The sequence below is a fragment of the Dermacentor andersoni genome, chromosome 6 (assembly GCF_023375885.2).
Source record: "Dermacentor andersoni chromosome 6, qqDerAnde1_hic_scaffold, whole genome shotgun sequence".
NCBI lineage: Eukaryota > Metazoa > Arthropoda > Arachnida > Ixodida > Ixodidae > Dermacentor > Dermacentor andersoni.
In genome coordinates this window covers 144,885,005-144,957,093 of record NC_092819.1, presented here as the reverse complement: position 1 = coordinate 144,957,093, position 72,089 = coordinate 144,885,005, and the positions used below count along the sequence as shown (strand labels likewise).

At 45.2% G+C, this 72,089-nt stretch overlaps 3 protein-coding genes across 4 annotated transcripts in view; 1 reads left to right on the top strand and 2 right to left on the bottom strand.

The window, feature by feature from the left end:
* Positions 1 to 26,589: 26,589 nt before the first annotated feature.
* On the bottom strand, positions 26,590 to 39,063 carry RpS23 (ribosomal protein S23). The gene is made up of 4 exons (XM_050172234.3): positions 38,962 to 39,063; positions 38,285 to 38,444; positions 35,552 to 35,672; positions 26,590 to 26,769 (listed from the first exon to the last, which is right to left on the bottom strand). Exons 1-4 carry the CDS (start codon positions 38,963 to 38,965, stop codon positions 26,623 to 26,625), a joined length of 432 nt encoding a protein of 143 aa, XP_050028191.1. The 5' UTR covers positions 38,966 to 39,063; the 3' UTR covers positions 26,590 to 26,622.
* Positions 39,064 to 39,160: 97 nt separating this feature from the next.
* On the top strand, positions 39,161 to 48,527 carry mRpL17 (mitochondrial ribosomal protein L17). The gene is made up of 4 exons (XM_050172215.3): positions 39,161 to 39,390; positions 40,764 to 40,835; positions 42,916 to 43,084; positions 48,273 to 48,527. Exons 1-4 carry the CDS (start codon positions 39,199 to 39,201, stop codon positions 48,485 to 48,487), a joined length of 648 nt encoding a protein of 215 aa, XP_050028172.1. The 5' UTR covers positions 39,161 to 39,198; the 3' UTR covers positions 48,488 to 48,527.
* A 21,744-nt stretch (positions 48,528 to 70,271) lies between these two features.
* The window catches only part of shn (zinc finger protein schnurri), a 146,620-nt gene continuing 144,802 nt past the window's right edge, over positions 70,272 to 72,089 (bottom strand). For both annotated transcript variants that reach the window (XM_050172214.2, XM_050172213.2), the window contains exon 10: positions 70,272 to 72,089. This exon is cut by the window's right edge and continues 5,693 nt beyond it. The gene's annotated coding sequence lies outside the window, so the exon portion shown is untranslated.

The window sequence follows — 72,089 nt, the reverse complement described above, 5'->3', positions numbered from 1 at the left end:
CGAAGTATCAAACAGGGCTCGACCGGGCTCCGTTTGTGCCGACTTCTTGCGATATCGCACCGGACGCTTTCGTTACCTGTCGAAAGTGCTCCCTCTGAATCCTCCACGGCATCTCAAAGCTGCTTTCGAATAAGAACAGCACGCGATATAATTAGCTTACATCGCTTAGCTAATCCCGCTGAACTACAACATCGGCGACGCACTTAGTCACGTGCAAAGCACCATGGCGCCGTTTCACTAGCTTCCTCGTGGTCGCGCGCTTGTCGCAAAATCGAGTTCGAGCTAGAGCTTCCTTTCCGTGTACATCGTTGGTACTCCCGTATTGTGTTTCCTGTACCGCTTGTCTCGGCATACTTTCCCACATTCAGCTTGCTCGATTGCAGACGCTGCACTGTGAAACGCAAAACGTACACCTCTCGCGTTTCGACTGTTCAAGACAAAAAAAAAACCAGCACAAGTGTGAGAATCGCCACTTGGCACACCAGAAGTGTTCTGAATGCAACTCTTGTTTCCAGAGACGGCCAGTCAAAACAGCGCCCCGTCCTGGTCGGGAAGGCTTCGCTTATAGATGCTCCCGTGCCCGCCATTACAGGCGCGGCTGTGCTATGGACGCGCCATTGCAATACAAAGAGCCGTATATTTCCCAGGATATACAAAGCTCTTGCCTCCTGTGTAGCAGTATCTTTGTGAGCTATCAAGGCTACATTGTTCACTACGCATCCACCCTGTAGCTAAGTTTCGCGTAGGCGTGATGACCTTTTGTTCATAGTGCGCTTCCCAGTCTGTCTTGCCTCACGTTTACGGAGAGTTCGCCCACAGTCAACACACACACTGTTATTTCCCGTGTTACTCAACGGCGGCGGACCCGCGGTTGCCAAGCACAAGGTCACGGTTTTGTATCACACCCGTGCCAACGTTCTTCCGTTGCCAGTGGTACATAAAACAGCTTAAACAAAATGGAGAACTGGGGGCATTGGTGTTCATCTATTGTTCTATATAAAAGCACGAAGGGACAAATACAAACGAAGAAAGCGCTCGTTCTGCGTTATTCTGTAGTCATTGTGCATTTGCGTTTTTTCATGAATTTATAAAACAGATTCTGAACTTCGATTTTGGTCCTCAACTTGTTCATTTCATGACCGTAACATTTTTCATATCAGTGGCATGCACTGCTTTGCTGGTTTCGAACTCATATAGTTCTAAAGTTCGTGTGATATTTTCTTTACCTATTAAATAGACAAAAAACTTGGAAGCATTGATATCAGTTATCTTGGGCACAACTTTTGGCACACACGACTATGTTCTTTCATTAAAAAGTACATAATTTACTTGCTTGGACAGTACGTAGCATTCAAGAATTCGTTTGCAGCATATTTGGCATTGACAATTCAGTTATTATTCATGTATTTGATCGCTCTACAAATTGTTTAAGATGAGCTTTAGCTCGGGCCAAACTCCGACGCGGCCTACTCAAGTACATGTAAAACGCGGAAACGTTTTTCTGAGATAATCCCTGGATCGCTTTGAATGATGTGTGTTGCATTTGAGAGAGAAAGATGAATTCTAGTGTATGTTGAAAGCGGAATTTCGATTTGGGGGGCCCTGAATTTTGTTCAAAATATTTTGAAAAAATTTAACGTTTGAAAAAAATAGAAGCACGGCGTTTACAAACCAATAGCTCTGCATCAAGAAAAGATATCGCGGTTCTGTAAACGGCATCTACTATAACAGTCAAAGCGGACAAATTTGGTGTGTCAATTTGTATATTACGTGTATTCGTTACGTTGTGTACAAGGGTTCTGCAAAAGCCGTACTTCCATACTAATTTTTTTTTTAGATTAATGTATAACACATCAATTTTGTCCGCTGTAGATGTACTGTTAGATGCAATTCAACTAATTGTGATGCCGTTTTTCATTGTTGAGTTACAGAGTCTTAAACATTATAGTATCATTTTCTGAAATTGCGATGTTTGCCAATTTTCGGTAAAGAATAGACAACCCAACTGAAAAATTCTGAATAAACAGTCACTAGAATTTAGGTTTTCTTTAATGCAATAAGCTTTGTCAAATTTGGTGCAGTGGTTGCCGAGAAAAACGAATTCTCCTTCTATATGTATTTACATAGGAGCACCCGAGCTGAAGCTTCCATTTAAGGAGGAGGCCGAGCTGCAACTTGAGCCCTTGTCGAATAACGAAATTTCTCGCTACGCCACTGGAGATAATAGAGAGTTTTAGCAGAGCGTTTACGGTCCGCTCCGCTCAGACCGGCGTATCACAACAATTGGCACGCCGCCGCTCAGCAAAACGCTACTGGGAACGCTGACGCGCGTGCGCACAGCACACACAGCGGCAGCGGAACGTGGGACGCTGACCACGTTCCGCTAGGAACCTGATTTAGCGGTGCGTCTGGGAGCGTGTAGTTGCTTTCGTAATCGTTTTACCGCCAAGCTGAGAGCACGTCAGTGGCATCTCTGGAAGGCGCTCTTGTTAGATAAGCGAAATCAATGCATTCGGTGCAGCCACCGGTGCGCGTGAAACGTGTGCGGAGCGGAGCGCAAGCAAACGCTCTGCTAAAACTGTCTAATGTGTCACATCGACTGAAACAAGCATGTGTTACGCGACAGCGTTAAGGACCCCGTGTCGCGGAAAATCCGGCGTCCAGTGTGGGACATCGCTCAGGCGAACGATTTCGAACCACGCAAACCCAACTCCACAGGCCCTCCATGTCGAGCAAGGCAGTTACTGGACCAATTTAATTTCTCAAGGTAAAATACGTAGAAAATTTAGGAAGCACGACTTACAAGCTACCGACATGATAGCGTCGGATCGTAATTTGAACATACGAGAAAACATAATCCTGTCACGCGGGAACTCAAACACAAACCCATTTTAACGCGAAATCGTTTTCCAGCTGCCGTTTCAGGTCTGTCTTAGCAGGAACGGCGCGGCCCCCTCGGTTCCTTGCACACCAGCAAAAAAAAAAAAAAAAAAAGAACAACAAAGCTCGCTTTCGTGCATAGTGTTCGCCGCAAGCGTTTCTCGGTAAACATTGCGGCTACATAAGCTGCAGTTGCCGGGAAGCGAGAGAAGCGCTCAGGCATAATATGATGCTATCGCGTTCCGCTCTTAAAGGCGAAGCTTAAGCGTCTTCCAACTTTTTCTTCCATGAAGAACGAAATACATTTTCAATTTGGCTCTAAAAGCGACGCAAGAATGGCCTATGACGTCAAGTTAAGCGTAAACCAAACATTTTGCCATCATGTGACCTAACGGTATTTTGCTTAGATACATTAGAGAGTTTTAGAATAGGGGCCCCAAACATTTTGGGGCCCCAAAGAAATAGCGTCGAAGCCACTGCGCATGCGCGAGACGCAAACTGCGTTTGGGTTTTGCGTTGGGAACGCTATTTCACCGATTTAGCGGGAGCTCAAATAGCGTTCCCAAAAGCTTTGCGTCAACAAACATGGCGGCACCCATCGAAGCGACGGCTCTAACCTAGCACCAAACTGGGTTCGATTCGCTGTAATGCGTGAAGTTCGCAAGCTAGGAAAAGTGACTGCAGTTATCGCTTTCTCTCAACTAGCGTGTGTTATGAAGATTGATTCATTAGAAGCCGCTGATTCCGAATTCGAGTGTGGATTTTATGGCTCGTAGGCCTAACACGGCTAAGCTTGGCTGGTGAAGGCACGTAAAGTTGGTTTTGTTGCATTGCCATTTGTTGGGCGTGTTGGTAAATTGAAAATGTGTTGTCGTCTCCCTTACGTCCTTGTTTGCTGGCGCTAAATATGCTTGGTTTTGTTGCTCCAAACTAAGCACAACTAATTGTTTGCTGCTTGAAGAATAACCTCTAAATTGTAATTAAACGCGAATACACGCAAGTCAAAATTACTATTCATATCATAAGATGGTATGTTTTATTTAATTATTTTTAGTCGTTTTTCTTAGACGCCGTAGTGGCGCTGTCAGCGCAAGACGCTATCTGCAAACGCAAAGCCCTATTCTAAAACTCTTCACTCCTGCCTGCCCCAACGCTAACACCCGCAAAGCTCTTTGGGGCCCCAAAATATTGGGGCCCCTATTCTAAAACTCTCTATTGATGCACTGCTTAACATTGTGTTTTATGCTCTTCTGCTAACATTTATTTGCATCAGAGAGTAATTTCTTATTAAAGCGGCGGTGCCTTCGTGTAGATGAACAGTGGTGCAACAATGGATCCTAACGTGTGCCTTCTTGACATGTCGACGCGCAACAGCGAGGGTAGCGTTGTAGAAGAGGTGGGAAGGTCGCGGTCCTTTTCAGTATGTCGAAAATTCGTTCTGCTTTTAAGACATTCCGGCGTTGTTACAACACCAGTGTCGGCGTTCTATACCACAATGCAGTAGCTGCACTGACCTACAATAAGGCTTCGATTTTGTCTCCAGCGCCAACTAAAAGACACCGAGTAGACAGAATGCACCTGTCGAAAACACCTGAGAATATACATGACTAAGAAAAAGAAATCAAAAGATTTAAGCTAACTATTGATTGCTGAGGACAGCTATAAGGGTCATAATTTCAGTGTTTAACTCAACGTAACCATTCCTGCAGAAACCCTACGCGAAACAGTTTCTCACCTTTACCGGCATTGCCACCGCGTCCAGTAATCAGTCTTGCGGGCGTAGAGTCGCAGCTGTAAAAGAGGCCACGCAGATGAGAAAAAAAAAATCTGGTTTAAAGCTTCCTACTCGCTTTTCCAAGAAGCTCCTGCCCGTATGGTAGTCTTGCTGTTGCGTTACATCAGAATAGGCCCTCGAAAAACAGTGGGCAATCCCTTTAAATCAAATTAGTTATTTTTCGCGAACCTACACAATGCGAAACTTCGGCCGAAATTGCCTAGCACTTCATGGTAGCAACGAGTGAGTTGACAAGTACAGCTGTATAATGCACTGCCAGAATTGACTGCGTCGACTTGCGGCAGCAGAGGAGCGACCATGAAGGGTTACGGCATGAAGATATTATCACCCTTCGCATGCTTTAAGGAACACTAAGCAGAATAATTATTATACACGTATTTGCGAATTATCCTGCTGGGGACAATTCTAATAAAGCGGTGCGCTCTTAGCGCAAGAGGCTTCATAAGCCCGAAAATAAAAAATAAGAAATCATACAAGATAACTGGCCTTGCCTCCTTTGAAGAACACTGCATGATGTCAGAAATTCTGAAGGCGTCTGCATGAGCCCAACCATTTCTTTACCGAAAAATTTAGACTGTTTTGTATTCTACAAGAGCCAGAGGCTGATCTTACTAAGTTTCCAGAATATTTATTTCGCCATAAAGGCTCAAATTCACAAAATAATTTCATTTCCGTGACAACACACTGACGTAGCTTTGGGGCGTGGATTTTGGCGCAAAATTAAAAAGGAGATGAAAGCTTGTCCTTTGTTGTTTTCCAACAATGAACTGGGTACCACAAAGTTACTCAAATAAAGATTTTTAGGAATAGTGTATCAGTTACTTGAATTTAGTGGTTTTCGTTGGTGTCCCTTTAAAGTGCACTTTCTATTTTAAAGTGCTTATCTGTAGTAACGACAAATAAGCTGGAAGGAGATTTTGCATGTGATGCTGCTTACTTGCAATTGGGAATTATGCTGCGCGACGGCTCAGGGCAAGGCGTGCCTAGAAGATTAAAAGCGACACAAGAAAAGGCCAAAAGTAACTACATTTTCTTCATCCTTCCGCTGCAATTCCCGTGCAGGCGATCGAGCAAGGACCATTTGTTCAGTGAACCACAAATTACATTCTGCTACATGCATAGAAATAATCTCATATGTATCCGTGGATTCTAGGGATATATCTTACAACGAGCCCTATAAGAACACCAAATCGTATCTTCATAGAGAATTCGGGTTTTATCGGTGGAGAACAATAAGGTAGCATTACCCGTACGACATTCACTGCCTGAGCCTCCTCCGAAGGGGACAAGCAAGATTGTCTGTTAGGCAACATGGCGTGCCTCACCGGTCAATGAAAGCGTTGTAGGGAATATTGTTTTGTGTGCGCAAAGCACACTGTGCACTGTGAGAACAATCTCAATGAATAATCGTCGTGGAAGAAGTGGGCTTAACTTTAAAATTTTTATTAGTCATACGGGCCTCAGTCTGGCTGGCGTGGTTTTTCTCATTCTATAAGCATGTGTGGGAAGATTGAAACAGGCGATAAATGCGAAAAAAAAATGTCGTGGTGCTCTGCTTAGAACACCTGGCTAGCTAGGACATCCAGAGTTCGAACCACACCTAGGACCAGAATTTCTTTGTTAAATCAATGGTTTCTTGCGTGCTAATTCGCGAAGGACTGTTTTGTGGCGAGCATAACCGGAACTGAACCGAAAACCGAAGCTGAACCAATATGTTTCCGTCACCTTGGAACAGAACCAGAAGCAGAACTTATTAGAGGAACCGTTCCGAAGAGGTTCGACAAATGGTTCAGACGGACTCGTAGACTCTCTCCTAGAGCAAGTCAGTGGGAAAACGGCGCACAAAGGCTCAAGGCCTTCAGCAGTCGGTACACAAATGCCACGCGACAGGCTTGAGTCAAATAACTTCGAATAAGCTCAACTCCATTCTGACAGTTGTTATGTTGTCAATTATTGTGCATACCAAGGCTGATTTTTATTCGATGACAAATGCAGGCGCTTTACATGTGTTCGCCAATTTATTTATTTATTTATTTATTACAGAACCCACAGCGCCAGTGTAGCATTACAGTGGGGGAGGGGGGGGAGGTTCAAATAGTATACACAACAAACAGTACAAGTCATTTCATAATAAATGCAAAATAATTTACGGCACAAGATATACATCCTGAGAAACACAACTTCAGTCATTAACAGAATATGTTATATTAATGAAGAAAAAGAAAGATACATCGTTAGACAGCATTGATCCTGAGAGCACAACTTCATTCATCAAAAGAACATGTTATAACAAGGAAAAAAATGCATCATTAGACAGTATTGTTACAGAGTCCTGCGGTAACCTGTTCCAGTTCGAAATCGTCCTGGGGAAAAAAGACATCCTTAGCATTTCGGTTTTGCATTTTATTTATCTTACCTTATTCCCATGATCTAGACGTAAATATACATAATCGGGCTTGAGTATGTACTTATCGCGTTCAATACCAGTTCTGGAATGAAATATGTTATGAAAGAACTTTAACCTGAGTGATTTTTTTCGTTCCTCTAATAGTTCCCAGCCAAGATTCTCTTTCGCACGTGATACACTGAAATGCCTAGAGTAATTACGGAACACAAAACGAGCCGCTAAATTTTGCACTCTTTCTAACTTTTGTATATCAACCTTTAGCCAAGGGTCCCATACAGTGCAAGCATAATCGAGGACAGATCTAACATTCGTAATGTACAGGAGTTGCTTAGTTTCCGAAGGAAAATGTTTTGCATTTCGTCGCAAGAAACCTAGTACCCTACACACCTTGGCTGAAACGTATTCAATATGTCGGTGCCATGACATATTCGAGGTAAAAAAAAACACCAAGATATTTGAACTCGGATACAGATGACAGCTGTTGAGTGCTTATTTTGTATTTAAATTGATGAGGAATTACTTTGCAGCATTATAAGGATTGAGATTCTGTGCGTATCGGCCTTCGCTAGAAGGCACGGCTCTGAAAGCTTCGGTGTTTATATTAGAAAAAGCCAAGTGCAAAACATGGCATGAAACACGGCAAAGCAAGCAGTGTGCGGGGAGTCCCCCAAGGTAGACGAGGGTACGGATAAGAATGGAGAGGAAATCGAGTCAATAGCCAGACACTGTGATGGCGATGGTAGGCTGAAGAAAATGAAGGCTTTCCAGGATGAGCTTGTCTAGCAGATCGAAGAGCTCAAGAATGAGCTATATATGGAGCGTGATGCACGGAAGGCGGTGGAAAAAAAGACTTCAAGCAGCTAAACCGGGTCGCCACCGTGAACGAGAATGGCCGTGACAATGGAACGCAGTCAGCCGTCGTGACGAGAGAGGGAGTGGCAAAGCACATGAAATGCGCGCAACGTGGGGAGGGGTAGCGGCCGGGAGAGAGCTGCACCTACCTTGATGCGGCCACAAAGGAAAGGCAGCAACGCAGGGGTCAGTGCCCTTTGTCAAGTCCAAATCACACAGAATAGGATGACAAAGGGAAGCAGGGAAAGGCCTCTGTATTAGGAGGGAGTGAAAGGGTGATTGGTCACCGGCGACTCAAACCTGGTTACGTGCTCGGAGGCAATTGTGAAGAGGCTGAAAGGCGACAAAAGAGTGGCGGTAGGTATATTTCCAGGACGGACATTCGGCGCTGTCATGGATTGAGCAAAAGCAAAGCTCGCGGTGAAAGCCCACGGACGCAACTTCGTAGTAATGGCAGGTGGGCTAAATGACGCCCTAAACAAAAAAGGGGCAGGACTAGTCCAGCGTTTGGCGAAGGGGATAAACGACTTGCGCGAGCTGTGCCCTCAGGGGCAGATCGTGGTGTGCACGGTGCCGGAGGTGCCTGCACGTGACAGTAACGTACAAAGAGCAGTAGTGGCTACAAGTGAGGTTATATGCACAATGAGCCGAGAGAAAGCTTTCGAGGTTGTAGAAGTAAACAGGGAAGTGAGAAGGTGTGGTGGTTTCCTACAAGACGGGATCCACTTCAATCACAGGCTTGGACGAGAAGTGGGCTGGCGACTTGCTGGTCGCGCGGTTGCTTTTTTGGATGGACCCACGGGCGATCAGGAGGCCAGTGCAGGTAATAATGAAGAAGGTCCCCAAGGGAACCTATGAAGAGCTTCGCCATCAATAACCGAAAAAAGAAGAAAACAAGAAAGAGAGCTCACCATGCAATAGGCTACATAAACATGCAGGGCGGCAGAAGAAAGAAAAAGCGGCTAGAGATTGAGGAGCAATTAAATAGAGAACAAATAGGGCTGTATGCGGTTACAAAAACGCACCTTAGAGAATCGGAAGAGCCGCCAGTGATTGAGAACTATGTTTGGGAAGGGCGCAAGAAAACTAAATCGGAAAGAAATGGAGGGGGAGTGGGAATGCTTATCCATCAAGGAGTCAAATGGAAAGAGTAAGTTCAAAATGTCAAGAGCATCATGTACGAAGAGTGGAAAAAATACTTGGCTGTGCGTAACGTATTTGTGGACCGGAAATAATTGCAGAGAGAGGAATCAAGAGTTAGTGGAGTTTTTAAGTGCCGATATTAAGGGTTTCCGGAATGATGCCGAAATTATCCTATTACGTGACATGAATCTAGACGGCTATACCGACAACAACGGGAAGTCGTTGCTCACCTTTGTGAGCAACGTAACCTCGTTATCGTGAATACAGGGCCTAAGTGTGACGAGCAGACCACATGGGAAGTGGAAAACCGGCAATCGACCATTGATTACTGCCTGATGAGAGAATGAATTCATAATAAGTTAGAGAAATGGTCATTGACGAGCAAAGGTATAGCAGCATATGGAGTGACCATAAACACATCATCTTGAAAATGGGATACGTAGTTGCGAAAGAGAGCAAGGAGCACAAAATGGCGAGTCCAAATTTGAACGCTGAGCAAATAAATATAGCCACAAGAGTCGAGAAAGAACTTTGCAAATGGCGAAGATCTGGTGAGCTTCTAAGTGTAATAATGACAGAAATGCGGAAAAGGAAGCAACATGATCGTTGAAAATGAAAAATGAAACCGAAAAGCTTGTGGAGCGGGGAGGTACAAGAAGCGATCGCCGAACGGCAGAAAGCATCCCGAGAGCACAGGCAGGCGAAAAAGCGTAGTTGCCGCAGGATCCAGTAGCCAGAAAATTGGAAATGTACCGGGAAAAAAAAAATTATGTTTCAGATACTGGTGCAAGCAAAGATAAAAGGTGAATGTGAACGTTGGTCGTCAGAAATATGTGAGAAAAAGAAGGCCGCACCTAGAATATTTTGGAACCGCGCAACTTATTAGGCAGGAAGTCTGGAACAACACAACAGCATATCCGCAGATGGAAACAACAGCAGATGGAAGCAAACTGGAAGGAGAAGCGGCAATACATTACATCCGAAAAGTAACTGCCGAATCTTTCCAAGGCAATGACGAGGTTGTATTAAAACAAAAAAAGAGCATGAAAGAGAACCAGATGGAAAAGGAGCTGGTGCTGACAAATTTCAACTGGAAGAAAGCCGAATAGAAAATTCCTAAGCGCACAGCCACACGGCTTCACGAAGTTCCCGTTAGGCTGACTAATGAACTAGGACCAAAAAGTAAGGAAGCTCTACTGAAAACAGTGGAAACAGTGGACGAAAACCAGACAGTCGGAGACAAAGTAGAATGAATTTATAAATGCAAGGGGAGAAAGATATAATTCACTCATACAGTTTAACAATGCAGGCAAGCAAATTAAAGCTGCAAGCATGGGCAGAGAATAATGGCATTTTCGGAGAACTTCAGGATACCTTTTGCATAGGCGCCTGGATGATAACTTATTTGTCTTTACTCAGTCTATTGAAATATCCAGAGTAGAAAGGAAACCGTTATATGTGGCCTTTTAGACATTGCAGGAGCGTACGACAACGGAGACCGCAACATTTTGTGGGATATTCTAGAAGGGGAAGGCTTGGGCGACGATTGTATACAGTTTTTGAGTGAGATTTACGCAGAAAATACCCTTTGCATTGAATGTAAAAGGATGAGGAGGGAGGGGAAAGTTGATGTCAACAAGAGACTGAGGTAGGGGTGCCCCTTATCCTCACTGATCTTTACGATGTACATGGCGAGGATCGAAAGGGCGCTAGACGAAAGTAATATCGGGTTTAATATTTCATGCAAGCAGGCGGGTACAGTAATAGAGCTGCAGCTTCCGGGTTTGTTTTATGCGGACGACATTCTGTTGCTAGCTAACAAGCAAAGTGATATGTAACGTCTGTTTAATATCTGTGGACAGGAAGGCGAGAATTTAGGTATGAAATTTCGCGTTAAAATATCAGTTGTTACGGCACTCAACAAAAACAGTGAATAGACAGCATGAATTCAGAGCCAGGAAATACCTCGGGTAAAATAATACAAATATCTCGGTATATGGATAAACGAAGGCAATAGATATATGGAAACACAGTAAAAAACAACAACAGCGAAGGGGAAGAGAAAGGCGGCCATAATGAAACGCTGAGCGCTATGGGGATACAATAGGTACGAGGTGCTCCTGGGTACGTGGAAAGGTGCAATGGTTTCAGGACTTACATTTTGAAATGCGGTTATTTCCTTGAAATCAGAGGCACGATCAGGACTCGATAGCGACCAAAGCTCAGTGGGACGCCTCGCATTGGGCGCTCACGGGAAGACTACAAATGAAGCTGTCAAGGTGATATGGGCTGGACAAGTTTTGATGTGAGAGAAGCTCACAGTAAAATTGATTGTGAAGAGCGACTGAGAAATATGGAAGAAAGTAAATGGGCTGGGAGAGTTTTCAGCTATTTGTGCAGGAAAAATATGATTGACAGTGGAGGAAAACAACTGGGAAGCTTACCAGCAAGTATGAGGCCTGTATGGTGAGCAATATGGCAAAAAAGAACATCAAGCGGAAGGTCAGAGACGCTGAGATAATCTCATGGGTGGTGGCAATGGAAAAGAAACCTGCTATGAATAACTACTTAAGAGGAAAAAATGAAATCAGGAAAGAAACAATTTATGATAACTCCAAGGGAACCTCATTACTTTTCGAAGCGAGATCTGAATGCCTTATAACACGCACTTATAAAACGAGATACAAGGAAGAAGAAGCATGTTCTTGCTGCGGTAAAACTGGGGAAACGATTGGGCACGTTTTATTAGAATGTGAAGATATCTGCCCAGCGGTCGATTTAGGCACCTCTGACCTCCTGGAGCCCTTGGGTTCAACGAGGGGGGAAAGTAAACATGTCCGCAGTAGATGTAGTAAGCGGCGATTGGAAGGTTGGTGGAAGAAAAGTAGGGAAACGACAAACAAAGAAGGTGCGCAAAAACCAACTTCACAATAGGGGGGGGAGTTTGTTTATGGGAATTCATGGGGTTTTCTTTTCTTTTAATTTTTTTTCTTCTTTTACATAGGTAGGACATAAGGCAATATAATAACAAGAGCTTGGTGGCGCAACCCACCACCCCGTTCTAAAGGGGAAGCTCATAGCATCCATCTATCCATCCATCCGAACTGCTGCTGAACAAGCGAATCGTAGACCTACACGCGGGCCTGCAACCAGGCAACATCTGGCTCAGCAGACCGCTGTGCAGACAGCAGGGCAAGCCGCAGCTCGCCGTCGACTCCGATCGTAAAGTTCGTATCGTTATAGTGCAAAACGACGCGAAGAGCTTCCGCCGCGAAGACGCTGTGTAGTGCCTGGTGCCGAAAGTCAGTCATAGCTTACGCTATGTACTGTACTGTACTGTACTGCGTTCGCCGCGCAGGCCTGTGACTTTTTTGAACGCCCTGTGCATCGAATTGCCTCATAAAGTTTTGTGGAACAAACAGACAATGAATCTCAAAAATGGTCCTAGCGTGATCATTTACATATCGACGAATCCGACAGATGTGATGGAACGCTCAGCATTTGGTCCATAAGCTGAAACAAAAAGAAAAAATGCGAAGTAAGTCATAGAAGGCGAACAGTAGAAATGTTAAACGTACATTCTAAACGAGCTAGTATTTATGTACAGGTGCCAGTTTTCACAATTGTAGGTATACAACCGCTCATCATGGTCATTATCGTCATCATCAGATGTCCATCGCAAGTTGCACTATCCCTTGTCTTGCGTCACATGACTCCCTCCGATGCTTCCAAATTCTCTGATGTCGTCACACAGGTTGCCACTCTGGAGACTTACATTGTGGTTCACTTCCCTTAGCGCCCACTATGCTGCTCCAGCAGACCGATGGTTATCTGCTCTGCGAAATGCGTGAGCTGCTCATCTTGACTACCTTTTTCTTAACCTCCTTTAGAGTATCAGCTACACCCGTTTGCTTTGTAATCTATACCAACGTGTTCACGTCCCCAATAGACTGACACTAAAGAGCGAAAAAAAAGAGAAACAATGATATCAGCTGTACCAGTGAATTGCCTTTATACAGTTATAGAAAACGCCACTCCTAACGCGGCCTAAGGCTTTAACACGAGAAGAGGCCGCCTTCTAGTTCGCTCACCAACTCTCTGTGACGTCATGAATTATGACGGCGTCTCCTCGGGCTTAGTTAATTGTTTATTGGTGAAAACTGACTGCATTGTGTTCTTAAGGAGCCAAAGAGCGACTGTATTAAGTTTCGGGAACTTTTAATGAGCCAGCACTGCCCAAACGCTAGAAAAGCGCTTTCAAATCCGTGACGTCGCATTCACCTACCGAAGCTGAGCTTCGCGGCGCGAAATTCAATAAATGTAACTTTTACCTTCATTTTCTTTTCTAATAATCAACCTAATGTTGCAAAGCTGCAGGTTTATTCAATTACAGGTTTATCAAAGACGAAAAATAAGGAAGGCACAAAAATTCCGCATGAATATCGCCTTAACACAGTTCGCTGACCTTGCAAATCGGGAAAGAAGAAACTGCTAATGGCCCCACATTTAGCACATGGAAGTGTGTCATCTCCGCCATTAGGTATGAAGGCAATGCAAGTAATGCCACCGGCGGGCATCAATCAGATGCGGTCGCCGAAGATAACGGCCGTATACAGCTAAGGCCTTTTTGTACACTGATGCCAGCGAAGAGCAGAAGTTTGTGATACTGTTTCGAGGAAAGCCACAATTGGAGTAAAATAAAATCCTCAGTAGCTCACAAGCGTACACACGCAAGATGTCATGAAAATTTAACCTTTAATCTGGTTCAAGAATCTGATGGGCATTGCTATTTTGACTGCAAAAGGATTATTACTTCGACACATTAGCTAAATGAAAATTGCAATTTCAAGGTCAAGAAATTTAGTACTGTGCGACACTTTTCAATGTTCGTCTGTAAAATGCAAAAAGCCTATCCGCAAATCATGGTGAAATTGAAATTACTTTTGCATCTATTGTTTTGATTGAATGCGTGTAATTTGTTTTCTAAGTTTTCCAAGTAAGATACCTTAACCTTCAGTTGGCCTTCGTTCTACGTTTATTGAATGGTTTCTGCGCAGCACTAAACCATGTGACTGTCAACACAACTGTGTCACTTGCAGGTGTGTAACAGAGTAGTATGAAGTCAATGCACTCTGCGTACTTCTCCATTTTTCTTGTTCAGAGCTCATGAATATTTTTTTCTTCTCAGAGCACCTGTCTTCACTTGGAGGTCGCATTTGAAAAGCTATCACTGCTCACGTGTCATTCTGTGCCAATGGCAGAGAAAAGTCCAGTGACTTTTCTCACTGCAAGTGGAAAACCTTGGATGGACCACTTCATAGCTGTCATTAAATTGAGATATCGCATTATAGCTACACGGCCATATCGAGAAATCTGCAGAGTACGATCAACCCCTCTATATGGCTTTTATAGATTATGAATAGGCATTTGATTTAGTAGAGATACCAGCAGTCATAGAGGCATTACGTAATCAAGGAGAACAGGAGCCGTACATGAATATGTTGGGAAATATATGCGAAGATTCTACAGCTACCATCGTTCTCCACAAGAAAAGTAGAAAGTTACTTATCAAGAAAGGGATCAGGCAAGGAGGCACAATCTCTCCAACGCTATTCATTGCATGCTTGGAAGAAGTATTCAAGCTAATAAACTGGGAAGGCTTAGGAGTGAGGATCAGTGGCGAATATCTCAGCAAACCTTCGGTTTGCCGATATTGTCCTGTTCAGCAACACTGGGGACGAATTACAACAAATCATTAAGGACCTTAACAGAGAAAATTTAAGAGTGGGATTGAAGATTAATATGCAGAAGACAAAGATAATCATGAACAGCCGGGCAAGGGAAAAAGAGTTCAGGATCGCCAGTCAACCTCTAGAGTCTATGAAGGAGTACGTTTATCTATAGTCGGACACAACTTAAGTCTGCAGTGAAGCCCCGCCCACGCCCTCATAACCACCAGCCAATGTTCCTCCGCGAGGCTGTAAATAGTTCGTGCTTCAACCTTTCCCTGTTAGCTAAATAAGGCGGTAATGACAAAAATAAAATTAGAAACGCGTAATTTATACGTTTTCACTCGTCTATTATAGTGTAACGGTGAAAGTCTAATTCTTCATATAACTGAAATAAAATGCTTGTTTCGCTGCAGCTATTTACTGTCAAGTTTCACTTCAGTTGGCATTGAAATTTCATGAGTAAAACAGGCTCAGCAGTGAAATGAATTGTACCGCCGACTTTTGAAGAGCGAAATGTTCAGACCCCATACACTTTGTCCATGTCTGTTGCACACCTCATCGCTTCCGCCGATGAAAAGACTATGCAAGAACAGCAGACGCTCCGGAGGTATCAAGTACGACGCCATTTTGAAAACGTCGCATGACAGTGACTTTGTTTGCTTCTCTGACTGGCAACGCCGCGCGGTCCATGTGCCTTGGTTATCAACTGCTGTTCTTTTTTTAGGTTGTACCCTACTATAGGCCAATTACTCACAGGGGACCCTTATCACGTGAAAGAAATTTACAGAAGAATAAAAACAGGTTGCAACACATACGAAAGGCATTGCCATATAGTGACTGGGAGCTTAGCATTGTCACTGAAAAGAAAGGTGTATAACCACTGCATTCTACCGGTGCTAACATATGGGGCAAAAAAGTTGACAAAGAAGCTCGAGAACAAGGTAAAGACCGCACAAAGAGCGATGGAAAGAAAAATGTTAGGCGTAACGTTATGAGAAAGGAAGAGAGCGGTGTGAATCAGAGAGCGAACGGGGATAGCCAATATTCTAATTGACATGAAGAGAAAGAATGGCGTTGGGCAGGACATGTAATGCGTAGGATGGACAATCGGCGTACCATTAGGGTTACAGAATGTGTGCCAAGAGAAGAGAGGCGCAGCAAAGGATGGCGGAAAATTAGGTCGGGTGATGAAATGAGGAAATTTGCAGACGCAAGTTGGAATGGGTTGATGCAGGACAGGGGTAATTGGATATTGCAGGGAGAGGCCTTCATCCTGCAGTGGACATAAATAGGCTGATCATGATGATGATCTCTACTACACCAGGGCCTCCGAGTTTCTTGCGACTCGCACTAAAGTTGTATCGGACCGAGCTACATTAATCGACAGATACAACAGGCTGGAATCTCGAACTTGGTTCTGTTACAGGAACGCTCAAAAGGCTCCAAGAGGTCGCTATTGAGCTGCATGACCTAGTGCCTGATACAGCACCTATTGAAAGTGACGCAGTCTGGTTACTATCTGTGAAGTAAAGCAGGCTTCCACCAAGTCGAATGTTCAGCTGTCCTGAACAGTGTCGCAAAACCATACATTGTCATTTTAGGATTTATACACCTCTTGAAATTCTTGAAAACCATTGAAATCAGAAAAGAAGATTCAAGGGCCCTTAAAGCTCCTTGAAATAATGCGTTCCTTGAATTCCTGTACACATGGCTTTTTCGCGGCACTGGACGAAGGACTAATTATTGATTGCATGTGTTTGGAGTCTTCTAAAGCTTCCGACTTTGTTTCTCACCAGTTACTCTGCTTTAAGGTAAGTAAATTAAACATTGACTGCAATATACTAGCGTGGATTCAACATTTCCTCGCGAACAGAACACAGTTTGTTACCGCTAACATTTGCAATACTTCAGATTCTCCTGTAACTTCTGATTTACCTTAGGGCTCTGTATTAGACCCTCTTTTGTTCTTTATTTACATGACCTGCCTAATACTATTTCATCCTAAATTAAATTATTTGCTGACGACAGCATTATTTGCAGAAATATTTCCACTAGTACCAACAGTATTCTTCTGCGACAAGATCTTAATCAAGTCTGCTCCTGGTGCGCTAAATGGAACATGCAACTTAACACTAGCAAATGTAAGGTACTGCGTGTTTTCCATAAGGCTCACTGTACTAGCGTTCACATATATCTTATTAACCGCAGTGTTTTAGAAGATGTTCATGCGATAAATATCGAGGCGTTAAATTTGCCTCTAACCCTTCATGGCAGACTCATGTCAATTACATAACCACCAATGCCAATTGCACGCTTGGCGATCTACAGAGAATCTTTTCCAGGGAACCTTCCCCTCTAGAATTCGTTCATTATAAAACTTTTGTTCGTTCAAAGGTCGAGCATGCCAGTTCTGTATGGGATACCGGCACTGACACTCTTATTCATAATTTGTAATCTGTCCAAGATCGCAGCGAAGGTTTGATTCTTTCAGACTATGCACGCACATCTAGTGTATCGTCTATGAAAACAGCTTTAAGCCTTCCACCTTTGTTCACGCAGAAAGCTGTCTCATTTTTTTTTTCTGAAAGTCCATCGCAATCTGCAATTAAAACACGATCTTTCGAAGCGATCCTAAGTATTGAACAGATTTGATCACCAACACAAAGTGCACATTACTTTCTTTCGTACAAAGTGCTTTATTCTGAGTACCTCGAATGACTCGAACCACCTAGATGTGGGTACATCTATTGCCCAACTGACCGATGCAATTCGATTTAAAGCTGGAGTTGAATGTTACTTATACCCATAGCAGCCGCATTATTTTGTCGTTGTTCACTGTTTGTATTGTTCATGTACTATTCACTGTATATAATTGTTCTCCACTCCTTTCTGTAACGCATTCGGGCCTTGAATATATTGGAATAAACAAGTGAATAAATAAATAAATAAATAAATAAATAAATAAATAATTAAATAAATAAAGAAGACGCCGGGACTTCGTTACCGGCCCAGCCGAAGATCGCACCGTTCCTCTAATCTCGACATGGTATCAGAAGTGGGATTCAGTTAGTTAAAGTTAAGTTCGCTTTACTGGCACAAAAGCAACATAAGCTTTGCTGCGCCAGACACAGGGTGTTAGAAAAGCAATGGTAGAAATAGTAAAGCGGATATTATTTAATATCTGTTCAGAAAGCCTACTTCACCTAAAAAATTCACATCTGTAAAAGGAACAAGTGAATCGTCTCCCGAAATGAGAGTGGGGTGTAGTCGTACGTGCAATGCGTATAGATCATGGAAGCGTTTTTGTCCTTGTCTTTCGATATCTGGGCATCTAATTAGAATATTTAGTACTGTAAGTGGTTCTTGACATTTATCGCATATCGGCTGAGCTTCCTTTCTGAGTAGATAAATTGTGTGTGAGGATTGTGTGCCCTATTCGGAGTCTGGCTGGCTTTACCTCAGTGAAGCGTTCTTGGTGAAAGCAGGTTTTCCATTCCCCTAGCACCGGTTTGGTGAGGCGCAATTTGTTATTAAGTGATGTGCAAATAGCTTGAAGCCCATCGCTCAAGGGTATCTTTATTTTAGATAGTCTTGTGTTTCGCATTAGCGGCACACATATCCGCCTTTTCATTTCCCGGGATCCCGACGTGACTTGGGACCCAGCAGAAACGAATTGAGTGGTTTTGATTTACGCTTGACAGTGTGTGTAGGATGCCACCAACGACAGGTTCTTGCTCGGATTTGAAATTAAGAGTTTTAAGAGCACTTAGGGAGTCAGTGAAAATGACAGCTTTTTTGTGTTTCCAAGTTACAACTTGCACTGCCATCCACAGAGCATAACATTCTGCTGTGAAAACAGAAACGAATGGCAGAAACGAACAGTCCGTTCCCAGCTTTGCGATATGACACTGCTTCCCACATAATCGTGTGTCTGAACCGCCTGCGTAAAACTCTTTGTACGTATTGTATGTTTCCTGTACTGTGCGGAACTCTTGTATTATGTGCTCCTGTGGAGTGTCCTGCTTCCTAAAGTGTGTCAGTGAGAAATCTAGAAATCGTGTAAAGTCGCACCAGGGGGCTAATCTGAATGGCTTATCTGCAACATGAAGGCCCTCTTTTGGGATATCGCACTCCCGATACTTCATACCAAAGTATGAAAGGTTTGATGGCATGTGGTTTATTCGCGTAGTGCATTCATGCGTTACAGTACGTTAGTATTGTATGAGTTTATTTATTGTAATTTGAAATTGTCGTTCGCAGGTTACTATGTTCGATCCTCAGCACGCAATTTGGAGATCATCAAAGTATAATGATTGCATGAGAGAATCTTAGCATATATGTCCTGGTGATGATCGAACTCTCAGAACGTAAGAACGTTCTTTGTTCCAGACATGGCTCGTTAGTTTCTGCGTATAGAGTAGGAACAGGGGAAGTTCTGTAGGCACCAGTTGCTAAGCGTAACCCTAGATTATGTACTGGATCTAGTCGCCTTAGGTAGGACTGTCTCGCTGACCCATACACTACACACCCGTAGTCTATTTTGCTGCGTACCAAAGATGGGTATATATGCAGAAGGCATTTCCGGTCAGAGCCCCAGTGTTTCTGTGACAAGACTTTAAGTAGATTCAGTGCGTTGTTCGCTTTAATTTTCACAGTGTTTATGTGTGATAGAAAGTTTAGCTTATTATCAAACATAATGCCTAGAAACTTGTGTTCTTTTTTAACTGGTAGGACACATTGGTGCATCTTGAGGACAGGGTCGGCATATAAGCTCCTTTTTGTGGGAAAAGACCACAGCAACGCTTTTTTTTTTTTTTTTCAGTGCACAAACGAAACCCGTTTTCAGTTGCCCATTGTATGAGTTTATTTATTGTAACTTGAAATTGTCGTTCGCAGGTTACTATGTTCGATCCTCGGCACGCAATTTGGAGATCACCAACGTATAATGAATGCATGAGAGAACATGGAATTATTCTATTTAAGGAGTTCATTTTCACAACGAACAAAGTTGTGCTTAGTATACATCCCTGTGGAACACCATTTTCCTGTACGAATATGCGTGAAAACACTGTTCCTAGACGAAATGTTCGATAAGACATAAAGTCAGCCAGACATTTGAGCATTTTTCCACAGATCCCTAGATCCGCCAGATCTCTTAATATGCCTGAGGCCCAGGTAGTGTCGTACGCTCTTTCCAGGTAAAAGAAAACTCTAAGGCAGTGTTGTTTACGCAGAAAATCATTCCGTATTTCATGTTCCAATCAGACAAGGTGGTCAGTTGTTGAGCGCTTATTTTTATAACCGCATTGGTGGATGTCTAGTATATTTAGTGTTTGAACAGTGAATGTGAGCCTTGTATTTAGGATGCTTTCGTAGGATTTTGCTAAACTGCTAGTGAGGGAAATAGGCCGGTAGCTGCGGGGAGATGTATGTGGCGTTTTTTGGCTACTTGCTGCTGCGTTAGGTTACAGACCTCGCGTGTTATGTATGCACGCGTCGTTGGCTTTCAGGAAGGGCACTATGATTGCGTTTTTCCACGAGTTTGGTATTATTTCTGTATCCCATATTTTATTGAAAATTTCTAGCAGAGATTTTACAGATTCAAGTGAAAGGTAGGAAAGCATTAAATAATGAATGCGGTCATGGCCGACTGCCTCTTTTTTTTTTTTCTTGAAGCGTTAGAGGAGCATTGCACACTTCATTTGATGTCCCTGTAATGGGCAAGCTCTGTTTCTCTGCAGACTGTTTGTGCTTTAGAAATGCGTCAGAGTAGTTGGCTGAGCTAGATATATTGTCACGTGGCGGTTACGTTGAAGAACACAGTAGCAATACTGTGAAAGACAAAACTAATCTTTATTGGGCGAACCTGTGCCCACAAAAACAGGCTACATTTATAGCGCAACGATAGCGGCGAACACGGTCGGCAATCGTCGAAAATCTGATCAGCGGGTCAAGCCAACACCACCGAGATAGCACAAGGCCTGTTCACTACGCTCCATGACGTCATGCTACTTGGCCCGAAATTTCCATTGCCAAGGCTGGCGTGACGAAAGGGGCGACGTCAAAGCCGCTGTTGCTTACTCGGGAGCATCCCCATTAGATTCTATGGCAGTCGGGCCAGGTAGCATGACGTCATGGATAGAAGTGAACAGGCCTTGTGCTATCTAGGTGGTGTTGGTCAAGCGCGTCCGCTCTTATACATCAGTCGTCGAACGTTCCAGAGTAATCGCTCGGACCCGCGTGCCTCCTACAAAGTTCTACATTATTCGCGTCGCGCACACATGCGATCAGATTGCACAAGGTTCGGTCACAGACAGCGGATGGAAGCATCGATAACATTCCAGGAACTTCCAATACATGCAGGCGCGTCCTGCGCTAACGATAACATTTGTTAGGCGGTGAAACGTGTCGCCCGACAAAGACAAACAAGCACACGTGTCAGTATTATAAAAGTGTGCACCTAGTATGTCAGCTTGTTCTTGTAGTGTTGTCTGTATGCCTGGGGCTGTGAGTAGAGGTATTGTATATGATGAATAGTCCCCCCGAAACTACCTGAGCTGATCCCAAAACTTTTTAGATGTGATCGAGCTATTAATTGAGGACATACTTTCTTGCCATGATGACTTTTCTGCGTTCGATCATGTTTTAATACAGTACATAGTCATGGATATAATAACGCAGCAGCATATATCGATCCAAAAACGCAATTACACAGCTCCAGTCGTGGAACAAAGTCTGTACCAGATTAACGTTGCAATTAGGCAAAAAGAAAATGCTGGCATCAAAAAAACCTTACAACATGAAACAGGCTCCGTGGATAACTCCATGAGCGCGACGAACCGGAACGATCACTGGCGTTCGTGCCGCTCTAATCATGCAACATGATTTCCAGCAAGCAATAGAACCCCTTCAATGATATAAGAAAATCACTTTCCGAACCGAAATAAAGCGGTATTGTTGCTGCTGTTTCTGCGAACACGATCCGAAGTTTTCTACCCGAAAACTCAAAGCCGCCGCCATCGCTGCCGAAAGTTTCAAAATCTGCAAAAAGAAGCGCAAGCAGCTGCGTTGCATGTGGCGCAACCTGCGCTGTGCTTGAATAATCCTTTCTAATCTTTGCTCATGCTTACATATTTTCACTTTAAAACAAGTTTAATGCACAGGTACATTTTATGAAGTGCCATATATTTTTTTACTCGCTCTTCTACATCTTAAATTGCGTGCCCCATTTCCGGGCTGCAAGTAGCAGCCCGGAAATGGTATATATATATATATATATATATATATATATATATATATATATATATATATATATATATATATATATATAGTATGTATATAGGAAATGGTATATATATAGCAGCTTTAAAATGTGCGTAGGATATCTATAAAGAATCGATTTCCGCGCGCTCCATTTGAAGAGCACATACAGGTGCTGATACACCACAAAGGGCTTGAGATGCCCTATCAACACAACAATCCGCTCACCTTTTACGAAGCCCCCATGTCGGCAACTTCCGCGCTTATAATATTGATCGTGTCGCCCCTTCCTCCTTCACTCGTGTTTTGGCGAGCCGCCCCGCCACCCCCCCCCCTATCTCCCCTCCAATTCGCTGAGGTTGCTTTGGATCCACCCTTGCAATGCCTTCGCAATTTTGTCTTCTTTTTTCTAATTGTCTTGACAATGAGTAGAAGTGTATGTCTTGGAGACGTCAAGTACTGGCCATATTATGGATGTCTAAACTATAGCTTGACACAGCGCTAGCTGCTTCTCACCTGCTAAAGCTGTATCAAGCTATCTAGTAGCCAGCTTCTCAAGTTATGCTTTCTGAGTCACTGGATTTCAAACTTTTCTTTTAAATGCAAGAAAATTCATCAAATTTGGAACAGTGGTTGCCGAGAAAAATTTCTCCTTTCTCATGTATTTAGTTTGGAAACACCGAGCTAAAAGCTCCTATGGATGTCCATAGTACACCTGGTGGATATGTGCGGATGTCCGCAGGACATCCGAAAAACCACTAATTGTTCTCTGGATATCCGGTGGGCATTCATGGTCCTTTGGTAAATCCACAGGCCACCGGCAGTCTGTAAACAGGGCGCATTTTACAACCAAGATAATCATCTAGCCTCTTGGAACGCTGAGTGCGACCTTCTTTTAGAACAGGGTTCTCCGAACTACGGCTCGTGGCTCGCGAAGGTGTCCTATCTGGCCCATGGCCGGCAGCAGCTTATATGATGACGGCTGGCCCGCACGCCGTTTTCCACCAGCAATGCCCTCGCTACGCCTCTGAAACGAGTGAGGCGCTCCACAAAAACATTGCGCTGTTGTGCTTCTTTCTGCGAGCCGGTTTCACTGCAGTTAAAAGGTCGCGCGACGACACCACCTCGTCCGTGGCAGGGCTGACGAATTGATAATTTCATGCGACCATAGCGTGAAGAGCGCGTGACGTTCCGACAGCCTGGTTCCCACCCCCACATCAGAAGCTTTATCGACTTCGCTTAAGCGTAGCCGACCCATACAGCTTACACAAGATCTTTGCCCGCGTCACTGCAGCACCCCGTGTTTCGGAACCTTTGTTTCAGCTCCTAGTGTTAGCTCACACAGTTTCAATAACCGGCACTCCCGTAAATTTCTGAAGACAACATAATCTTAGTTCATAGACAGGATGTATCACATAGCACTGCAATGACTGAGCTGCGAAAAATTTTTGCCTAGTTTCTTCAACTTAAAAGAGTTCTTTGCACACTATAATCGCCCCGAGCCATTACTGTCCAGTTACGAGTGGTTCGGGAAATTGCCTTTCTGCGTTGACTTCACGGGCCACATTAATAAGCTCAATGAACTTGCGAAGAGAGGCACACCTCATTTATTACCTGTACGCGGACATAAAGGTATTCAGGACAAAACTCCAGTTCGTCGAGAAGCAGGTGCAAAATCGTAAGTGGGAGCACTTCTGCTCCTTGTTCAAGGATTAGTGCCGACACAACTATGGTATTTTTCTTCTCTATTTGCGCTAAGAATCCTCGGCGATCGACCTTAATGCCAAGGAGGAGGAACTATTGATATTGCACATCAATTTAGCAGGCACACGGATGCACATCAGGTTCCATTCGATTAGAATTGAACTGCTGTCAAACTTCTTGAAGTACAAAGAAAACCTAAACAATCTATATAACAGTTTATAAACCTAAAGCAATTTGCCTAAGACTACATGTCAATATTTTGGCTCAACATACTTTTGAAAGCAAGCATTCTCAAGAACAAAAAACGGTAAGTCGAGATACAGGGCTGCCTTACCTGACAAACACTCGTGTTCTCTGCTTATTGCCGGCTCATCAGGCCTGCTGCCACAGTTCGAGTAGTGGCAGCAAGTCGACCATTTACACTAGCCCTCATTCTACATCTTGGCAAAGGGGTGCAATTCCCATGGGAAACCAGCGCTGGAGTTTTCACGACACCTACAGCGCCGCCCTGGCGGTCAGAACGTTCACAACTCAGCCGCTCCCGCGGACGAAAATTGCTACTGTTAGTGGCGTTGCGTGCGCTGAAAGTCGAAGGAAAACAAAAGGACGCCGACTATACTGCTGCGTATACAAGTGCCGCAACTACGTCGGGATGAGGGAGGATGTATCCTTCTGCGTCTTTCCATCTAAATCCTACAAACAAGAACGGAGGCGGCGTTGGATCCAAGCCGTCAGGCGAGCGGAGTAAGTTCCTGTCTTGTCGCCCTGTCAAGCGGTGTCGGGCTGGTTTCTAAATCGAATTTCGCGTGTGTGCTTGGTTTATTCGATAGTGAAGACGGTCAGCCGTGGCAGCCAGTACGAAACAGCTGAATGTGCAGTCGGCATTTCGTCGGAAACAAAATGAGCAATAGCATGCACCATCCGGCATATGTACCAACCGTTTTTCCTTCGCAATACCACCGCCAAGCCCCTTCCAATGCCACCGCACGAAGCGAACGATACGAAAAGTAAATATTATCCATTGGTTGTCAAGAATTATGTGGGAGGGAAGCTGCCTTGTAATACGAGTTGTGTGCGCATACTGCCGGCGCACGCGCGACTAAGCCGCCTATGTGTTCTTTAAAATGCGCATGCGGATGAGGACTCGGCGCCGAGATGCATCCGGTAAATTTATGTAATTAGTGCTAAATGTAACCAGCGTTGTTACGGATCCAGCAGCGGAGCACTCAAACCCTGGCGAAGTAACGTCAGAATTTTTTATGTCTAGCCAGAGAAATATGGAAAGTCTTCAGGCCAACTAATACTTCCGAAACCATAGCGCAGCACGACCGGAGCCATAGCTGCTAGATTTGCGAGGCAGGCTGCCCCGCACGCATGGCAACGGCACACGCGCAACCATTAAAAAAACACACGTGCTCGCCGCGACACATTAAAACACATAAAGCTTAAAAAGCTTCTTTCGTCATTTCTTCACTTGATGGCGCTAGCTTCTATACGAAAACTGTCCACTTGAAGCGGCGCGAAAACGGAAACATACGAACTATAATACGGCCGCGCACGTGTGTGTCGTCTGGTCGAGCGGCTGGGATATGCCGCGTTTCGTCGCCAGGGCGGCGTGCAACGCACTCTTTTCAACGCGCCGCCTATGCAGCGCTGGTTCCCCATAGAACATTCTGCTTAGTGCCCTGTACAGCATTTTTCTGCCGCTGCATGCATTTTAGAGAGCATATTCACTTGCAAATATACTGATGTGAATATCTTCTTTACTCCTGTATTTATCTGGTCTATTCAACATTTACTTATTGGCAAGATAAACACTTTTGATACTTTTCTTTTTTGGGTGCCTGTGCTTGTTTCTATTTGTATCCATTCCCACTGGCAACACAATAGTACAGTTCTACATTGCATGTCCTATATTGTTGTCAGCAGCCACCATAATTCTTATACTAAAATTTAGAGCCTTTGTAATTTACTTTTCCAACCTCACACATATTGCTTTTTTCTGTACTGTCATTGCCTTATGTGCCATTTAGATTCATATGCTAGGGTGCTATAACCTAAAGTTATTCAAATTAGTTCCACTTTTGCCATTAGCCCCCCACGGTTGGTAAAAAAAGTTCAGGGCTTTCTCAGCCACCCGTTATGCTGGTTAGCCTATTGGTCAAGTTCTTTTCAACTGAGCGAAAAAAATGCATTCCACACTCCTCGGGGTGCTTCAGCTTGCTTGGCAGCCTGTTGGACCCAAGCGGACAATTCTGTAGTTCCATAGGACATAAAATGCCCTCTACTCGTGAGCCTGGCAGTTGACTCTGACCTTTAGCAATGGACCTCATCAACTGTCCTGGATCATCACTCGTAACTTGCAGTTGCTGGAAAAAATCAGGCGTTCTCTTGACACACGACAGTGCACCTTCTCCACCACAGATACCACGAGTTCTTTCTGAATCTTGTAGACAAAGGATGTTGGAAATTTTCAAGTCACTGTGGTCGGCAATCAGGGCAACGAGGATGGCATGACATTTAATTTCCTGCGTCAAACTATATGCTGCCACTGTGGAAAAATGAAATGCACCACATGCATGACAGAGGTTTCAATTTATACAAAGCTACACGCCTAGACAGACATAATGAACTGCTGGAGTCTATGGTCCCAGTGAGTCGTGTTCCCAAATACCTTGAACAACCGGCACATGGTAGGTATGGGGCTATGGCAATAACTGTCAGCAAGGGGCTGGCAAGACCCCTGCACTTTGAATGTGGTTTTATCGGTCCAATGTTAACAAAGAATTCACGTCATCAAGAGACTAGGCCACACGTTATGATGAGCTGTATGAGGTGTTTATTGTGCCCTATGAGCGTGGTCGTTCCTTCTTCTCCTTGTACAGGGCGAGCAGGGACACGTTGGCGACCTTGACCACCTTGAAACGTACACCAGGGATGTCACCCACAGCGTGACCCTTACGACCAAAGCCCGCCACCAGGACCTCGTCGTTCTCCTGCACAGAAGAGAATCAGTGTTGGGTTCAGGCACGCTATCATGACAGAGTGCATTGCCTACGTATTTTACAGTGTCGTGCTGGCACACACATCGCGTCACTCACCAAACCACATTTGTCCCCGTCAAAATATTATGACAGAAAGTCCCATTGTGTCAAGAGAAAAACCAATGTTCCAGTATTATGCCAAAAGCATTTTTCACAGAGGCTGCTCAACAGTACCACAATTTCAAAGCTAATGCATCCCACTAGCAACTAAACTGCTTCAATACCTGCCATAGTGCCAGCTTCTCATCTCCCCATTTTAATTTCTTGATTTGCACTCATGACAAATTCTGTTTTTAACTCAATGTGCACCTCATAGCCATTACAAGCGAAAGCTATACCTTGGAAGCTCCCATCTAAATAGTTCGGAATGAAGAAATTGTTCTGCTCGGAATCCAGTGCACCCAACTGGATAAGTTATATGCTTTTCAATGAAAAGTAATACAGTCGCCGACCGTTTATTCGGACCTCATGGGGACTGCGGAAATGTCCGAATAAACAAGTGTCCGAAAAAGCAGATTAAGAAAAAAAAGTGAAATCCCTTATTTCCCTGCATTTATTCGGGCTCAGCAGTAGGCTTGAAGAAATTGTGAATGCGCTGTTGCACGCTGTTCCTTTTGCGCTATGATAAGCCTGAATCTCGGAGAGGGTCGTACGGTCACTATAGGCAGCTGAAAGCACAGTCACTGCTTGCACACGCTCTGCATGCGACGGCAGCGTAGCACATGGTGCGTCATCTTCTGGCTCAGAGTCATTGTCCGGCGGTGCAGAAATCTGGCGAATCATCTCGCCGTCGAGTTCTGCGCATGTGAGTTCAGCAGCTGTGAAACTGTCAAATGAGACGGTGTCCGTAATCGCAATGCAACCGCTGCGCACGTCTCGGCAGAACATTTTCCGCGTCAGTAGGGAGCACATCGAAAGGCGACAAACCTTAGGCCTCCCGGCACCCGCTTGCCAGCGTTCCCCAGCGCAGTCTGCGCGGGCACTGTCAGCACCATTAGACACTTGGCGCGATGTTTCCGCATGCTGCATTGGATCACCGGAACCTCGACACAGCACACAAAGCAAACACCAGTCGCACAAACGAAAAAAGTGGCCTACTCGCAACGTCGTGCGTGAAGAAACAAATCAGCTGCTGGATTGTCTTGACACGGCTTACTAAACTGAAACCGAACCTGCTGTAGAGCCACTCTATCGAACCAGGCAGAAACAATGATGATGAGCGGGGATTTGCAGCAGCGCCACTTCGTGGGGCAGCAAGGACGGTCCATTCAAAACAAAAATGGCGTTCAGCAAGTCGAACCAATGCCTCCTTTACTAGATGCCCGCCGCATTGCTTGCTTTCCCATTGTAGCGGCGGTTCCCTTAGTTGAAATTAGTTCAGCATAAATTCCGTGAAGCGGCGCTCGTTGCCTTTTCAACTTCCGGCGGCTGAATGCATCCGCCGGCGCATTATATGCACGGGCGTCTGTTAGCGAGCGTTATGGCGGGCCTCCGAGACAGTGACAGATGCCATGTTAATCTCAGAGGCGGCAGCACGTGATCTAAGTTGCAGGCGTTCGTCATGAGAGGCACTCGTTGCCTTTTCGTGGAGGAGAGAAAAGGGAGAGGGCCCGGAACCGAGATTACCGGACACCGCGGCAGGCAGGCACGTACCCAGGATTTTTTTTCGGGGGGGGCCCACCACCTCCATCATCATTATCATCATCAGCAGCAGCATCATCAGCAGCAGCAGCAGCATCATCATCAGCATCATCATCATCATCAGCCTGTTCTATGTGCACTGCAGGACGAAGGCCTCTCCCTGCGATCTCCAATTACCCCTGTCCTGCGCCAACTGATTCCAACTAGCGCCCGCGAATTTCCTAATTTCATCGCTCGACCTAGCGTTTTGTCGTCCTCGATTGCGTTTCCCTTCTCTTGGAACCCATTCTGTAACCCTAATTGTCCAACGGTTATCTAACCGGCACATTACATGACCTGCCCAGCTACATTTTTTCCTCTTGATTTCAATTTGAATATCGTCTATACCCGTTCGCTCTCTGATCCAAACCGCTATCTTTCTCTATCTTAACGTTGTGCCTAGCAATCTTCGTTCGATCGCTCTTTGCGCTGTCCTTAACTTGCTCTCAAGTCTCTGCCCCATATGTCAGCACTGGCAAAGTGCACTGATTGCACACCTTACTTTTTAATAATAATGGTAAGTTTCCAGTCAGGAGCTGACAATGTCTGCCGTATGCGATCCAACCTATTTTTATTCTTCTGTGAATTTCCTTCTCATGATCAGGGTTCCCTGTGATTGATTGACCTAGGTAAACGTACTCCTTCACAGTCTCTAGTGGCCGACTGGCGATCCTGATCTCTTGTTCCTTTGCCCGGCTATTTATCATTATCTTCATCTTCTGCATATTAATATTCAACCCCACTCTTACACTCTCTCTGTTAAGGTCTCCAATCATTTGTTGTAACTCGTCTGCATTGTTGTTGAATAGAACAATGTCATCTGCAAACCGAAGGTTGCTGAGATGTTTGCCGTCGATCTTTATTCCTAAGCCTTCCCAGTTTAATAGCTTGAATTCTTCTAAGCACGCAGTGAATAGCTTTGGAGAAATTGTGTTTCCCTGTCTGACCCCTTTCTCTATAGGTATCTCCCCTGCTTTTCTTGTATAGAATTAAGGTAGCTGTAGAACCTCTGTAGATATTCTTCCGCGAAGGACGAGTCAGTAGGACGAGAAACTATTTACAGATTATATTTACAACAACGGTTGCAGCGCTGACCGGTTAGATTCACAGCGCGAGCCCAGGTCGTTCTTCCTCCTCTTTTCTGGAGTGATGGCGCCCACGCGCATCGTTCAAACAAATACCACACGCATGTAGCAATACTTTCCAAGCTTTTTACGTAAGCGTTCTGTATTCCTTGATTACGTAGTGCCTCTATGACTGCTGGTATCTCTACTGAATCAAATGCATTTTCGTAATCTATGTAAGCCACATAGAGAGGCTTATTGTACTCTGCAGATTTCGCGATAACCTGATTGATGACATGGATGTGATCCATTGTAAAGTATCTCTTCCTGAAGCCACCCTGTTCCCTTGGTTGATAAAATCCAGTGTTGCCCTTATTTTATTGGATATTATTTTGGTAAATATTTTATATAATATTGGGAGCTAGCTAATGGTCCTATAATTTTTCAATTCTTTAATGTCTCCTTTTTTGTGGATTAGTATGTCTGCATTCTTCCAGGTTTCTGGGACCCTTGCAGTCGATAGACACTTCGTATAAAGAGCTGCCAGTTTTCCAAGCATTATGCCTCCTCCATCTTTGATTGAATCGACTGTTATTCCACCTTTTCCTCCTGCTCTTCATCGTTTCATGTCTTGCAGGGCCCTTCTGACCTCATGGCTAGTTATAGGAGAGTTTCTCTATCCTGGTCATTACTGTTTCTAAGTGAGGTATCGTGACTCCTCTGGGTACTGTATACAGGTCAGCTTAGAATATTTCCGCTGCTTTTACTATATCTTCGAGATTGCTGATGATATTATCCTTCTTATCTTTTAGTGCATACATCATGGTTTGTCCTATGCCAGGTTTCTTTTTTACTGATTTCAGGCTGCGTTCATTTTTTACGGCTTCTTCAATCTTTCTCATGTTATAGTTTCGAATATCAGCTATTTTCGCCTTGTTGATCAGTTTTGACAGTTCCGCGAATTGCGTAACGCTGTGCGGCCGCCAGTCCCATACACCCGCGTAGAGCGCAGGACTCTGCGATTCTAGACGTACTGCGCTCACCGCCATAGGTTAGAAAAACACCCACATAAGCACAGCAGAGAAGTGGCTACGTGAGGTGGTTCGACCGATAACTGTGGAAGCGTCATTCAAAACAAGTAATTGTTTTCCACTTCTGGCGGCCTTTTCTCTACTTCCTTTTTAAATAAAGAGTTGTTGATGCATAAATATTCTTATAAACAACGGTTAACTTTTTTATTATTCGCTTTTGCTTGCAGTTTGGTTGTTGCCTTGGCTCTCTCCCTTAGTAGATCGCTTAATTTCTCAACTCCTTGCGATTTTTTGTGTCCAGTTGCCAATTTTGAACGAAAAGTGCTATACAATTAGGGAAAAACAGACGAGGTAATGGGCGACAGTCATCTTGCTTATGGGTTTAAGGGTTATTGCAGGGTTTCATGATGGACGCTCTTGCACATTATTTTATTTCCCACCTTATCTAACCCATATCACGTGTATATGGTTCCGGGCATCTGCCAGCGTCGCGGCGAGCCGTAACTCGAGGAAATAATGAAGCAAATGAAAAAGTTAAACGCAATTGGCGTTTTCTCCGGCCGCAACTCGTTCCATGAGAGTACAGACCAGCTGAGTAACAGCCGTATCCCTCTCCTGGTCCCAGGATCAGCCTAAACAGAGAAGGTTGAACTAACAAAAGCAACAGCTATGCGCGTGACGGTTGAATAGATGGTGACAACTGAACGCATCTCGAGTTAATCGCGCCGGTGCGGAATCTATGAGAAAACTGTCCTTCACATTACAAGAGATGCCGACAACTACCGCCATCTAAAAGGAGTGAAAAAGGCAGCATAATGCTGACCGATGAACAGCTGCCAAGTATCAACATTGATCTGGCGGCACTTTAGGAATGTGTGAGGAGTGGTGGCGTGGGTGGGGAGGGGGGGGGTATGCCACTTGATTTCGGGGGGGGGGGGGGCCCGGGCCCCCCCGGGGCCCCCCCCTGGGTACGTGCCTGGCGGCAGGCATCTAGTAAAGGAGGCACTGGTCGAACCATGTACCGGTCAGAGTCTGTGCCTAGTGCTCTCGATCGAGTTGGCTCAAGGAGTGTCCGAAAAATCAGACGAGAGGTTGCAAGGTGTCCGAACTTTCGGGAGCTGTTATATATTATGGTCTATGGGGAGAATGGCGGTGCCACGAAGCAGACCGAATAATCGAGCATGTCCGAATTTTTGGAGTCCGGGAAATCAGTCGGCGACTGTACACGTTTTCAGGCCCTCAATTCCCCGTGAGCTCCATCCTGACGCAGCTTCACCGCAGATTTCGCGAACCACAGTCAGTTCAGCAGCGAGACTGTAATCCTGATCGCTACGCACCCGCTATGCAGAACCACCGCAAGTATTACACGAGAAAACGCTGGGAAGATTGTTCAGTGCTGCAAGTCAGACAACAACGTAAGGAGTAGCGGCTTCCTGGCCGAGCCTGTTGCACTATCGGCTGTCGGACCTTCAACAAAACACCGAATCCTTTGCTCCGTCACCGTCGTAGATGCAATCTTGTAGAGTGTAGCTTTCCCATAAGCTCTTATCTTATCCACTTCCTCTTCAGTTACGTCAGCCGTGTTCAATTCTTACGAGAGTGTGACCAGCGTGTGGATATGTGTGATCCAGCAAGGCAGTTGAGGTGTCGACGTTCGGCGGCGAGCTGCTGGGCATCCTGTGCTGACTGCAACGATGGAATCGCTTTCGGAAGTTCATTGTGTCTTGTACGTTTCGGCCCGTAACATTTCACAGAAAGGAACTTTGTCGGACCTCCAGCACATCCAGCGTTGCAGCCGTGAGACTAAGACAAAATGGTGGCTGTTTTCGTCGTCTCAGCGCTTGTGGTCCTTGGAGTCAATCACGACTCGCCATATTGGCCACATGCTCAAATTGGCCAATAATAGCATGTGCTGCGAATTTCTTTTTCTGTTGCTTTTTTCGTGACCATAGCGGCGGCAATGTTCCCGACCGATGAATAAAGAGAGCGAGCAATGTGATCTTTCAAATGATACCAAAATGGCATGGCAGATTGCATAGGTATCGAGTTACGCACGACAAAAATTGGGTGCGATTTGTCTCCAATTTAAAGGGCAATGCTTGCAGATTCGCACCTTTAGATCACAATAACGGAAGAACTGCACGGTATTTTGTAACCAAATTTCGGAGGTAGGCGCGGAAATACACCAGGAATGCAGAAAATAAAAACTGAAAATTCGCATTTTCGGCCGATTTTCGGTCCCAAAGACCCAGGTCACCAGTCACCATTTGTTCCATGTATCATAAATGTGGTACACCGAAACACTTTGAAACGAAGGAAAGCGTACGTTGGCCGGAGCGGCCATTGTATAAATTAGAGAATTTCATGAACAAGATTACAATGTAACTGGAGCCTTTGGTAGCCACCCAGGTGCTTTTTGTAAGCAGTGTGGGTGCCGCTCCGAATTAGAAGAACGTGACATGTTAGCCAAAAACAAACAAAATCATTCGGCAAATCATCGAAGCCCACGGAGCCTCAGTATTGAACAATAAATGTAACTGTGCCATCTGCTTTACTGTGTGATAAAGAAATTGCATATTCATCAGCTAACTTGTGAAGAGACCCGCTTTTGCCATGCGCACTAATTATTCAAGGGTGACCATCCCATATGATCACTTTCGTTAGTTTTTGATATCGACGACGCACTCTAGCACATTGCATGTCCTTCGTTTCAATAAAGTCATTTGTTAGCGCTGCATGAGCTTGCTATGTGTCTCTCCTTTGTCGCCTTTCGTGCTTTTCCCCAATATATGAATTCGTACGTCCCCCATTCCTGTGATGCTCCCTCCGTATACGTCAAGCACTTTTGCCGTACGGCAGAGAACCAAATCTCCATGGGGATTTTTGGCTTGGTTGCGTTTGTTCAGTCACCATTGCCCATGCAAGCGCTGCTCCATCTGTACTGTCACCTTCTGTCATGTGAATGCTAGCAGCGAAGTGATCGGATTCAGGTCACATGTCACGTGACTGATTCATCCAGGATCATGTTCATCATGCGGATCCAGCTGTATCAGCATCGCTGAAGAGGAAGCGGGAACAAAGCTGCTGGACGAAGATACGACATGGTTGTCATACATCCACGAACGGAGACCGTTTTTGCGAAGATGCGAGCGTTGTTGTATGCAATTATTTCCACACGTCATACAGTCAACGACTGATTTTCCGGACGCCCTATATTTTGGGCATGCCCGATGATTTGGACACCTTCGCGGCACTGCCACGAACCCCATAGAGTCAATATGTAAGAACGTTTGAAATTTCTGATGCAAAAACCCTTCGCTGTCTGCTTTTCCGGACTTTTTGCCATGACCGCAGGTCTAAGATGGCCCTGATCAAAGCCACCACCACCATTTCGATTATCTTGCTGCCTCAAACGAGCGCTCTCGCCTGCAGATCCACCGGCAGTCGTAGCCACCACCGCGCCAACTCTAGGCCTAGCAACATGTTGCATAACGCAGTGACGTGATGTGTTGCATAACGCCAGTTCCAGAATGTCAGTTTTGCCTCAATACAACAATGTTACATGGTGAAGCATAAGCAAAGAATCGCGGTGAAGCATGCCACAAGTGGGAAGGGCAATTGTCACAGGACACAGTACGTATCCTTAAATTATATATGCGTCGACCCGCTGTCTCCTGTTATAGTACAAGCACCGTTACACCTAATAAGGGTACTGGCCCTTATTAGGTGTAATTTCCTTTAGGGCAATTTCGGACGTGCCTGGGGTGATTTGAGCCCACGGGGGCAGTAAAAGGCACGCATTTGTTTTTTCGGACTGCGCAATTTTTCGGACATTCTCACAACTCCTAGGGAGACCGAAAAATTAAACTTTGACTGTATATGCGATTTTTTTTTTAGGCTGTTGTAATTTTGGGTGCAGGTTACACGAACTAATGGTTAAGTCAAACCACATGTTGAGTCTTGCCGCAATAGCAGACATCGAAATGTAGAATAACTCCCGGTATTCCTTCAGATGAACGTGCAAGACCTTTACTTCAAGCGAAATTCACGTTCCCCTCCCAATGCTTATTGCGTTTCATGCCCACGCACAAATACAAAAATTGAAATTCAGGCCAAACTCTACAACGTACGTGGTAGAAACCATTTTCTTTGTCGTGCTATGCTCAGGCTCTTGGCACCGCTCCAGCATTATGTTACAGGAATTTCTGTGTATGCATGTCGGACGAGACCATGCGACTCCAGACAAGAGCAAACCTGTAACTACGTTCACTTTCGGGTAGATGGCTGCTTCGCACACCGCAGGCATTGTCATAATATGAGCCAAGATTTCCTTAAATCTCCTCTGTAAATCGATGTGTTTCTAACCATTACTAATGATTTTATTAATTTAGAACTGTGCTGTTGCCCCTTGAACGTCGCTAAGGTGGAGCACTTGAGCATTCACGCGGTGAGCGACTGACTGGCTGTGCATGCCTCTGTAGTGAATTGCCTTGTTGGCATCAGCAACACATGCATTATTAAGCAAAGCCAAAATTGTGATTTGCGGTATGTTATGAACAAATGAGGTTCCAGCATGAGCACTTTTACACGTACCACTCTCGATCGGCAACATGTTCTGTAGTTCACTACTTTCCATTCTCACATAAACATCATTTTATGGCTTATGACAGACTATGTTAAATAAGCGTCCTCTTCTACTTTTGGTTTAGACGAGGCTTTGACAATGTATCGAAACAAAAGCTTTTCCCATTCTTTTCTTCATAGTGTCAATTTACAACTGTTGTGCAGGCGGAATGGTGCACTGTGTGCTGTCCAAAATATCAGCCATCCTCACACAACTACAAAGAGTGACAGTGCCATAAGACTGGCAGAAATGTCACCCTCTGAGTTGTGGTAAGATTACTGTCCCTGGCACCACCACAAGCTAGTACAAGAAATGAAGGGATCGGCAGCACTCACCTCAATGTAGTTCAGGCAACCGTCCCGTGGTACGAAGGCGGTGATCTTCTTGCCGTTCTTGATGAGCTGTACTCGGACGCACTTCCGGATGGCAGAGTTGGGCTGCTTGGCCTCAACACCACTGTGGCAGGGGGGAAAAAGGAAACGCACGTCGCAAACGTCCAATCCCCATGCTACACAAGCAGAGTAGATGACATTAACCCGTTAATGCCGTACATTTTAATTTGATTTGCATTATGACACAAGGACAAACCTAACGTTATTTACGTTAATGCAATTCATCCTCTAATGTGTCGACCAGAACTCATTCCCCTGAGAAATGCATACTCTCGACACCATAGCTCGCGGAGTTTGATTGAAGTACTGAAACAGCATCTGGCATGTAAAAAATAATTGATACATAACTTTCATCGAGTCATCATCAGCCTATTATGTCTACTGCAGGACAAAGGCCTCTCCCTGCGATCTCCATTTAGTCATGTATTGCGCTAGCCGATTCCATCGAACTTGTGCATAGGAATTTCCTAATTTCATCACTCCACCAAGTTTTCTGCCATCCTCAACTGTGCTTCCCTACCCATGGTGCACATTCTGTAACTAACTACAGCACACATCTTTTAATTTGATTCCAACCAAAGGTCTCGGCCAGCACCTGTGCCGTTTCAGGGGCCCAATCTTTCATGCATGCTCACACCTGACTGCTTGCTATGCATGGTGCCCAATTGCATGCACAGTGCAATCAAAATACAAAAGAATTCCATGCTTTACTGCATACCAAGGCTGTATTGCGACAAAGCTGACTTAAGGAACCCAGCCTCCATTGTGGAACGCATATTGAAGCCTTGCCTGTTATTGCAAAAAAATCAGGTGCGCATTCGATTTCTACTTTGTTTAGGAGCTTTAATGTCATTTCTACTTTATTTTTCTAGTTTAGACACATAGAAAGTAGGCGCATGTCTGATTTGGAGACATGTTAGAATCGGGCAGATACTAGTAGGTCTGTTCGATTCGCCTGCACCACTACGAACCAGTGAACGGCGGTTAGTTCAAAAAAGTGCTGCTCAACTTCTGCGTCAGGCACAAGACAGTCAGAAAGAATGCCAAGGTGAAGACACAGGTGCAGGCGTTGTGTTTTGTCCAACTGATGTGCACCAAGTGCGCTAGTTCCATATGTCCCGACCCGCAGGTATGATCAGCTTCCGAGGCGTAAATACATCCCGTGCTTGTGTAAACACAGCAAACGCACATAAGTTGGGTTTTAGTGGCACTTCCGTCTATATGCTGTGCTGCAGCTTTGCACCTGTACATTTGCACCAATTTGGCCCCAACAGTGGAGAAGGGCAACAAAATCTCAAACCAGCCCTGCACCATTACAGCCCCACTGTAACAAATGTCAAGGTGCAGTGCCCGGTCAACTCGTTCAGGCGAATCGAATAGATATGCTGGCAAATTATTCAGCAATGTGGGTTCTTCGGCGTCTTTAATTTGATCCACTGGATAATTAGTTCAATTTCACTGGTCCTGTCGGTTGAATTAAGCAACAGTTGAATGCTCCTGCTAGGAGTTGTACTTGTCCAACTTCCATAGGTCAGCATTGAAACGGCTTCCACACAGCAGGCGCAATTTCACTTCTGGGCTTTGGATCTGGCATGCAGTGGCCAAAGTTGCAATGGTAGGTTGCAACATTGTAAAAGACAGCAACAAATGCAACGTAATGAAACCATGGTATGTTTACTTTTACAGTTCCCTATTCGTGACAGCAGCTTGAACTTGTAAGTGCATACTTATTTTTTTATTAGTACCCTAAAATTGCCATTTCAGAGCTCGCTACCATCGACATGTCAAATAGTGAAACATGTGGCAGCTTCGCCAAAAAAAAATGTCATTAGGAACTTAAGGCATTAATGAATCAGTCATTTTCTTAGCCTGCGTGAGACAGGTCTAAACCACACCATGCAGCTCGGAATAAATCAAGAGCCCGTATACATCCTATGCACTTATCCTATACAGTGTACTGTAAAGCCCACAAAGCTCGATTTCTCTGTTGCTTCAGAACTAATTTCATGCGACTTGTGGAGCTCAACGTCCCAAAGCAGCACAGGCTGCAATGGTTGTCTTAGTGCTGGGGAAGGGGTCATCATTAGTGGGGGCTTCCATGTTACCTTCTAATGTAGTGAGGGGACCTCCACATTATGTTTGACTACCTGCAGTTCTTCAATCTGCCCACAAAGCACTCTACAGGAGCATTTTTCCATACCGCCTTTATCGAAACGTGGGCAGGGATTGAACACGCAGCCTCACGCTAAGCTGGAGGTAACAGTGAAGCACCTCTTATTCTCTTCGGCTCACAGCAACAAGTCTTCGAAACAGCGTACCCTGAAACCTACACTACTTGGCTTCTTTGGTCCTGCTTCACGCCAAAACGTCCTTTAATTCTATTAAAAATATCCATAATGTCGAGGTCGAACTTAGCCTAGAAGACCCGGCAGGCCTGCAAATGTATGAAACGCTGGAAGTTTCCCAATGGGACACCGCGCCTGATTGGCTGCCCGAACTCACCGTTGCGGCGCTGCAATGGGCCATTCATTTAAGTGACGCTGTCCCAGAAAGCAGTATGTCGCATTCGCGTAGCTCATCTAAAGCTGCCAACACGACGTGCTCAAACATGCGCATCCACAACTGCATGCGCTGCGTGTTGGACGCCGCCGCAGGACTCAGAAGGGGGGCACTTACACTTTCTCGAGCACAATGCCCTTAGCGTGCGAGGCGCCTCCGAAAGGGTTAGCCTTCCAGCGGGTACCCAGATGGGCCTTCTTGTAGTCCTTGTCGTGCCACCGCTGGTCACGGCGATGGCTGCGGTGCTTGCGCGCCGTCCGCAATCCACGAGGCTTGCCTGGACAAGCACATAATAGTGAGCACCAACGGGCATAGAACACAAGTAGCACGGCGCCCAATTCTGCGATCGAATACCACAGGATGAAAGTCACTCTCGTCTCTTAATAAACGACGCCTTTTTCCGGTCTACCACGCATCGAAGTCCAATCAAAGCTCGCCTTGGTTAACACTAAAGCAGCAATACGTCGGCAGCGGTGCCACTAACAGCCCGTCACGATAATACGTTTCGTTAGTCATATTAAACGGGTAGTTTCAATTACGTAAAAATGGGTGAATCACTGCAGGCTGTCAATCGCAGCAGCGTTCTCGACGTTGCACGTGTAACATGTTCCGCCATGTCGGCTCGCCGCACGACGGCATGCCGTAAACTAGCTCTGTTAACTTCAGTACGCATCAGCCGAGCTTGCTTGTCATAAAATGAGAAAAAGTGAGCATTACTTTCTCTCTTCAGGTGCAATACGCGGAAACTAAGCAATTATTTCACGCAGACTATTAAAAATATTGCGAGCGCTTACCCATGTCTGTGTGAGGCTTACGCGACGAATAACGAAAGGAAGGTCCGCAGTGGACAATTCCTGAGATAAAATTAAACAAGTAAATCAAATTATTTATAATTAAAACAATGTGCAGTCGGTAAAATAAACTACTTGTATAATTCATGTAGGTAGTGTTTATTTTGTTAACGAGAGCTAGTTTTACATAATATTCTGCGGGGCTTAAATGGCCGCCGCCTGCGTGCTCTAACTGCGAGCATGGCGGATGCTACACGGCTGATCCCAGCGCTTAAGCACGGCGTTAAGCACAGATATCGTAAGCTCACCACGTCGAAAGGGCCGCTTGGCCGAGTAGAAAAAATTAGGGATACGCTGACGGCTCTGTTCAAGCACGAACGGATTGAGTTGAACCACCCCCGGGCGGACGAAGTGCGAGGATATGCCGAGCGGGTGAGGATGCAATAAACTCGAAACTCGGTTGGTCTCGAAAGGAAACCGCTACGTCTGAGATTGCCACCATGCCATGCTTGCCTCTGGGAGGGTGTTTTTGATCACTAAAATGTACCTTGATTAGTAAGGGTGATAATCACTGACCCAGAGGCCAAGAAAATGCAACAGCGTTTCACCACTGTTCCTGCGGTCGATGCTTCTTTAATCGCGCTTAGTATTTAAGCCGTTCACGTTACTAAACACTGCCCGGTATGATGTCAGCAATCGTGCACAAGTATAGCTTGTATGGTTAGTCGGAAAAGTTAGATCTTCCTGTCCTTCCGCAGTTCCTACTGTTGACTATTTTTTGTGTTGGTGTTGTTGTTTTACGAATCATCTTTGTCCCATTTCAATTAAAGTACAAAGATACGCACAATGATTGCGTGTCGCATTCATATCTCTTTTGTGGTGAAACAAGTGAAACAAACAAAATGACCCCCCCCTCCCCCCAGTGTGTCTGGGAGATCTTTTCAGGTGTGTGTGTGTGTGTTTACACGTTATTGGATTCCTGGACGCCCATGCCCGGAAAGCTGTTAGCACACTCCAGCTCGCATGAAGCTAGCGCGCAAAATACTGTGCAAACACTGGAGTGTTTGCACAATATTTGCTCTTCCCTCGGTGTTTTTAGCTGAGCTTAGCACATCATGTGTAGTTTGCCATGGTTTGCAATGCCTGTAAACAAATCAAACCGCAGCGAAGACAGACTGTGACAGTAGTATTAAGGTGATTTTAAAACAACGAAAATTGTGATTGAAATATGAATTGTTTTCCCGCAGTGAACGCTGTTGGCAGCGATGGAGGGGATAGTTTCAAAAATAACAGCAGAGTGAATCAGGTGTGAAAAAAGCATAACAAATGTCACAGAAGGGTTAAGTATTTCTCTGTCCTTTCCGTGGTGACTCATGTAGAGACAAAATCTACGTTAGTGCACATCCAGCTGCGTAGCATCGGCACATATGGAGATTGGAAAACCTTTAAAAGTATACTTTCAGCAAACACCTGACCTTGCTGCTCTCAGCACCAATCCTGTCTGCCTGTGTCTGTACCCTCACAACACACTCGCCTTGCTTACTGAAAGTAAAGGCATGCAGTGCAGCACACTCTGCTTCACAGTATGCAAGGCAGTGATAGTTAAAAGATACTGGCAGCTCTTTGCTCTGTAAACTGTAGCCACTGAAAATTGTGATCTATCTCCCCTGCCCTTTCTTTTCCGTGCTTTTTTTAATTGCATGCTGTAGATGTGGCACGCATGCCATGGTGCTAGAACAGCTGATGCAGCGTTTTCGTTGTGTTTCTAACATGATTGGTGCTGATATTGAGCTATTATTATCCAGCTGATTTCAGAAGCAATTCGATATGGCGACTGCCACACCAGGACCATGGAACTTGCAGACTACTGGATAAAAGTACGTAGCAACACCTCTTCTTTTTACACCAGTTTGTGCTACAGGTAGCATTAAAAAAAAAAGCTACTGGCAACATGTTTCAATAGGAGCATCGAACGCCAGCTGCTGCATGCTTCACAACCTAAGTATCATCTGAAATCCATGAGAAAGATGCATAGGTCTCGTTGGGTGTGGTGAAACAAGCTTTCATGGTCTCTAGCCAGTGTGCAGAAAAACTTTTTTTTGTGTACATGTATGTTAGAAAGAAACATGAGCATGGTGCGATTTGAAATAATGTGGTCCATAGGGGTGCGATCTTGTACGCATTCCAAAATAGAACGGAGGCGGTCCGTTCCACCGAGCCGCACACGATTGGTCAATTTGAACCGTGACGAACGCCATGACGTCAATTGTGACGTGATATCTGCTGTCAATCAGTCCGTGTCATCTGCTATTGCACGAACGCAAGGGGACGGACTGCCTATTTCATGACGTAAAGAATGGACCGCCTCAGTTCGATTTTGGAACGCGTACAAGATCGCACCCCAGGTGTGCAGAAATAAAAAAGGTGCATGGACCTTTGCATGAATGAGGCAACTTGAGGTAATTTGGTCTATACATAGCACGCAGATTTCTAGGAAAAGGATGCATAGACCATGTTGAGTGGAATAGTTTGAGCTGATGTAACCTGTATACAGCATTCTGAGGACCACAAGAAACATGCAGAGACCGCAATGGGTGTAGTAGTCAAAGCTAATGTCTTCTGTATCACGTATGCTGTGGTCCATGAGAAAGATGCACAGACCATGTTGTAGAGGTACCGTATTTGCTCGCCAAATGCTGGCACTGTTTTTCATGGAACATTGATGCGAAATTGGGGGGTGCGATAATTACACAGGGAAAGATATAGGATAGGATGTTAAAGCTGCCAAATAGAAAAAATGAAAAATAGTATCGCTGTAGATAGTTTTCACAACCACCACTGTAATCTCACACAAAATACTGGCTGTTTCTATGAAGACTTTAGTAATACTTAAAAATAGCCGTTTGGAGTAAACGGACAGCTCCTTCGGCAACATGGCGTCAGCGGTGGTGATCATGAGATGATGGGTGACAAAAAGATATTAGCCAATAAACTGTTAAACTGTTCAATTCACTGAAAACTGAAGCGAGCTTGACCAATTGACTACGCATTGGGGGCACATTAAAGGTCTCCTGGTGGTCAAAATTAATCTGGAGACTCCCACTACAGCGTGCCTCACAATCGAATCTCCATTTTAGCATGTAAGACCCCAGAATTCAAATGTAGTTACCCATGGAAATGTGGCATGACGAATTTCAGCTATTGGAGCACACAGAACCACAACTGGGAGGCTGCAGCGTCATCCTCGAGGTGACATTGTCCCTATACTACTCAGCAGTGGGCAGCCAGTGTGCTGTGACAGCATGTAGGGCACAGTGCCTTGTAGTAAGTGCAGAATGTACCCGAATATGATAAAAGGAGGGCCACTAGTCTGTAGTGCTCAGTGGGCAAAATGGGATCCCCGGATGAAAAAAGGGTACACTACATTGCTTATATGCTGCACAACTTTTTTCCCATTGTAATTATTGATATTAGTGTGATGCTACGACCACATAAACTGGCTTAAACCGGCTGCATATATAACAAAGGAAAGTAGATAGGTCCACTTGTTATTGAGCCCTCACTTCCACCCAAAATTTGGGGATGAAGTAAATTGAAAATGTAAACTAACTTTCGTGTTGCAAAAGGTTACATGATTATTACATGGAAGGTAGCGCACACCTGGAGCTATAGGTGCTGTCCAATCGTACACAGTGCACTACTTGTGCTCGTGACCAAAACCTAGTGCATTGCATGCAGGCAGCAATGTATAGTTTGGCGTAGCCATCGGCATGCCATGGTTGTAATGCACAAAGCAGTTATTCCATAGAAGGTGCCGCAAAGTATGTCTGCCTTGAAAAAACCTCACGTGTGCCATGCTCATAGCCTTTTTGTGAAAAACTAAAAAGGAACACCCTGTATAAGTTTTGTTCATTCACTCCATTTTTTTCTGTTGTCTTTTTTGTGGCATGTGCAAAGGAGAAGCAGCTGGTGCACAAGCTGTTCAAAGTGCTGGCGCCGCGCTTTGCCACCTACGAGGGCTCGTACACACGCTTGCACATACTGCCCACGCCCTTCAATGACAAGTTCGAGAGCAAGGAGCCAGGACCCTACTACAAGTACAACTGGGTCGCCCTGGAGCTCAAAGGTAACATGCGCACCATCTAGGCAATGTCGTGGCCACCACAGAGGTGCCATGCTGGGCCAGTGAGCTCATCCACAAAGAAAGGAGGGCTACACTGGGGACTCGCTAAAGGGATATTAATTAAAGACAAGTTGAGTTGTGTCAGAAAGCCGCGCTCCTTTGGATTTAAGAAAGCCACTCTTTCTGTGATATGAAGCCGCACAAGTTGGAGGAGGCACAGAAACAAAATACAGGGGTCACCATCACATTCCCACACCAACTTGTCGTGACATTACAGACTATTGCGGCGTCTGCTCAGGCCTAGTTAATTTCCGATTGATAAAAATTGACTGCATTGCAGTCTGCAAGTTTCCGAGGCCGGGATTTTGTAGCAATTCCTTCTGTTTGATTCAGTGCCACCCTTATCATCCACCATTCACTGCTGGCTGATGGCATTGATAACGTGGGTGGAGCACCGCTCTGATTGCTGATGAAGTGCGAAAAGTAATGTTTTTGGCATAGAATTGTTGCTGAATCCTGGCCCAGAGCATTTACTGCACCACAACGGCTCAAGCCCTAATAACAAAAAACGCCCTGAAGCACTTTTCTGACTAATCGTGGAATGACCTCTCTATCAATTCACATCGCCTCGCGAATCTCTTGCTGCAAAACATTTTCAAATCATTCACACACAAGTGGAGTTAAATGTACAGTAGTTAACGTAAAACCTCATTATAATGAAGTTGGAGGGGGAGTTGTAATTACTTTGTTATAACCATTAGTTCGTTATAGCCACTATCCATTTCTATCCACAATTAGCAAGCAAGAGAGGATGTACTCACCACCAAATCTCACAGCAGCCCACCACGTCAAAAAGAAAACGGCCGTCACATGGAAAAAAAGGTAGCAAGGAATTGCGACTTTATTCACACCAAACGGCTCATCACTGATCGATCAACAGCACACCAGCTGGCAGCTCACTTCGCAGAAAAAAGTCCTTGATAGATTTTGCCACATCTTCTTCAGGCGAATGATAGCTTTTTCAGCTGCAGCCGCTATTGCGAGTCCGTCCTCGCCGTCATTGTGAGCGCTAAAGAAGTGGCGCAGTAGGTCTGCCGTGCTGGTGCGGGCGTCGGTACATCGGGTTCGCCAGTATTAGGCCCTGGGCTGTCGTCGAGATATTTGTCACTGTCGTCATTAGGCACCCCCGTCACTGCGCACACAATTTCTGCCTCCGTTAGCTCTTCCGTCGTCACCGCGTCAGCATCAGCACTGATGTACATGCAGAAGGTGTCGCAGTCAGGCGCAACGCCGGCGGCAAGGGGAGCGTCCCACGACGCTAGGGCTTGGTCATCCACGGCACCTTCATTGGCAGCAGTACTGAGATCTTCGCTGTAACCGCCACTGCTGACTCCAGATGAGGCATGCCAAAAGCAATTTGCGATCATGCTTGCCGGTACAGCCATCCAAGCCGCCTGTAGCATCTTGATCGCGATGTACAAGTTGATCGTGGACTCGTGCTTTCATGCTCATATTGAGCAGAATCCAGTAGATGACACGCTTGCGGTAGCCCGACTTAAAATTCATGATAACTGCTTGGTCGAGTGGTTGCACAACTGCAGTGCAGTTACATGGCAAGAAGTATAGCTCAATGTTTTTGAGCACAGCGGCGGTGTGGTGCGCTGCGCTGTTGTCCAGTACGAAGCATGTCTTCCAGTTCAGCTTGCCCAGCCGCTTGTCCCACTCCCAAAGCCATTGTGCGAAAATTTATCTCGTCATCCAAGCCTTACGGTTGGACACATAACTCACTTGGAGCTTTCGTTTGCCTTTGAAGCATGATGGTGGTTCTCTTTTGCCGACCACGAAGGCCAGCACCTTTTCTAATTAATCTATGTTGGCACAAAGCAACACGGTTAGGCGGACCTTGCTCTGCTTACCACCCTGGCAGCGTTCACCTTTGAGGGCCAAGGATTTTTGCCGCAGCATCTGGTAGAACAGGGTTGTCTCATCCACGTTGAACAAATCCTTGGCACTGTATTTTTCTAGCAGCTGTCCAACGTTTGTCTCCACCCACGCCACTGCAGCTTCGCGGTCGGCGGACTGCGCATTCCCGCTGAGAGCCCTGCCGACGATTTCGTGACGCTCCTTGAAACGCTACAGCCGGCCGACGCTCGCCACAAAATCGTCGTGCCCCATAATGCACGCGAAGTCCCTCACTTTGCGTTGCAACAGTGGCCCACTCACAGGAGTGCGGCTTGCACTTGCATCCAAAAACTACTTGAAGACCGGTTTCTCTACAGCTTCGAAAGTGGAGGCTCGCAGCTTCCTTCTGTCGCTTTTTACGCCACGTGCAACAGCAATGGTGACAGCTTCTTTGCTGCTCAAAATTGTCGACAGAGTGCTCAACACTGTGCCGAAATCTTCGCCCACTTTTTTCTTCACACTGGACTCAACGGCTTTTAGCATAGCCACCTCCTGCTCGATTAATGTCGTTTTGCACTTCCATTTGCCGTCGTCCATCTCCTTTCTCGCGGCGGGAACTCACACAAACGAACCGATAGAAACACTAATATCGTTGATGCGCACGGAGGCAACAGCAAGCAACAACAAAACCGCAGTCGGTGGCGCCCCATGCATGCAGCGGAAGAGCGGCCATGCGGGTCCACCAGTTCCACGGGAAAGGGGAGGCCAGGAGACGCGCATGGAAAAGCGAACGTCACACGCTATTAGACATTGACCTGACAGGTACCAAAATGGTCAGTAAATGCTCGTCGTGGAAAGAAATTGCAGATGATTACGTTACTTCCTAATGCGAAACTTGAGCGCGGCTCTTCAGCTTTTTCGGCTTTTCTATCTACTGAGGCAAATAATTCTCGCAAGACATGCATGTACAGTTACAACTTCTTATTCTTCGCTTCTTCAAGGAACACTCCACTGCCAGTTCTTAATTGTCATGAAGGTAGCTTTGTGGTCGGAGAAATAGATGGATATATGCTACATTTGCTGCACCAATGCCTGGTTCGGCGTAGCGCACCTCTGGATTCTGGTGGCGACGGTGCTGGGCCTCTGCTCGGGCAGCTTGTTTAGCAGCAGCGGCAAATGGACTTCCACCGGTTGCCTCACTCATGGCTCGAAAAGAACTGGGTGAGAATAAACTACTTATATAGGCAGACAGATTATATTATAATATGAACCATCTGTGAGCCTCGGACAAACCGTATGGTGCAGAACATTTCACACCAGCCGCCGTAAATGGAGCTTAGCTTGGTGCAGCTGCCTCGATTATCGGAAGGTTGCGGGAGGCAGCGCATAGGAACATTGCGCGGCAAAGAGATAGCAGCGACTGACTGACGCCACTGACGCTGCTAGCGAGTCAGCTGAAGGTGGCTTTACGTTTCGGCTTGGGAAGCGTGCACCGTGATCTGCTGATACCAAGCCGGCACTTCAGGAACCGGAGGACACCGCATGCTCTAGCGTGGTCGCCCCCACGGAGGAGAGGAGGGGGGAAGGGGTACACGCAGTGGCGAACGGCAGCGGCTATGCGTTTCGGCTTGGGCAGCAGCACATCATCGAGATCAGCTGCCACCGAGCCGGCGCTCTGAATACCGCCACACATGCGTGGCATTGGAGGAGGAGCGAAGAGTGCAAGGCTCGCGCTGTGCGCGAGAGATGGTGCCAGGAACGTGCGCAGCTAGAGCAGCACACTGGCCCCGGCTACAGAGCTGGTTATGGCGAGGCACGACGGCTCCGCGAAATGCAGGAACGGGCGCCAAAAAGCTGCGCTCTAAACAAAGGTTCGTTGTACCCATTGCGAGGAAATTTTAGCTTCATTGAAACAAGGTTTTCAGTACATGGGCATCTATTGGAATTTCAAAGGGAATCACAATTGCTTTGTTATATCCATTGTTTCGTTGTAATGAGGTTTTACTGGATCTGGCCATTCGCTGGCTTTCTCTCTCCTTTAATTTCCACCAACACGCTAGAAATTGCACAGGGGAGACGGCACGGGGGCACAGCCCCGCTGGCCCCGCCTAAGCGGTTGAACATCTCGGCGGTGAGTCGGCTTGTGGCGGCTGCAGTATCTAGCTACGCTTGCACTGTTTATAGGGCTAATTTGAATTAGTATTCAGCACTCAACTTACATTTAAGCACCTGAAACTTAAGCCAAGACCACCCATACTCCAGTGCGAGCTTACTTCCGGCCAACGTTGCTTTCAGCCACTTCCGGTTAGGCACCTTGGCAGGCACTGTTTCGTATTGCGCTATTAATTAATAAAGCTTCCATATGTGCAAGCCCGAAGTGCAGCGTCCATTGCTGAGCCGATGTGCACGTTGCCAATGTACTTGCACGTGTGAAGATGACGTTTCATTCAAGCCTCGGAAACCATATGATTGCCATAGAGATAAGTGCAAAAGAAAATGTGCTGCCCATGCCACTTAGTACAAGAAAAAACAGCCACGTGCAGCTATCAGTACACTATAGCACAGAGTCATGACCATCATTGCTATGGTAAAAGTATGTGTTGCCAACAGTACCTGTAATTTGCTGCTGAAAGGAAAAACACAATAGGGAAGTCAGGTGACATACGTAACACTGTAGGTGGGGCACCGTAACCGGTGCGGCCATCACTTCTTGGGAACAGAGGACATTGAGGAGGAGTGAGAAAAAAAAAATTTTGCTTTTTATTGAGAAAATATTTCTGTGATGTATTCCTGCAATGCACAGTACTCGTCCCAGGACGTTTGGGAGGTTCCAAAGAAAGGTGCTTCAGGGCCCCTTAGAAGGCCAACTGCAACGAAATTGTGTAAAAAGCATAATTTAAGATGGTGCAGACATAGAGGAACCTCCACTTAAAATGTAGCATTTGAAATACTGAAACTGAGAGAAACACTGCCATTGCCGCTTGTTGGAAGTGACACAGGACCTAACGTACAGCTTCTCGGAATGACCTTAATCTGACCTTAAACGCTTAATCTGATTAGGTGCTTTTCAAAGGCTGCTAACAAAAAACTATACAATTGCCATCTCTGCGGCTTTGCCAAGATGCGTTCAATGGTATATATATGACTCATTTATAACAAATTTAGCCAAGGTGACTGCTTCGTTCCAGTTGGGCTTTAAGTTAAAATGAAACACCTGATATGTTTGTGTCCAGCATGAAAAGATGCCTGGTAAACATATTTAGTTCTGTCCCTCTCTGCTTCCTTGCAGGCAACCCATACCCTCCGATGCCTGGAATGGTGGCTCCCAACCCGCACTTCCTCCCAAATGTGTTGCTCTCAGAAGCACGCAAGGAGATACACCGGATGCAGTTCCCAGAAAAGGCTGCGCCTCTCGCACCACCCGAACCCGGGACGTCATTGGTGACCCAGAGGTCAGCTTCCAGGCCAGCCACTCCAATAGGGGGCACCCCTCCCTCCAAGTAGATAGCGTTATGATGTAAATAAACTGTGATAGTGTTTAGTATGTTAGCTCTCTCGTCTTAAGCACATCCAGGCAGGTCCGTGTAGCTGTCTGTACCCAAATGTTGCCGTAGCAACAGACACACACCTGAGCACCTAAACACGTTGGCTGTGAGGCACAGCTGACTGGCCGTGTCAAACACAATGCGCAGCACATCGGAGAGCTGGTTACTTCAACTGTTGGGTGCTGTCTCCATCTGCTGTACATAATCGTTGGTGTAACCAGTTGTAAGTAGGATCCCATATACACACACTGAGGAAACATTTTGCGCTATCGCTTATAGTATCTAAATACATGGAAATGGAGAAATTGTGCCGCTGGTCGTGCCTTCGTCGTTATCTTCTTCCACAGCTGGCACAGATGCTGCTCATCATGCCAGCGTTCCCATACTGCCCCTCCCTCTGCGAAGGCACTGGCCCACTGCCAGTTAGTGCAGTGATTTCAGTCTCAAATTCCTTGCCTTAATATAACGCGAAATCAAGGCACGTATCCAGCTGCGGCCAAATTTCGCATTAGGGAATATCATAATCGTCACACATTTTTTTAATGCATTGTCTCTATGGGGAGGGATACGTAACCGAGCTTCAACTGTAGACGAATAAATTTATCCGATCCGATACTCAGCATTTCTATCTTAAGATACTCCAATACGTTAGATAATCCTCTTCATAGCTCCACTGCCTTTATAGTTGGCTTGTAAATCTCATAACTCTTGCCAATAGATTGCGTTCCTTTTGAAAATTTCTTCTTTTAACCGCTAAAATTCTTGCTGCAGTCTAGAATAATACGATATTGTTTTTAGGAGGAAGCATTGCCTGAGGGTCAGCTCAGAAGTACAGTAAAAGCTTGTTAAATCATATCCGCTTAAACAGTAGTTTCGTTTTAAAAGTCGTAAGGTCAAATCCCTGACTCAGCGGCCATCAGCCATAATGTGTTTTTGTATCTGCATAAACCGTACCACCTTATTGCGTATTGTTGGATGTGGGGGACAATCCCACCGCTGTCCACCAGTTATTGGATCTTGCTGTTGAGTGCGGGAGTTTGCCGACATCGAGGAGGACTTTGAGATGAAAACTGAAGGTTTATTTACAGTGCGAATATATAGAAATTAACAGTAATAAAGTCATTGCTGGCCGGCAGCAACTCGAACGCTGCAGCCTGTGGCAAGAAGCCCGAAAGAGAGGAATGAAGGAATGCTTGCTCTCTGCTCCTGGTCTCTGGCTTTTAACCCCAATGGTGTCACGTCCTGTCTGGCCAATCGTCGAGCCTGCTCAGGTGTCATTTTCGGCCAACGGTAGGCGCCCGTGCGAGTGCAGTCACATTCGGCTCAGGGGGTCGCTCCATGGGCTTCACTGTCCGAGGGCTGACTTGCCTCCGGTAGTGCCCTTCTGGTCTGCAACTGCCGTCACAATAGGCGGATGGGGGGTGGGTTGCTTCCAGAGCTTGACGGTGACTTACAGCCGTCATTCCCTCCGGGTTTGCAAGCACTCAGCAGGGGGAGGCGGGTTGTTCTCGAGCAACCTTTCAAAGCCGCAAAGCACCTTAGCTCGGGACCCAGGTTACCTGGAACCGTGCCAGGCTCCCACTACACTTTTGGGAAGAGTCAAGCAGTGGGACAATAGCTCCACATGTGGCGCAGGAGGTGGGGGACGCCAACTTGTCTGGACGTTCTGCGCCTCGGAGACGTGGTAGATGCGCACCTTAATTAAGTGCGACGGCGATTCGATGTGGTCTGGTGAACTCGAAGGATGCCAGGAAAAGGGCTTGTATCTAACAGTATGTGTCGGTTAGCACGTAGTATTTCCACTTTTCGTCGTGAAGTCGCAGCGGTACGGCAGCCTGGCAGAACAACAAGCCTCAGAGATCGGAACGGCCTCCAAGCGCAAATGCAGAGGGCGCTTGGAAGGGGTGAAGCCGTAGCATAGGGAGTGACCATAAACACATCATATTGAAAATGGGATATGTAGTTGGGAAAGAGAGCAAGGAGCGCAAAAATGGCCAGTCCAAATTTGAACGCTGAACAAATAGCAAATATAGTCACTAGAGTCGAGGAAGAACTTGGCAAGTGGCCAAGTAAGGAGTGGGAATATGGTGAGCTTCTGAATGAAATAACGATAGAAATACAGAAAGAGAAACAACATGTTCGTTGGAAAGGAAAAAAGAAACCGAAGAGCTAGTGCAACAAGGAGATATGAGAAGCGATAGCCAAACAACAGAAAGCATCTCGAGAGCACAGGCAGGCAAAGAAGGTGCAGTTGCTGCAGGATGAAGTAACCAGTGAATGAGAAATATACCGGGAGAAAATGTCTATGGTTCAAATACTGGTGCAAGCAAAATTAACAGGTGAAAGTGAATGTTGGTTGTCAGAAATACGTGAGAAAAAGAAGGCCGCACCTAGAATATTTTGGAACCACTTAAATTATTAGGCAGGAAGTCAACAGCAATACAACAACATATCTTAGACGAAGATGAAAACAGACTGGAAGGAGAAGCAGCAATAAATTACATTCGAAAAGTAACAGCCGAATCATTCCAAGGCACTGACGAGGTTGTATTTGAAGAAAAAAAGAGCATGAAAGAGACCGAAGTGGAAAGGAGCTGGTACTGACAAATTTCAACTGGAAGAAAGCCGAAGAGAAAATTCCTAAGCGCACAGCCACAGGGCTAGACGAGGTCCCCGTTAGGCTGATTAATGAACTAGAACCAAAAAGTAAGGAAGCTCTGGTGAAAGCAGTGGAAAGAACTTTAAAAGTTAGATGAATACCAGAGAGTTGGCGACAAAGTAGAATGAATTTAATTTATAAAGGCAAGGGGGAGAAAGACAGAATTCACTCGTATAGACCGTTGACCATTACATCGGTAATATACAGGCTAGCAATGCAGGCAGTCAAATTAAAGCTTCAAGCATGGGCAGAGAATAATGGTATTTTGGGAGAGCTTCAGAATGGCTTCAGAATAGGTAGGCGTTTGGATGATAACTTGTTTGTTCTTACTCAGTGTATTGAAATATCAAAAGCAGAAAGCAGACCGTTGTATGTGGCCTTTTTAGACATTACAGGAGCCTACGACAACGTAGATCGCAACATTTTGTGGGATGTTCTGGAAGGGGAAGGCTTAGGTAACGATTGTCTACAGCTTTTGAGAGAGATTTACCTAGAAAATACCGTTTGCGTTGAATGGGAAGGGATGAGGAGCGACGAGAAAGTTCATATCAACAAGGGACTGAGGCAGGGGTGCTCTTTATCCCCGCTGCTGTTTATGATGTACATGGTGAGAATGGAGAGGGCGCTAGAAGGAAGTAATATCGGGTTTAATCTCTCATATAAACAGGCGGTTACAGTAATAGAGCAGCAACTCGCAGGTTTATTTCATGCGGACGACATTGTGTTGCTAGCTAACAAGCAAAGTGATTTGCAACATCTGGCTAATATTTGTGGACAGGAAGGCAACAATTTAGGTTTGAAATTTAGTGTTAGAAAATCAGGTGTTATGGTATTCAATGAAACCAGTGAACAGACAGTGGAGATACAGGGCCAAGAAATACCTCGGGTAACAGAATATAAATACCTTGGTACATGGATAAACGAAGGCAATGGATATATGGAAACACAGGAAAAAACCATAACAGTCAAGGGGAAGAGAAATGCAGCCATAATGAAGCACAGAGCGCTATGGGGATACAATAGGTACGAGGTCCTCCGAGGTATGTGGAAAGGGGTAATGGTTCCAGGACTTACTTTTGGAAATGCGGTTGTTAGCTTTAAATCAGGGGTACAATCAGGACTCGACGGGAACCAAAGGTCAGTGGGTCGCCTCGCATTGGGCGCTCACGGGAAGACTACAAATGAAGCTGTACAGGGGGATATGGGCTGGACTAGTTTTGAAGTGAGGGAAGCTCGCAGTAAAATTGAGTATGAAGAACGGCTGAGGAATATGGAAGAAAGTAAATGGGCTGGGAGAGTGTTCAGGTATCTATACAGGAAAAACATTGATTCACAGTGGAGGAAAAAAACTAGGAAGCTTACCAGCAAGTATGCGGCCTGTGGGGTGGGCAACACAGCAACAAGGAAGGTCAAGCGGAAAGTCAGAGAGGCTGAATTAATCTCATGGGTGGCGGCAATGGAAAAGAAACCTGCCATGAGTAACTACTTAAGAGGGAAAAACGAAATCAGGAAAGAAACCATTTATGATAACTCAAAGGGAAGCTCATTACATTTCAAAGTGAGATCAGGATGCCTTAGAACACGCACCTATAAAGCGAGATATAAGAAGGAAGAAGTATCATGTGCTTGCTGCGGTAAAGCTAGAGAAACTATGGAGCATGTTTTATTAGAATGTGAAGACGTCTACCCAGCGGTCGATTTAGGCACCACTGGCCTCCTTAAAGCCTTGGGTTCAGTGGGAGCAGTGGTAAGGCAAACATGTCCGCAATAGGCATTAGTAAGCGGCGATTGGAGGATTGGTGGAGGAAAAGTAGGGAAACGACAAAAGACGGAGATGTACAAAAGCACAGTTAGGTAGGGGATCAGAAAATTTGGGTGTGGTAGTTCATAATGGTTTTTTTTTTTTAATTGTTTAACCTAGGTGGGACATTAGGCAGTATAATAGCAAGAGCTTGGTGGTGCAACCCACCGCCCCGTTCTACAGGGGACGCTCATAACATCCATCCAGCCACATCAATATCAACATTATTACGGCACCGTGCCATAGTCAGAGCGTTGTGGCCTGTGTTGTCGTGTCATGCAAGGTAGGACAAAAACCGGGTGCTCAGCATAGAAGAAAAATTGGACATCGTTCGTGCTGTCAAACGTGGCACGAAGAAGTCGGTGGTAGCACTCAAGAGTAATTGACTGTGTGTATGTATCGTGTACCTAGGCGCGCTCAAGTCCACATGCATGCGTAAGATGCGGGAAACAAGAGGCTAGGGCAACCGAGAATTGACACTGTCGTGCAACCTATACCGATCAGCTAAAACCCGCAAAGGGCGGACAAATTAGCGGATCTCTTACGCATCTACGGCCCTCTGGGCCGTACATGCCAAGGTAGCCGTACATGCCAAGGTACCGTACAAGGTAGCCTAGCCGCCTGCGGCATTATCTTACCGAGCTATGTCTTATGCTCGGTTGCGGTAGTCGGAAGTTCAAATCCGCCTCCTTATTTTTTTTTTTTACGATGGTGTATCTGCGTATGACACCCTCCAGTGCACTACATCTGCAGGCTTGGAGTGCCGCCTGACACCGGCGAAGATGCCGAGAGCGAGTGGAGCTATACTAATCCAGGTACAACCAAATTAGGAAGGCCCACTAAGCTTAAACAAAGACACTCCCTCACTAGAACAGGAATTGGCCTCCCCGGTGCAGTATTCAGCCACAACCTCCCTAATGAAATGATCTCCTCAATGAAATGGCCCTCAGTCCCCAGTGGCTGCGGAGCACTTGACCAAGGCGGCGGTCAGACTTGCAACGCAGCTGAGGGTGCTAAGAATATCTGGGTCCAGACAGGCCACCAATGGAAACTGACCCTTGCAACGTTTAACACCCGAACCCTCTCGAGTGAGGCAAGCTTAGCAGGACTCTTCGAAGAACTATGAGACATTGGTTGGGATATTAGCAGCCTTTGCGAGATTAGAAGACCTGGTGAGGCTTACACATTGCTGAGTAACGGCCATGTCCTCTGCTATAGAGGTCTCCCGGATAAGAAGCAATACGGAGTGGGATTCCTAATCCATAAAGACATAGCGGGCAACATTGACGAATTTTACAGCATCAACGAGAGGGTAGCAGTAGTCGTAATCAAACTCAATAAAAGGTATGGATTATAGGTAGTACAAACCTACGCTCCAACTTACAGTCGCGACAATGAGGAAGTAGATCAGTTTTATGAAGATGTCGAATTAGCGATGAGAAAAGTGCAAACGCGGTATACAGTAGTAATGGGGGACTTCAATGCAAAAGTGGGAAAAAAGCAGGCGGGTGAACAGGCAATTGGCAACTACAGTGTCGATTCTAGAAACGCTAGAGGTGAGATTCTGGTAGAATTCGCAGAAAGGAATAAGCTGAGAATAATGAACACTTTTTTCAGGAAATGTAGCAACAGAAAATGAACCTGGAAAAGCCCTAATGGTGAAACAAGAAATGAAATTGATTTCATACTTTCTGCCGATCCCAGCATAGTGTAGGATGTTCAAGTAATAGGTAGGGTAAAATGTAGTGATCATAGGTTAGTGAGGGCCAGGATCCACCTCAACTTAAACAGAGAAAGATTAAAATTGGTCAAGAAAGAACAGGTCAACTTAGAGGCAGTAAGGGTAAAAGCAGACAAATTTAGGCTGGTACTTGCAAACAAATATGCAGCCTTAGAACAGAGAGTGATGATGATGACATAGAGGTAATGAACGAAATCGTAACGAGGCTGGCTTCAGAGGCAGCAATTGAAGAGGGAGGCAAGGCACCAAAGCAACCAGTAGGCAAGCTCTCCCAAGTAACAGAGGACCTAATAAAGAAACGACGACGAATGAAAGTGTCCAGCTTAACAGATAAGATAGAATTCACGGAACTGTCAAAACTGATCAACAAGGTGAAAATAAGTGATGTTCGAAACTATAACGTGAGAAAGACTGAAGAAGCCGTAAAAAGTGGACGCAGCCTGATATCAGTCAGAAGGAAACTTGGCATAGGACAAACCAAGATGTATGCACTAAAAGATAAGCAGGGTAATATCATCAGCAATTTTGAAGATATGGTAAAAGCAGCGGAAGAATTCTATACTGACCTTTGCAGTACCCAGACGACTCGGGAGCGCTCTATTGAAAACAATAATGAACAGTATACAGAAACTCCTCCTATAACTAGAGATGAGGTCAGAAAGGCCTTGCAAGGCATGAAACGGGGAAAAGCGGCAGGAGAGGATAGAATAATAGTCGATATAATCAAAGATGGCGGAGATATAATGCTAGGAAAACTGGCGGCTCTCTATACGAAGTGTCTATCGACTGCAGGGGTCCCAGAAAACTGAAAGAATGCAAACATTATACTAATCCACGAAAAGGGCGGCGTTAAAGAACTAGAAAATTATAGGCCCATAAGCTTACTCCCAGTATTATATAAAATATTTACCAAAATAATCTCCAATAGAATAAGGACAACACTGGCATTTAGTCAACCAAGGGAGCAAGCTGGCTTCAGGAAAGGTTACTCTACAATTGATCACATCCATGTCATTAACCAGGTTATCGAGAAATCCGCAGAGTACAATAAACCTCTTTATATGGCTTTCATAGATTACGAAAAAGCATTTTATTCAGTAGGGATACCAGCATTCATAGAGGCATTGCATAATCAAGGAGTACAGACCGCTTACGTAAATACCCTAGAAAATATCTACAGAGATTCCACAGCCACCTTAATTCTACACAAGAAAAGTATAAAGATACCTATAAAGAAAGGGATCAGACAAGGTGACACAATCTCTCCAATGCTATTCACTGTGTGCTTAGAAGAAGTATTGAAGCTATTAAACTGGGAAGGCTTAGAAGTAAAGATCGACGGCGAATACCTCAACAACCTTCGATTTGCCAATGACATTGTTCTATTCAGCAACAATGCAGACGAGTTACAACAAATGATTCAGGACCTTAACAGGGAGAGTGTAAGAGTGGGACTGAAGATAATGGTAAATAACCTGGCAAGGGAACAAGAGTTCAAGATCGCAAGTCAGCCTCTAGAGTCTGTGGAGGAGTATGTTTACGTAGGTCAACTAATCACAGGGAACCTGGACCATAAGAAGGAAATTCACAGAAGAATAAAAATAGGTTGTATCACGTACGGCAGACATCGTGAGCTCCTGAATGGGAGTTTACCGTTATTACTGAAAAGGAAACTATACAATCAGTGCATTTTACCGGTGCTGACATACGGGGCAGAGACTTGGCGGCTGACAAAGAAGCTTGAGAACAAGTTAAGGACCGCGCAAAGAGCGATGGAACGAAGAATGCTATGCATAACTTTAAGAGACAGAAAGAGAGCAGTTTGGATCAGAGAGCAAACAATCATAAACGATATTCTAATAGACATTAAGAGAAAAAAATGGCGCTGGGCAGGTCATGTAATGCGCAGGCTAGATAATCGTTGGACCATTAGGGTAACAGAACGGGTACCAAGAGAAGGGAAGCGCAGTAGAGCAGAAGACTAGATGGAGTGACGAGATTAGGAAATTTGTGGGTGCTATTTGGGATTGCTTGGCACAGGGCAGGGGTAATTTGAGGTCGCAGGGACAGGCCTTCGTCCTGCAGTGGACATGAATATGATGATGATGATGATGACGTGGCAATTGTAATGCGAAGAAGTTGGTCGGCAATGCTGCTGCGACCGCATAAATACGTCGGCTACGGGGTTCAACTTCTTGAGGTACAACTTTTCGCCATCGTTGCCTCTGTTATTGCCGAAGTGCTGCCAAACGACCGTGATGAGGACGACACAGAAAGCGACATCACGGGTGATTCAGGCCCGACAGTGACAGATGCTGCGCCTTCGTCAGCCTCATGGGGGTGTTTGCCAAGAAGAGGGGGCTGGCAGAAAAACAGGCTCATAGCTTGAGTGAGTTTGAGGCTACCGTTGTCACTGCTAGCCCGCCGCGTCATCAAAATGAAAGTAGCATACTTTTGTTGCGCGAAGTGAATAAATACTGCATGTTTTCTGCTATTTTATCGCACTCTCTCGTAGTTCCGTTTTTGACAGGTAAGTGGGCGATCGCACACTATTTCGGTGAAGTAGTACTACCGTTTAGTACATACTTTTTCCAAGCTCCGGCTAACTATGGTTTAATGAGGTTTCACTATACATGTAAAACATAGAAATGTTCTCAATAAACAACAGACGAATTGGTGGTTGCATCTTATGGGGAAAGCTGAATTCTACGTTAATGTAGGGTGCAGAATTGCTTGATTCAGAGTTGCATACTCATTGTAAAAATGGTATTAATAATTGCAACACAATGTTTAAAAATTCATAACTTAGCACCAAAACAGACATCACAGATCTGTAAGCTGCATCTGCTAAAGCATTCTAGGCGGACAGCTGTGGTGTATGATTTTAATGCGATAGCGTTAACGAGCCCATGTCGCATAAAGTCCACATCCAGCCTCAGTGTTGGGTGTCATTTTGGCAAAAAGATTTTTAAACCACCCATACCCAGGTCATCTATGTGATGCAAGGAATTTACTGAACTAATTGAATTTCTCAAGCTAAAATACGTGGAACAATCTTAACCTACCACATACACACAACCTACATACATGACAGCTCTTGGATTGTAATTGGACTACACGAGAAAACGTGATTCTGCTACGCAAGAACTCGGAAACCTTTTTTCCAGCATTTCTACAATTCACAGACCGGCCGCTGCGTCCGCCATTTGCACGCGTTGGCGCACGGGTGTCTTGGGCGCCACGAAGTGGTGCGCCTGGTTCCTTGCAATACCTCCAGCTGGCACTCTCTACCGCATCGCGGCCCACGCAAGAGGCCATGTTTCTACCACAAAGCCTGCCTTCGTGCATAGCGTCCGCAGCCAGCGTTTCCCAGTAAACATTACAGTTACATACACTCCAATTCCCAGGAAGCGTGAGAAGCAGTCGGGCATCTTTGAATGCTATCGCGTTCCACTCTTAAAGGCAAAACTTAAGCGTCCTCCAAATTCTTTAAATTAGTTGAACCTGTTACGTTTACAAGGTTTACGTATTAAGGCCAAACTACATGTACATGTACACTTGCCAGCACATGAAAGCTTGCATCCACGAGCCTCACGCATGCACTGATGGTGCAGGAAATCATACGCGTCGAAGCGTGGCACGAGCACAGATATCTAGTGTTTATGCACGCTAATGGCGAATTCAGCAAATTGTACCGGTTCGCACTGGGGCACCCCGATATGCCGTTTCGTCCAATCATGGTCGCACCAAAGTGCATCGGTGCGATTTGCTGAATTCACCGAAAGAAATAGCGTTGTCCAACATGGCGGCACCCTCGGCTCCCACTGCAGCATGAATTCTCGTGATGGCTGCATTCTCACTCGTGTTGATCGCCAGGAACCATATTGAAATGAGCTTTCACTTCCTTTAAACTCACCTGAAATGTTAGGTAGAGTGCACAGCGTGCCCAGTTCTTGAGATCGTTCTGCGATTCTGGCGCCCTTAGGCCTAATGAGACACGTCCGCAGAAACACAACAGGATTATGGTGGCTAGAGAAGTAGGTGTGCCGACCGACCCATAGTGAAAGACATACATGACCAACCCATCTGGAGCATCGTTCACCACTTCTCAGCATCATGACGCGAAAGTGGCGCTTCACTCAGTACATGGTTCTCAGCGGCGCATGTTGTCTGGTATTTGTGACAGACGGCATGCAACAAATAAAGCACACAGAGTGAAAAACTGTCATCTGTAGTCCTTAGTTTGTGCAATGAGGAGATACAGGTCTCTGTTATTGCGTGTTTGCAAATTGCTAAGATATGTTGAAACTTGTACGACGTAAAGGTGAGCGGCATGGTTAGCGGAAGCTCACCTCAGAGGGTGAATAAACAGTGGTGGTATTTCTGCTTCAGAGAAGATCAACAAGCACACTTATTTCTTTGCTCTGAACTGTAGATGGCGGGGGCCTAAAGCAGCATTGTTCTGAGTGCTGACAAGAGCAGCAGCGGACACCACTTGTGGGCGAAGGACACTTTTAAGAACAGTTCCTCAAGTACGATTCACCCCCGTTGTGAAAATATTTACCAAAAATGCAGTAATATGGTGCTTCCACTCATGGCTATAATAGGATGCCTGAGAAAATATGAGAGAACATTTTTGGGACAGCGTGATTACGATCACAAATCCTCGGAGAGATCAGAGCAACAAGCTGCAAATGAACCCTGCACAAATTACGACGTCCCTCAGAGTTCCCTCTAGTAGTCATCGTATGAAACTCTGTGGTCCAAGGTTCACAGCTTTAAAGATAAGCACGGTAAAGGGGAATGAACCTACAGTGTGTAAAAGACAGCTGGGCTTATATAGTTGATACACACACCCTATAGCAAAAGCAGGGTTTCCATTCCCTATTACGCCCTCTTGCGCTGCTGCCTGATCGTGGCGGCAGCCACGTTGAGACCCCAGGGATCCAGATCATTCCAGATGGCGAACTCCTGACGAAATTAGAAGCAGCTTCAGGGAAATAATCTGGCAACAAGTATTATTACAGATTGTGTTGCTTTAAACGCCATGGTGGCGCACAGAGGGATGTGCGAAAGCGGGTCTGAGTTACTAAGGCGAGTGTAATAAGTGTGATAAAACATTGTTCTCGTGCGTACTGTTCTTGTGGCTTCTAATTCTATTTTGAAGCTTCATCGACAGGATCTCCACTGTAAAGTGTACTCAATGTACTTGATGTCTGCAGTGAAACCTATTTGTGTTAAAGCATGTAAATGGTTTATTTGCAACCCTTCATCTTGTGCTCTCAATGGCATCTGTCAGAGTATGGCCAAAACATTGCCACGGTAACTGATGCGCCGGCGCAACTGAATACCTCCACACTCATGGAAACAGCCTTGATATGGTTCTCTGCTGCATCTAGGCACATCAATATGATGTGCTGTTCCCCAAATGTGGCCACAACAGCAGACACACCCCTACAACTGCTAAGTACAATGGTCATGTCAGGCACAGCTGACTTGAAAAAGTATACTGACGAAGTTATGTGTAGTTTTTCTTGTCTTATGATCAAACAATAGTTGTCAACCCACTTTATTTATTTATTTATTTATTTATTTATTTATTTATTTATTTATTTATTTATTTATTTATGGATACAGTGATCTCGAAGTGAGATCATAGCGGGTGTGATACATAAAAGAAGTGTTTACATAAGAATGCACAAACATGATAAAATAGAAACAGTAGGTATATAATGGTGAATGAATATAAGAAAGTGGTAAATGTCAAAAGCAGAAAATTGATTAATAACGCAAATGATTTAGGCACAAAACAGCAAACCCTAAATAAAACCAAAAAGGCAGAACAAGACCAGATAACACTGCATACATAAAAAACCCTAAATAGCTAAAGAAAAAGGCACACGCAAACATAAGTAATACTGCTCAAAGAATTATTGTAAATATTACGTGGAACTAAAGGTGTTCTTGTAAAGTAATGTAGTTGTCTGGTAGCATAGCCTTCAGAATAAGTGATATGTGATGTATCTATGTTACCGTTTCACTAGCTCGTAATAGAACTTTAGTTGACAAATTAGATTTCTGTTGATAACTAAAGGTAACCCACTTCGCTTGATGAATTGAGTAACTGATGTACGCCCGTAAGAACTAGAAATATATCGTACTACCTTTTTTTTTGTATCCTTTCCAGTTTGTTGATGTTTGTCTTTGAGCACAGGTCTCAAATAGGTACTGCATACTCAAGCATAGGACATATAATAGAGTGATGTGCAAGGAGACATACAGCAGGCATGGATAACTTTAAAGAGTGCCTCAACAAAAACTATTAGTCTATCATTAGAAAAATTATTAGTCTGATGCCTCAATTCCTCAGGAGTGTGGCAAATAAATCATCACTTCATATCTTTATGAGACTAATTCAACATGCACAATATCCCTGTAGAATACACGTATGTCCTGTAATTTTCATATCCAATAATTCCATGTGACATATGGCAACATATAGGGCTTTGTATGTGATTCCCACATATCCGTATGGGATTATTGGACATATGGGTTCTTGGGGAACGTTTTCTTTTTTTTTCGATAAGGAAGTGCAGCATAACATTTGGGGTCAAAGCAGGCCCAGTGGTTACATCAATCAAATTGAAGGCAGTGGTCGTGTAGTATCACCAACCAGTGATACACAGCACAGTGGCACAGCACAGTCCAGTGCAGTTGCTGGAGGCCACACTGTGACCATGTCACCAAAAGCTGAGTGTACTGAGCAGCAGGTGAGATAATAGCTATGCAGCATTGCTTGGGGTTTTGCAATGTATTTTCAGATTGACCAATATGCAAATCCAGTATTTGTGTACGTGACGCGAGTACAATGAACTAGAATTAACGCAGGTGCACGTGTGAGACGACAGCAACAAGACAATGACGGTGGTAACGACGGCTTCATGATTTCTACAAACGATCGACGTGATGTGAACGAGCGGCATGGAGGCTCGAGATGGGTTGGAAACGCAGAAACTAAATGCTCACTGACGGCAGCATGTGACATCACTTAGAGGACACAAACGGGTGGCTTGACGATGATACTGCATGCAGCACAACCTAAAAAGCCCATGCCCTTTTATAGCCATTCAGGGAGTGCAAACTACTTACCTTGGCTGAGCAATGATGACGCTACCATAGTGGAATTTGATGCAGCATTGCCGTACTCGGGCACTATGTGTACCAGAAGAGCGCATGCTTGTATGTTTGATTAGCGGCCGTGACAAGCCATGAAATTTCGGTATCAGCTTCCGGAGGAACAAGGAGGTGGCACGTTGGCGCTCAGAAATCAACACTCATGGGAAACTCGCTTTTCAATAACTGTTTGAACAGATGCTACCGCCACTCGGTGTTCTGCTGCCAAGATGCCAGGATCTTGGTACATGTGCCACCAGGCTCGAGCGCTGGTAGCACATGAGAATCAGAGATGAGAGTAGGATTATGAATCTGGAATGACGATGCAGTGACCATCACGGCATCAAACACGAGCACATGGTTATCTGCCCAAGTTCGTAGACAACTTGGTCCCCTGGATCGGCATAAGTTCTTGTCGTGGTAATGTCATGCTGTGTATGCATGAATGTATCTCATGAATTAGCCTCATTCTTGTCATCCATGTCGTGACATTCATGGGAGTCGCGGCTTGGCATAAAGACAATGGAATTCATGCCAATCATTTTATGACATACGTGGCACGACATGTCACTAATGTCATGCCTGCATGTCATAACATGCATATACAAAATGTCAGTTAAAGAAAGGCATGTCATGACATGATTGTCATTAATGTGATTTCCATTTTCTAACGAGTTATATATCAGGACATCCATGACATCAATGAAACGGCATGCACGACATGATATAATTGTCACGAATGACATAAATGACATGAGGTGATGGCACCATGGTCATTTATTTAAAGGAATATGTATCAGGCTATTCGTTGCGAGACGTGCGCATGACATGAATGATATACCCGTGCATGTCCTGTCATTAATGTCATGTCATGCAATTCATGGCAATTTATGTCATGACATGCATTTCATTCATGTGATGGAATCGCCGACCATGAAACTATGACACTGATGGGGCATCGATGGTATGACTGTATGATGACCATCAGATGATGACGACAGAGTGACAACAATGCTATGATGACAATAGTGTAACGATGACGATGCGCGACCATGAGATGACAACACTGGTGTGGTGATGGGATGATAATGCTGGAGTGATGATGATGGTATGAAGACAACAGTGACAGTGCGCCAACCATGAAATAAGAACACTCGAGTGAAGATGGCACGATGATGGTGGTGTGATGATAACATTATGCTGATGCTGGAATGATGCCAATTTTACGACAACGATGGTATGACAAAGGGAATGACAGAGCATGACAACAGTAGAATCACTATAAGAAAATGACCACGATGGCAGAATGCCAACTCTGTGATGACAATGACAACTCAAAGATGCTACCGCGTTGACGGCGCTATGACAGTGCAATGGCAGAGTGGAAGTGGTGGAAAGATGACAGTGACATGACAGTGAACGAATGGTCACAATAGCATGATGGCATGGAGTGACGAAGATGGCATGACAACGATGGCTCGTTGGTCTTGAAACTCACGCCCATGCTCATGTGCATCATTTGTCACGGCAGGCCACCTTAATTCACACTATAGCTGATGCTAGTTTGCAATATTTCTGGTACTGACCAATTGGGTCGCCTTATTTAGCACTATGTCTGGTGTTCGCACAATGTCTGGTACCCTGGGGCAACCCTAATTAGCACTATATCCTTTGTTTGCACTATGTATGGTACCGGCCAATCATGCAAGACTGTAGCTAGCAGCCAGCAGGGATGATATCGGTACAATGATGATGGCAGAATGATGACATTATTTTTGCTATGACCCACACATATGGCAAGAGCCCCCTCGATTCGCAGTACATTTCATGTTTGTTTGCACTATGTCTGGTACCTACCTGCCGCCAAAAACAGAGGCCAGGAGCCAACAGGGATGACAATGGTACGATGACGACCTGATGACGGGACTACTTTCAGTATGACTCATATATTTGGCATGACATTAGCCAGCAACAGCAGCAGCAGCAGAGGGAAAGTCAAAGGAGGAGGCAAAGAAAACTTCGCCCTAACAGGGGAGAAGTGAGAGGTGCTTCACATTAAGGGAGAAGAGGCAGCGGAGGACCAGGCTCACCTCTTGTCAAATGCAGAGAAGTGAAGGAGAAATAGATGGCTTGTTAAGGTGGTGCACGGGAAACTTCTGGCCGCACGGTCATTTGGTGAACAAATTAATGTACAGAAGAAATGAAATGAACAGAAGTGACAGCATTGCTGTTGTCTGTTATCCGTATAATAATACTTATATTTATTGACGAAGCCAGTAAACAGATGGCAAAGCTGCACAACAGAGTTCTCGCACCCTTACATAAGTCCTAGGGGCAGAACTACCTGAAATTTACCTCAGTCCTTACTTCTATACTTTCTGCTATATCTGACGCATGTATATATATATATATATATATATATATATATATATATATATATATCGGTGTACTTCTTTATTGTTACTCGATGTCTTGTGCACCTGAAATCTACTTGTGACATTGCAAACTGCTTGCATTACCCAATTCTCTTGAAATATTCTTCAGTATGCTGCGCCAACTCGGCTGTGTACAATATGTCCGAGTATCCTTGATACCAACCATGGCACCACACACTACTGCCAGCTGCTTTACGAGAACCATTGTAGAACTCCCCTTTGCTACTTCACTGTAGAAAGTATGACTGACATCTGCAATAGTAAAGAACTTTCTTTGCTGGGTGATCACTGCTGAATCTTCAAATGCTTCTGTGACCCCTACTCACCGGCCCATCTCGTCTGACACCACAGCAGCAATGGACAATTTTCGGGTCTTTGACTGTACGAACTCTACTTCATGAACGCACTGCCTGCGATTGCCTCCAAAATATACATCCGCATAGACCAGCACTCTGCATCTCGCATGCCTAAAGCCCTACGTGCACAGCCCGAGAGCGCAAGTGTTTGCACTGCGGCATAAAAAAGCGAAGCATGTTGTATGTATACTTATGTTCCGGCAGGGATCCGTGGTGTGGGCCATAGATCCACACATGGTGGTCAAATGGGTGGCTTGAGTGTAGTCCCACTTTTGACAGGTAGTGGCACTTTGACGGGCATTATCCGGGACAACTCCACAAGGGTTGCAGTAGGTTTGCGAGAACAGCGGGGTCAGAGCAGAGGGGACCAGTCATGCCAAGGCTGACTGACAGGGTGGAGCCCATGGATTTGTGGTAGCTCGATGGTTGGTGTGTCTACCACCCTGCCACACCGAGTAGGTTAAGGATGCTTGATCCCGTTTTCCACTTGGGAATCTGCCTAGCCACAGGTGCGTTCAGGACAAGTCTTGTACAAAGCCTTTACGTAAAGTCAAACGAGTGGTAGCTCCATTTATAGAAGTCATATTCTAGCTTTACATATTTTCTTAAAGTACATTCAGACCGTGAATATCCTTGTTACACAACCCAGGGTGTCTACCAACCGGGAAAACCGGGAATTCTCGGGGATTTTGAGTAGTCTGGAAAAAGTAAGGGAAAACTCAGGGAATTTGGACCTCTATCAGGGAAAACCAGTGGCAATATGTTATTGAAAGGGTCGAATGTCACGGTAATGCTGGCTCGGGCAACAGACAGGAATCGTAATGAATCGTCTTTGACGCCCTGTCGACGGCTGGAGGAGTTGCCAGTGAGCAGTCAACGACCGACTTTCCGGGTTCCCGATAATTTGGACGGCTTCGCGGCACCGCCACGTACCCCATAGAGTCAACGTATCAGAACGTGTGAAATTGCGGACGCAAGAACTCTTCGCCGTCCGATTTTCCGGACGTTTTGCCGTGACCGCATGTCCGAAACGGCAATAATCAAAGGCACCACCGCTGCCGTTTTGATTACTTCGCCACCTCGAACCGGCACTCTCGCACGCAGATCCGCTGGCAGCCGTTGCCACCACTGCGGCAACGCTAGGCCTAGCTGCTTCGACGTTCGCTATGAAGCTTCTTGCCGTTGGGTGCCGAGTTTTTTATTGAAAGAATTAGCTGCTGTCAGCAATGGCGCGGACTCTGCCTTTGTGGTCCTCGCGATTGGCTTAGAAACTTATAAAACACGGTGCGTTGCATAATGCCGGTTCCCGAAAGTTAGCTTCGCCTCTATACAGAAATGTTACATGGTGAAGCATACGCAAACGTATTGCAGTGAAGCATAAGCATAACAAGCGTGGGAAGGGGCTATTACCACGGAAAACAGTATGTATTCCTTAATTATACACACGTGCACCCGGTATTTCCTGTCCCAGTACGAGCGCCGATATGCCTAATATGTGTACCGACAGGCCTTCAGAGCGTTTTCGAACGTGCCTGTGGCGGTTTGAGCCCCTAAGGGCAGTCAATGACACGCATTTATTTTTTTTTTTTCAACTGGCCGATTTTTCTAACGTTTTCGCGACCCCTAGGGAGTTCTAAAAATCGGCCGTGGACTGTGCAACTGACCAAGATGCTTCAAATGGTCCTTGGGGTGAACGAGTGGCAGAAGGAGGACAAGAAGAGAAATGATGTACGCATTGAGGAATAAACGGGAAAGGAAGCTTGCTGCCGCCGTTTTGAAGGAGCTTGAGCTCAAAAAAAAAAAAACAAAGTTTTGGCTGATGCCGAGATGCAGGTGTCCCTCATCCAAACCAAAATAAACTCTTTAAAGCAGTGAAACACAACACTCAGGCGTCGTGCGCGGGCTGAGAGTATGTCAGGACAGTTGAGGTTGACTTACGAGCGGTTGAAAGAGAATCTCAATTGTGACAGAGTTCGGTCTTCATACCACTGAGCTTGCTATCAGTTGATAGAAATAGCTCATATTCGAATATATTTGCTTCTATGTGCATCTCCTTTTTATTCGTATTTGTGAATGTCCGACTTCATTTGCAATTTTTTTCGAACACACTTTATTTGCTCTGCATTTTACTAACCCCTGCCTTCTATTCTCTTTTTGAATAACATAAACACTACTCCTTAGTATTCAATTTGGATTAAGTCGCTTTTTTATTTTTTTCATGTGCTTACTCGAGAGTGACAGCATCAGGCGATATGGTTTCAGCCCATCTTGACATAAAACATAGTTCTGCATCACTCAGGGAAATGTGCAAAGGCACTCAGGGAAAACCTGGAAAACTAGGGGAATTTGGAAATGTCAACTTGGTAGACACCCTGCATCCGCAGGTCCCATGACTTGAGCTACACTATTTCATAATCGACCCACAGTGAGAGAGCCCTTCTCACTTCGTGTGAGGAAGCTCAGTGAAGGAATGGGGTGTCCCTCTTTTAGAACATCGCCTAATGCTTCCAGCAAAGTGCTTACCGCTGGGGCAGTGCCAGATGACTGAATGTGACACATTATTCATTGAAGTGACTAAGCACACCCAAGAGGCACATACAGATGCACTTCTAGAACTTAAGGTGAAATACTCATGCCCGGAGTATTGCAATGACGCATCAAGATCGCATGCGGGTGTGTTTTATGTAGCACTCAGGCCACCTTTCTCGAAATCCGATATTCTGCATACTTAAACGAGTATCTTTATGGCTGAGGCATATGCAGTACTGTCAGCTGTTAAACATATTAGGAAAATTAAGATACAACAAGCCATTATATACACTGACTCTTTGGGTGTTGTAATATCCTTAAGTTTGTTTCATAAAAGTAAAAAATCTGGTACTGAATAACCTTTACAGACTCCTGTGTGCAATCTACGTCTAATCAGCATGTCACAATATGCTGGGTCCCTGGACACGGACGTTTAGAGGACAATAAGCTTGCTGACGATACTGCCACAGCGACAGCAACAAAAATGACTAAATCCTTTGTATCTGTCCCGGTGCTAGACTTAAAACCTTTCCTACAGAAAAACCTTAGGAACTACTGGTAATGCTCACAGGACATTGAAACATCTAATTAAGCTGTAGTCATTAAACCACAATTGGGGAAACTGGCCACCCATATCAAAAATACGCCGTAGCGAGGTCATCATATGCTGAATTAGAGTCGGCCACACATATTTCACACACTCATACTTGCCGGGTGGCAGTGAGCCACCTATCTGTGGTGAATGTGGCGTGATTCTGACTGTCCTTCAAGTGTTGCTGCAATGTCTTGCATGAGAGGCTCGCAGAAAAAAAAAATAGTTTCGTTCACCTCACCGTCAACGAGTCCTGCTACATCCAGCAATGATCTTGGGCAGTGAGCCGCTCTTTAACAGTGAATTAGTCTCAGCTTCTCTCAATGATGTAGGTGTACTACATGTTATACACCCAAGCGATCCCTAGGACAGCCACTTATCAGAGGCTACTGCTGCTGCGACAGTCACATTTAGAGCACGTGCTTCTTGGCCCTAGTGCTCAAGGGCGCGGGTGAAGCATAAGTGCTACTTGCATATTGTTACATTTTTATGATCACTTCGCAACTAATATTTTATCCTCCTAGCACGCCTCATATTTCATTGCCATGTATTTAGTGCATAAATATTTTACACATTTATACAGCGAATGACCTCAGGCCCTTTTACAGCCATGTTGCATCCTTGACATCATGTACTATTGGCAACTCATTTCACCATGTGTTTGGTGCTCTCTGGACAGAACTGGCCTTTGCGCCAGTAGCCAATCAATCAGTGGCTCTCAGCTTCACAATGCCGCAACAGCACAAGTTCGATACCAAACGGCAGTGAGCAAGGCTTTTTGGTATCCTCTTCACCGCAGCATCAGTGGCACAGACCAACTAATAAGCTGCTTCCCATTTGTTCACACCACCACCCCATTTTCCAAGGCAAATGTGGCTCTTCGCGATAAAATTTAGCTAGCCCCTGTTAATAATTGAAATGTGATGACTGAGGTGTGAAATCGAACAGTGTTAGACACGTGGAAAGATTGCCAATTTAATAAATTTCTGATAAGCCAGCTTTCTTTCTTTAAAGCAACAAAAATTACCTGAATTGACTAGCAGAAGCATGCTCAGAGGGGGCTTATTGAATCATAATCATCATCATCATCAGCCTGGTTACGCCCACTGCAGGGCAAAGGCCTCTCCCATACTTCTCCAACAACCTCGGTCATGCACTAATTGTGGCCATGTCGTCCCTGCAAACTTCTTACTCTCATCCGCCCACCTAACTTTCTGCTGCCCCCTGCTACGCTTCCCTTCCCTTGGAATCCAGTCCGTAACCCTTAATGACCATCGGTTGTCTTCCCTCCTCATTACATGTCCTGCCCATGCCCATTTCTTTTTCTTGATTTCAACTAAGATGTCATTAACTCGCGTTTGTTCCCTCACCCATTCTGCTCTTTTCTTATCCCTTAACGTTACACCCATCATTCTTCTTTCCATAGCTCGTTGCGTCGTCCTCAATTTAAGTAGAACCCTTTTCGTAAGCCTCCAGGTTTCTGCCCCGTAGGTGAGTACTGGTAAGACACAGCTATTACACACTTTTCTCTTGAGGGATAATGGCAACCTGCTGTTCATGATCTGAGAATGCCTGCCAAACGCACCCCAGCCCATTCTTGTTCTTCTTATTATTTCCGTCTCACGATCCGGATCCGCCGTCACTACCTGCCCTAAGTAGATGTATTCCCTTACCACTTCCAGTGCCTCGCTACCTATTGCAAACTGCTGTTCTCTTCCAAGATTGTTAAACATTACTTTAGTTTTCTGCAGATTAATTTTTAGACCCACTCTTCTGCTTTGCCTCTCCAGGTCAGTGAGCATGCATTGCAATTGGTCCCCTGAGTTACTGAGCAAGGCAATATGATCAGCGAATCGGAAGTTGCTAAGGTATTCTCCATTAACTTTTATCCCCAATTCTTCCCAATCCAGGTCTCTGAATACCTCCTGTAGACACACTGTGAATAGCATTGGAGAGATCGTATCTCCCTGCCTGACGCCTTTCTTTACTGGGATTTTGTTGCTTTCTTTATGGAGGACTACAGGCCTCCATATATTAGAAGCCTGTAGGCCTCCATATATATTATATTGAATATAAGGCACCTAATCTCATGGCCTTAAATTAACAAGTCATCAGAGACATTTCACTCAGGCATCTTCTCAATGCTCCCTACAGCTTTCTAAATTAGCTCCCTCAGTCACTGAATCATAAAAAAGAAAAGATATTGTTTATTGTCTTTAATGGTGGACTAGGAGGCATAAAAAAACAGACTGATGGCTGAGACTGACCTCTTGCAGACAAAGATATTGTTGCTCTCCTGTGTACGTGGCCCTTGTTACCATTATTATTTTTTTTTTCAGTGATGTGGATGGTTAGCTCAGACGACATCTTGCAGCAATGCCCGTCGTTGTACAGATGTGTGTACTCTAGCTGGCCTATGAAAGAATAAAGACGGTGTGATAAAAGAAGACAGCCAGATTTCCAAAGGCAGAAACAGGTCTTTATTGGTGGTCCTAGTACTCTAACAGCCTATATAACATTACAGAAAAAAAAAGAGAGAGAAAGGACCCAGCTCCCCACACACATGCACACACCCCGGACCGACATGTAGACACACGTATGGATCCCTGCTGAATGCATTTCGGGCCGAGTAACAGATTGATAGAAAAACGAGAGGGAAGGATCAACGATGCATCGCGGCCCTTTATGTACAAGACTTTCAGCACGGAACGTGTTGGGCGAGAAAGGAAAGAAAAAACATGGCTTCGGGGTGGGTGAAGAGCAGGAGGTGCTGGAACTCTTTACAATAGTTTTTATCTTTTCTTTTTTTCTGTACAACGCAACGCAGCAACATCCTCCCGTGACAGTGCTTTCCCAAGAGCACGTGTTTGTGCTTGTGGAAGGGGTAGTCGAACAAACATACAACATCAAACAGCTTCGTTCCCGACTTGGGAACGTTTCTGCAGAAACCGTCGCGCCTCGGCATGTACACCTAAACGACGGCCACCACGGTCAATATTAAACACAACAAACAAAAGCACAGCTTTAAAACAACCTCGACGACGTCATCACCGGTTTCAATAGGGCACGTTGCCAAGCACGCACACACCCATAAACAAAAACATTTTTAAAAAAATCACGACACTCGGTTCAGTCTGTGTGGATGTGACAAATGCAATGTATAAAAATGTTTTTAGTGCAATCTGTGCTTGAAAAGCATCTCTTCTGGTGGCAGCAAGGGCAAACCGCTCAAGCATGTCAAAAGTAAACAACAATAACCAACAAATAACAGCAATTAAGAGTCATAACAGCTCGTGACAATAGAGAAAAAAAAAAGGCTTTGCTCTCCCACCAACTTGCTTGAGAGGGACGGGGTAGGGGTGTGTGGAGGAGGGCGTTTTATAACCACAGAGGTAAAAACATGTTATATTTGATTGAAATGGCATAAAAAGCTATGCACGGTGCATTTCTTACATGTGCAAGCCACAAAAGCATGATGTGACAAGGTCAAGGAAACATGGCAAGAAAGCTCCACTGACAACAGTTCTGCTCACATTTGGCCACCGTTGTTGCTTCAACTTTCATGAGTCACATACAGTGTGATCTTTGGAATGGTGCCTACATTGCAATCGAGAGGCCTTTAATGTGCTTTCACTTGCCTAAAGAGCAGCAAGTTGTGCATCCATTTCTGGCCAAGCTGAGAGTTTACTACTCGCTATTTTGGGCTGAAAAGTACCATAATGTTGTAGCTACTAATCAAGGCGCTGAAATGTGTGAGCAACGTTTCCTTATAATGCCTATCGACAAATGTTGAAACAATATTCATGCTAGGTCTAGCCAGTCTTTTGCATCGGTTTCTGAATATTACAGTAACTAAATGCACCAATCACTTTCACCCTTTCTTCCATGACCAAACATCGAAGACCAAGCAATTTGTGCCTGGATAAGCACAGCCGCACATAAGTAACTGCTTCAGTCATTACTGTCAATAACACTGCAGTCATTAAATGTCACGGTACGTGCATTTTAGTATGGCGTGCACTCCACGTTTTTTCACCTTTTGCAATGTACTTCTTGCACCACAAAACAACGGGCTGTCGTCAATTTTTCCATGCGCTGCTTTTCGGCAACATTCTTTGTGCAAATTACGTTTAACAGCAGCATGCCCACACAAATGTGGTCGACAGGACAGTGCAAAGCACAAAACACCGGAAAAAAAGAAATCAGATGCAGAGGAAAACAAGGAAGTCTGATGACAGGTGGCACCATGTGGCAAAAGCAACATGCTAAAATGCT

Bases quoted from the DNA above. Each gene is read 5' to 3' on its own strand.
- RpS23 (XM_050172234.3), bottom strand. The intron at 35,673-38,284 runs GTAAGTGCCCCC...CCCCTGCCACAG, and splicing joins GGCATTGTGCTCGAGAAAGT to TGGTGTTGAGGCCAAGCAGC. The intron at 26,770-35,551 runs GTGAGTGCTGCC...TCTTCTGTGCAG, and splicing joins GTTGCCTGAACTACATTGAG to GAGAACGACGAGGTCCTGGT.
- mRpL17 (XM_050172215.3), top strand. From the start codon at position 39,199: ATGGCGGATGCTACACGGCTGATCCCAGCGCTTAAGCACGGCGTTAAG. The intron at 40,836-42,915 runs GTACGTAGCAAC...GCATGTGCAAAG, and splicing joins TTGCAGACTACTGGATAAAA to GAGAAGCAGCTGGTGCACAA. The intron at 43,085-48,272 runs GTAACATGCGCA...GCTTCCTTGCAG, and splicing joins GGTCGCCCTGGAGCTCAAAG to GCAACCCATACCCTCCGATG.